Source organism: Aegilops tauschii, chromosome 4 (genome assembly GCF_002575655.3).
Source record: "Aegilops tauschii subsp. strangulata cultivar AL8/78 chromosome 4, Aet v6.0, whole genome shotgun sequence".
Lineage (NCBI taxonomy): Eukaryota > Viridiplantae > Streptophyta > Magnoliopsida > Poales > Poaceae > Aegilops > Aegilops tauschii.
Genome location: NC_053038.3, coordinates 206,430,225 through 206,502,313, shown reverse-complemented (window position 1 = coordinate 206,502,313; position 72,089 = coordinate 206,430,225). Strand labels below are relative to the sequence as shown.

The 72,089-nt window shown below is 45.1% G+C and overlaps 1 protein-coding gene and 1 long non-coding RNA gene across 2 annotated transcripts; one reads left to right on the top strand and one right to left on the bottom strand.

The window, feature by feature from the left end:
* Nucleotides 1–35,987: 35,987 nt before the first annotated feature.
* Nucleotides 35,988–37,351, bottom strand: LOC109772840 (uncharacterized). The gene is made up of 2 exons (XR_002235185.4): nucleotides 36,653–37,351; nucleotides 35,988–36,563 (listed from the first exon to the last, which is right to left on the bottom strand). It is a non-coding gene; the product is annotated as an uncharacterized lncRNA (long non-coding RNA).
* A 2,645-nt stretch (nucleotides 37,352–39,996) lies between these two features.
* LOC141021761 (uncharacterized) lies at nucleotides 39,997–40,599 on the top strand. The gene has a single exon (XM_073497615.1). It carries the CDS (start codon nucleotides 39,997–39,999, stop codon nucleotides 40,597–40,599), a length of 603 nt encoding a protein of 200 aa, XP_073353716.1.
* The last annotated feature ends 31,490 nt before the right edge of the window (nucleotides 40,600–72,089 follow it).

Below are 72,089 nucleotides of genomic sequence, written 5' to 3'. Positions count from 1 at the left end.
AACCTCTGCAGAGTGTACAAACTAATCATGGTTAGCCGTGTCCCCGGTTATGGACAACTTGAGTATCTAGTACCTGGATTATCATTTGAATCTCATCACCATGTTACTTTTAATTAATTTTGTTGGGTTAATGATGACACTTAATTGGGATTGAGTTGGAGGTACCTTCTCAATGTTTAACAACCACCATGATAGTTAAATAAAATTTATTCCTTTGTAGTAGGGAAAAATTGGCTTTTCGCATAAACTTTAACCATAGAGCTTTCCACCAGCCATATATGCATGTAGTATAGCATTATTACTATTCATTACTCTCTATGTGTTACTTTGCCAGCATATTCTATGTGCTGACCCGTTTTCGGGCTGCAACGTTTCATGTTGCAGACTTTTCAGACGACGAGTAAGGTGCTTTAGGTCGTGGTCTTATACTCAGTGATGCCGTTGGAGTTGATGGACTCACTTATCTTCCAAGTGTTCCGCTGTTATCGTACTAGATGGCCTTAAGCCATGTTTATCATACTTAATCTCTTTGGAGATATTCGATGTAATAAGTGTGTGATTGCTACTCTGTTATAAATCCTCCATTTGTACTGTGCGTGTCAGCATTACTGATCCAGGGATGACACTGGTGCACAGCAGCACAGACCATTTGAGGTCTGGTCGCTACAGGGATTGAGGAAATCAAAACCCTAGATATTAATGAACCCACTATTTTGGATTTCAAGAAATTTAATTATGATAATTGCTCTTTGATAGATTGTATTTCCTTGTTGCAATCCGTGCTAAATTCTCCTCATGCTTATAGTCAAAATAAAGCTTTTACCACACATATCGTTGATGCCTTGATGCAATATTATGAAGAAAAGCTTGAGTTGAAGTTTCTATCCCTAGAAAACTTTATGATGAGTGGGAAACTACTATTAAAATTAAGATTAAGGATCATGAGTTCTATGCTTTATGTGATTTGGGTGCTAGTGTCTCCACTATTCCCAAAACTTTGTGCGATTTGCTAGATTTCCGTGATTTTGATGATTGCTCTCTAAACTTCCACCTTGCGGATTCCACCATTAATAAACCTATGGGAAGAATTAATGATGTTCTTATTGTTGCAAATAGGAATTATGTGCCCGTAGATTTTATCGTTCTTGATATAGATTGCAATCCTTCATGTCCTATTATTCTTGGTAGACCTTTCCTTAGAACGATTGGTGCAATTATTGATATGAAGGAAGGGAATATTATATTCCAATTTCCATTAAAGAAAGGCATGGAACACCTCCCTAGGAAGAAAGTTAAATTATCATATGAATCTATCATGAGAGCCACTTATGGATTGCCTACCAAAGATGGCAATACCTAGATCTATCCTTGCTTTTATGCCTAGCTAGGGGCGCTAAACGATAGCGCTTGTTGGGAGGCAACCCAATTTTATTTTTAGTTTTTTTTTGCTTTTTTGCTTCTGTTTAGGAATAAATATTTGTTCTAGCCTCTGTTTAGATGTGTTTTTATGTTTTAATTAGTGTTTGTGCCAAGTTAAACCTATAGGATCTTCTTGGATGATAGTTATTTGATCTTGCAGAAATTTCCAGAAACTTTCTGTTCACGAAACTAATTGTTAAAAATCACCAGAACGTGATAAAATACTGATTCCAATTGCTCCTGATCAATAAACAAATTTTCTAGGTCGTCCTATTTTTTCTGATTTTTTGGAGTTCCAGAAGTTTGCGTTAGTTACAGATTATTAGATACTGTTCTGTTTTTGACAGATTCTGTTTTTCGTGTGTTGTTTGCTTATTTTGATGAATCTATGGCTAGTAAAATAGTTTATAAACCATAGAGAAGTTTTAATACAGTAGGTTTAACACCAATATAAATAAAGAATTAGTTCATTACAGTACCTTGAAGTGGTCTTTTGTTTTCTCTCGCTAACGGAGCTCACGAGATTTTCTGTTAAGTTTTGTGTTGTGAAGTTTTCAAGTTTTGGGTGAAAGATTTGATGGATTATGGAACAAGGAGTGGCAAGAGCCTAAGATTGGGGATGCCCATGGCACCCCCAAGATAATCTAAGGACACCATAAAGCCAAAGCTTGGGGATGCCCCGGAAGACATCCCCTCTTTCGTCTACTTCCATCGGTAACTTTACTTGGAGCTATATTTTTATTCACCACATGATATGTGTTTTGCTTGGAGTGTCTTGTATGATATGAGTCTTTGCTTTTTAGTTTACCACAATCATCCTTACTGTACACACCTTTTGACAGAGCCATACATGATTTGGAATTTGTTAGAATACTCTATGTGCTTCGCTTATATCTTTTGAGTTATATAGTTTTGCTCTAGTACTTCACTTATATCTTTTAGAGCACGGTGGTGGATTTGTTTTATAGAAACTATTGATCTCTCATGCTTCACTTAGATTATTTTGAGAGTCTTATATAGCATGGTAATTTGCTTAAATAATCCTAATATGCTTGGTATTCAAGATTAGTAAAAACTTTCTTATGAGTGTGTTGAATGCTAAGAAAAGTTTGATGCTTGATAACTGTTTTGAGATATAAAGATGGTGATATTAGAGTCATGCTAGTTGAGTAGTTGTGAATTTGAGAGATACTTGTGTTAAAGTTTGTGATTCCCGTAGCATGCACGTATGGTGAACCGTTATGTGATCAAGTCGGAGCATAATTTATTTATTTATTGTCTTCCTTATGAGTGGCGGTCGGGGACGAGCGATGGTCTTTTCCTACCAATCTATCCCCCTAGGAGCATGCACGTAATACTTTGCTTTGATAACTTGTAGATTTTTGCAATAAGTATATGAGTTCTTTATGACTAATGTTGAGTCCATGGATTATACGCACTTTTCTTCCTCCCACCATTGCTAGCCTCTCTAATACCGTGCACTTTTCGCCGGTATCATACACCCACCATATACCTTCCACAAAACAGCCACCATACCTACCTATCATGGCATTTCCATAGCCATCCCGAGATATATTGCCATGCAACTTTCCACCGTTTCGTTTATTATGACACGCTCCATCATTGTCATATTGCTTTGCATGATCATGTAGTTGACATCGTATTTGTGGCAAAGCGACCGTTCATAATTCTTTCCTACATGTCACTCTTGATTCATTGCATATCCCGGTACACCGCCGGAGGCATTCATATAGAGTCATATTTTGTTCTAAGTATCGAGTTGTAATTGTTGAGTTGTAAGAAAATAAACGTGTGATGATCATCATTTTTAGAGCATTGTCCCAAGTGAGGAAAGGATGATGGAGACTATGATTCCCCCACAAGTCGGGATGAGACTCCGGACTAAATAAAAAAAAGGAGAAAAGAGGCCATAAAAAAAGAGAAAAGGCCCAAAAAATGAGAGAAAAAGAGAGAAGGGACAATGTTACTATCCTTTTACCACACTTGTGCTTCAAAGTAGCACCATGATCTTCATGATAGAGAGTCTCTCATTTTGTCACTTTCATATACTAGTGGGAATTTTTCATTATAGAACTTGGCTTGTATATTCCAATGATGGGCTTCCTCAAAATGCCCTAGGTCTTCATGAGCAAGCGAGTTGGATGCGCACCCACTTAGTTTCTTTTGTTGAGCTTTCATATACTTATAGCTCTAGTGCATCTGTTGCATGGCAATCCCTACTCACTCACATTGATATCTATTGATGGGCATCTCCATAGCCCGTTGATACGCCTAGTTGATGTGAGACTATCTTCTCCTTTTTGTCTTCTCCACAACCACCATTCTATTCCACATATAGTGCTATGTCCATGGCTCACGCTCATGTATTGCGTGAAGATTGAAAAAGTTTGAGAACGTCAAAAGTATGAAACAATTGCTTGGCTAGTCATCGGGGTTGTGCATGATTTAAATACTTTGTGTGGTGAAGATAGAGCATAGCCAGACTATATGACTTTGTAGCGATAACTTTCTTTGGCCATGTTATTTTGAGAAGACATAATTGCTTTGTTAGTATGCTTGAAGTATTATTATTTTTATGTCAATATTAAACTTTTGTCTTGAACCTTTCGGATCTGAATAAACATACCACAATTAAGAAGAATTACATTGAAATTATGCCAAGTAGCACTCCGCATCAAAAATTCTGTTTTTATCATTTACCTACTCGAGGACGAGCAGGAATTAAGCTTGGGGATGCTTGATACGTCTCCAACGTATTTATAATTTTTGATTGCTCCATGCTATATTATCTACTGTTTTGGACATTATTGGGCTTTATTATTCACTTTAATATTATTTTTGGGACTAACCTATTAACCGGAGGCCCAGCCTAGAATTGCTATTTTTTCCCTATTTCAGAGTTTCGCAGAAAAAGAATATCAAACGGAGTCCAAACGGAATGAAACCTTCGGTGACGTAATTTTCAGGAAGAATATGATCCAGGAGACTTGGACCCTACGTCAAGAAATAAAGGAGGAGGCCACGAGGTAGGGGGCACGCCTACCCCCCAGGGCGCGCCCTCCACGCTCGTGGGCCCCCTGTTGCTCCACCGACGTACTCCTTCCTCCTATATATACCTACGTACCCCCAAACGACCAGATACGGAGCCAAAAACCTAATTCCACTGCCGCAACCTTCTGTACCCATGAGATCCCATCTTGGGGCCTGTTCCGGAGCTCCGCCGGAGGGGGCATCGATCACGGAGGGCTTCTACATCAACACCATAGCCCCTCCGATGAAGTGTGAGTAGTTTACCTCAGACCTTCGGGTCCATAGTTAGTAGCTAGATGGCTTCTTCTCTCTTTTTGGATCTCAATACAATGTTCTCCCCCTCTCTTGTGGAGATCTATTCGATGTAATCTTCTTTTGCGGTGTGTTTGTTGAGACCGATGAATTGTGGGTTTATGATCAAGTTTATCTATGAACAATATTTGAATCTTCTGAATTCTGTTATGTATGATTGGTTATCTTTGCAAGTCTCTTCGAATTATCAGTTTGGTTTGGCCTACTAGATTGATCTTTCTTGCAATGGGAGAAGTGCTTAGCTTTGGGTTCAATCTTGCGGTGTTCTTTCCCAGTGATAGTACGGGCAGCAAGGCACGTATTGTATTGTTGCCATCGAGGATAACAAGATGGGGTTTTTTATCGTATTGCATGAATTTATCCCTCTACATCATGTCATCTTGCTTAAGGCGTTACTCTGTTTATGAACTTAATACTCTAGATGCATGCTGGATAGCGGTCGATGTGTGGAGTAATAGTAGTAGATGCAAGCAGGAGTCGGTCTACTTGTCTCGGACGTGATGCCTATATACATGATCATACCTAGATATTCTCATAACTTTGCTCAATTCTGTCAATTGCTCAACAGTAATTTGTTCACCCATCGTAAAATACTTATGCTCTTGAGAGAAGCTATGGCCCCCGGGTCTATCTTCATCATATTAATCTTCCAACACTTAGTTATTTCCTTTGCCTTTTACTTTGCTTTTATTTTACTTTGCATCTTTATCATAAAAATACCAAAAATATTATCCTATCATATCTATAAGATCTCACTCTCGTAAGTGACCGTGAAGGGATTGACAACCCCTTATCGCGTTGGTTGCGAGGATTTATTTGTTTTGTGTAGGTGCGAGGGACTCGCGCGTAGCCTCCTACTGGATTGATACCTTGGTTCTCAAAAACTGAGGGAAATACTTACGCTACTTTGCTGCATCACCCTTTCCTCTTCAAGGGAAAACCAACGCAGTGCTCAAGAGGTAGCAATGCTCTCAAATGACAAGTGTCAGTTTCTCTCGGAGCAGCCAACCAGCTAGTGGTTGTAGGGGGCGGCTATTTATATCCTAGGGAGCAGCCCGACATGATAAGACATAAATGCCCTTCAATAATATGACCGTTAGGTGGGTAGATATTTTGGGACAGCTGGCCCGTAGCATAGCAACGGTCGGAAATTTGTGGCTCAAATTCCTCAGGGCTATCATGTTCCTCACTGTGTAGGCAATCCGCACTGGCGAATTCCTAACTCCTCAGTCAGAACAAATTCCTCAACGACCAGAAGAACTTCGTCTCTGTCACTGAACAAATTGACTGAACTGTATGAGATTTCCAATGGCTTCACTCGAAGGGATTGGTAGGTGTAGGATTTTGAGTTGAGCATCACATGGAAATTTTTCCTTAGTATCTCCTCGACCCCCTTTAACAGTACGGTGTTTCCTATGACTCAAGAAAGAGAAAATGAAACTACGAAAACAAAAGTCTTCACGCTTCATGTTCCTCAAATGAATACCAAGTCTTCAAGGTCACACCAATTTCTTCACTTTCAAAGTCTTCAGAAAGTCTTCAAAAATCCAAAGTCTTTAGTCGAAGAACTTCATTTTTAGGGGTCGACTTTCTCTGTAAATATCAAACTCCTCATAGACTTATAGACATGTGTACACTCATAAACACATTAGTCCCTTAACCTATAAGTCTTCAATACACCAAAATCACTAAGGGGCACTAGATGCACTTACAAGCATGGATTTTGTGCTTGGTTTGCCTAGTACTAAAAATGGAAAGGATTCCGTGTTTGTTGTTGTGGACCGATTCTCTAAAATGGCTCATTTCATTCCTTGCAACAAGATAGACGATGCTTCACATGTTGCAAAAATTTTTGTAGAGAAATCTTGCGCCTACATGGAGTGCCAAAGACGATTGTATCGGACCGCGACGTCAAGTTCTTGAGTTACTTTTGGAAGACCTTGTGCGCCAAGCTCGGAATCAAGCTACTATTCTCCACGGCATACCATCCACAAACCGACGGACAAACCGAAGTGACCAACCGGAGTCTCTCCACCCTACTTCGTGTGTTGATCAAGAAGAACCTCAAGGAATGGAAAGAGTGCTTACCCATCGCCAAGTACGCCTACAACCGAGTAGGACACTCTACTACCGGCAAGTCCCCCTTCGAGATCGTCTACGGCTTCAACCCGTTGTCCCCATTGGACATTCTTCCTCTACCACTACAAGAGCGCATCAACATGGACGCGAGTGCACGAGCGAGCTATCTCAAGAAGGTGCATGAAGATACAAGGCATACCATCGAGCGCCAAGTACAATGACTCGCGACCAAGCTCAATGTCAACAAGCAACCCATGATATTCAACATTGGTGATCTCGTGTGGCTACACCTTCGCAAGGACCGCTTCCCCAACGAACTCAAGTCCAAACTACTACCACGAGCCGATGGACCCTTCAAGGTGCTAGCACGCTACAACAACAATGCTTACAAGATTGACCTCCCAAGTGACAAGTACAACGTGAGCAACGTCTTAAACGTCAATGATCTCTCGCCCTACCATGGTGATGAAGATTTTGATCCGAGGTCGGATCTTTCCTGGGGGGGGGAGATGATGCGGAGCATCCCAAGGTCATCCCCATGGACCTATCATTGTCTAACCAAGTGCCTAGTGGACCCATGACACGAGCGCGTGCAAGATCTCTCAGAACCAAGGTGACATCTCCCCTCTCATAATTCCACTTCAATGCACATGAGACATGGCTACTACCTCAAACGGAGATGCTTTGTGTGCTTAGGTACGAAGGAACCAACCAAGGAGACGTCATGGTGCAAGATGGACATCAAGAGCATGAAGAGGATCCGCCCAGTCCAGAACGGGCGGTACTACCGTCCACACCAAGCGGTACTACCACTAAAGGCCCACAAGCTGTACTACCGTCCAACATCCGCCCTACTACCGCAACTTCCGTGCGAGCTCCTGTGATCGAGTGGTGCAAGTCCGATACTACCGCCCAACCCAAGCGGTACTACCGTTAAAGCTCCAGAAGCGGTACTACCGCCCGAGGGGCCAGTACTATTGTCGTGCGTGTGCGCAGCTGGGCATTTGGCCTTGTATCCCTCTCCCACTTACCCGTTCATGACTTAGACTATAAATAGACCACCTCCACCTCCTTTCTATGGTTAGCAAAGGATTAGCTCATATCAGAGATAGAGCTTTGCTCATCCACTTGGTTACCTTCTCCTCGGAGTTCACGACCTCTTCGGAGAAGATCCCCAAGCGGATTCGAGGCCCCTTTACGGGAAGAACCACCTCAAGACCTCCTCACGGAGAAGAAATAGCTACTTGTATCTTCCTTTGTTGATTGTGGATCGTGTATCTCTTCGTGTTCCGAGGATCTAGCACATGTGTAATCGAATCTTGTTGGTTTGAGTGATTCTCTCGTGTTTCCCCTCTTGTTTCCCCCCTCATGTTCTTCGTGTTCTTCGTAGGATTCGCTCCAATCGTGAAAGATTGGCCACCTAGGGTTCTACTCTACATCAGTCTCGTATGATATGACTTTCATATACTAGTGGGAATTTTACATTATAGAACTTGGCTTGTATATTCAAATGATAGGCTTCCTCAAAATGCCCTAGGTCTTCATGAGCAAGCGAGTTGGATGCACACCCACTTAGTTTCTTTTGTTGAGCTTTCATACACTTATAGCTCTAGTGCATCTGTTGCATGGCAATCCCTACTCACTCGCATTGATATCTATTAATGGGCATCTCCATAGCCAGTTGATACGCCTAGTTGATGTGAGACTATCTCCTTCTTTTTGTCTTCTCCACAACCACCATCTATTCCACCTATCGTGCTATGTCCATGGCTCACGCGCATGTATTGCGTGAAAGTTGAAAAAGTTTGAGAACGTCAAAAGTATGAAAACAATTGCTTGGCTTGTCATTAGGGTTGTGCATGATTTAAATGTTTTGTGTGATGAAGATGGAGCATAGCGAGACTATATGATTTTGTAGGGATAAGCTTTCTTTGGCCATGTTATTTTGAGAAGACATAATTATTTTGTTAGTATGCTTGAAGTATTATTGTTTTTATGTCAATATTAAACTTTTGTTTTGAATCTTACGGATCTGAACATTCATGCCACAATAAAGAGAATTACATGGATAAATTTGTTAGGTAGCATTCCACATCAAAAATTTTGTTTTTATCATTTACCTACTCGAGGACGAGTAGGAATTAAGCTTGGGGATGCTTGATACGACTCCAATGTATATATAATTTTTTATTGTTCCATGCTATTATATTATCTATTATGGATGTTTTATATGCATTAATATGCTATTTTATATGAGTTTTTGGACTTAACCTATTAACCTAGAGCCTAGTGCTAGTTTTTTTCCTTGTTTTAGAGTTTCGCAGAAAAGGAATACCAAATGGAGTCCAAACGGAATAAAACTTTCGCCATGATTTTTCTTGGACCAGATGACACCCAGGAGACTTGGAGGGCAAGTCAGAAGAGCCTCGAGGCGGCCACAAGGGTGGAGGACACAGCCCGGACACCCAAGGACCCCTTAATCCAGGACTCCCTCAGGCACGCCCCCCAACCTTCTGGGCCCCTCGAGGATCCCCTGACCTTGATCTTCCTCCTATATATACTCTTATACACTAAAAACATCGAGGGGAGCAACAAAACCACTTTTCCACCTTTTGTACCCATGAGATCCCATCTTGGGGCCTTTTCCGGCATCCTGTCGGAGGGGGATTCAATCACGGAGGGCTTCTACATCAACACCATTGCCTAATGCGTTACTCCGCTCTTTATGAACTTAATACTCTAGATGCATGTTGGATAGCGGTTGATGTGTGGAGTAATAGTAGTAGATGCAGAATCGTTTCAGTCTACTTGACACAGACGTGATGCCTATATTCATGATCATTGCCTTAGATATCGTCATAACTTTGCTCTTTTCTATCAATTTCTCGGCAGTAATTTGTTCACCCACCGTAATATTTTCTATCTCGGGAGAAGCCTCTAGTGAAACCTATGTGTTGGGGAACGTAGTAATTTCAAAAAAAAAATCCTACGCACACGCAAGATCATGGTGATACATAGCAACGAGAGGGGAGAGTGTTGTCTACGTACCCTCGTAGACCGTAAGCGGAAGCGTTATATCAACGCGGTTGATGTAGTCGTACGTCTTCATGATCCGACCTATCCAAGTACCGAAAGCACGGCACCTCCGAGTTCTGCACACGTTCAGCTTGATGACGTCCCCGCCTTCTCGATCCAGCAAGAGGGGCGAAGTAGTAGATGAGTTCCGGCAGCACGACGGCGTGGTGACGGTGTTGGTGAAGAACAATCTTCGCAGGGCTTCGCCTAAGCACTACGAAAACTATGACGGAGGATAAACTAGAGGGGAACGGGTTGCCGGCACACGGCTTGGTGTTTCTTGATGTGTATTGGGTGCTAGCCCTACCCCTCTATTTATATGTTGAGCCTTGGGGTCGAAACTTGGAGTAAACGCCTCCACAAAGTCGGTTTCACCCGAAAGTCAAGAGTCCTTCTCGGACTCCAGGGCCAGACGCCAGGGTTCCCGGCGTCTGGACCCAGACGCCAGGGACCCTGGCGTCTGGCCCCTGGACTCCGCAAAGCTTCCTTTTGCGCTTTCCAAAAACCTCGTGGGCTTTCCCCTTTGGCCCAGATAAAGTGTTCTTGTGCCCAAACATTTCGGGAAACATCCGGAACCCCTTCTGATGGATTCCGAAACCTTTCCGGAGATCAAATACTACTATCCACATATCAATCTTTACTTCCGGACCATTAAGTTCCTCGTCATATCCATGATCTCATCCAAAACTCCGAACAACATTCGGTCACCAACATACATAACTCATAGTACTATATCGTCAACGAACGTTAAGCGTGCGGACCCTACGGGTTCGAGAACTATGTAGACATGACCGAGACACCTCTCTGGTCAATAACCAATAGCGGGACCTGGATGCCCATATTGGCTCCCACATATTCTACGAAGATCTTTATCGGTCAGACCGCATAACAACATACATTGTTCCCATTATCATCAGTATGTTACTTGCCCGAGATTAGATCGTCTGTATCTCAATACCTAGTTCAATCTCGTTATCGGCAAGTCTCTTTACTCATTCTGTAATACATCATCCCGCAACTACCTCATTAGTTGCAATGCTTGCAAGGCTTATAGTGATGTGCATTACCGAGTGGGCCCATAGATACCTCTCCGACAATCGGAGTGACAAATCCTAATCTCGAAACACGCTAACCCAACAAGTACCTTCGGAGACACCTGTAGAGCACCTTTATAATCACCCAGTTATGTTGTGACGTTTGGTAGCACACAAAGTATTCCTCAGGTAAACGGGAGTTGCATAATCTCATAGTCATAGGAACATGTATAAGTCATGAAGAAAGCAGTAGCAACATACTAAACGATCGAGTGCTAAGCTAACGGAATGGGTCAAGTCAATCACATCATTCTCCTAATGATGTGATCCCGTTAATCAAATGACAACTCATGTCTATGGCTAGGAATCATAACCATCTTTGATCAACGAGCTAGTCAAGTAGAGGCATACTAGTGACACTCTGTTTGTCTATGTATTCACACATGTATCATGTTTCCGGTTAATACAATTATAGCATGAATAATAATCATTTATCATGAAATAAGGAAATAAATAATAACTTTATTATTGCCTCTAGGGCATATTTCCTTCAGTCTCCTACTTGCACTAGAGTCAATAATCTAGTTCACATCACCATGTGATTTAACACCAATAGTTCACAACTTTATGTGATTAGTTCACATCTCCATGTGACTAACACCCAAAGGGTTTACTAGAGTCAATCGTCTAGTTCACATCGTCATGTGACCAACACCCAAAGGGTTTACTAGAGTCAATAATCTAGTTCACATCGCTATGTGATTAACACCCAAAGAGTACTAAGGTGTGATCATGTTTTGCTTGTGAGAGAAGTTTAGTCAACGGGTCTGCCATATTCAGATCCGTATGTATTTTGCAAATTTCTATGTCTACAATGCTCTGCACGGAGCTACTTTAGCTAATTGCTCCCACTTTCAATATGTATCCAGATGAAGACTTAGAGTCATCTGGATCAGTGCCAAAACTTGTATCGACGTAACCCTTTTACGACGAACCGTTTGTCACCTCCATAATCAAGAAACATATCTTTATTCCACTAAGGATAATTTTTACCGCTGTCCAGTGATCTACTCCTAGATCACTATTGTACTCCCTTGCCAAAATCAGTGTAGGGCATACAATAGATCTGGTACATAGCATGGCACACTTTATAGAACCTATGGCTGAGGCATAGGGAATGACTTTCATTCTCTTTCTATCTTCTGCCGTGGTCGGGCTTTGAGTCTTACTCAATTTCACACCTTGTAACACAGGCAAGAACTCTTTCTTTGACTGTTCCATTTTGAACTACTTCAAAATCTTGTCAAGGTATGTACTCATTAAAAAAACTTATCAAGCGTTTTGATCTATCTCTATAGATCTTGATGCCCAATATGTAAGCAGCTTCACCGAGGTCTTTCTTTGAAAAACTCCTTTCAAACACTCCTTTATGCTTTGCAGAATAATTCTACATTATTTCCGATCAACAATATGTTATTCACATATACTTATCAGAAATGTTGTAGTGCTCCCACTCACTTTCTTGTAAATACATGCTTCACCGCAAGTCTGTATAAAACTATATGCTTTGACCAACTCATCAAAGCGTATATTCCAACTCCGAGATGCTTGCACCTGTCCATAGATGGATCGCTGGAGCTTGCACATTTTGTTAACACCTTTAGGAGTGACAAAACCTTCTGGTTGCATCATATACAACTCTTCTTTAATAAATCCATTAAGGAATGCAGTTTTGTTTATCCATTTGCCAGATTTCATAAAATGCGGCAATTGCTAACATGATTCGGACAGACTTAAGTATAGATACGAGTGAGAAACTCTCATCATAGTCAACACCTTGAACTTGTCGAAAACCTTTTGCGACAGTTCTAGCTTTGTAGATAGCTACTATCAGCGTCCGTCTTCCTCTTGAAGATCCATTTAATCTCAATGGCCCGCCGATCATTTGGGCAAGTCAATCAAAGTCCATACTTTGTTCTCATACATGGATCCCATCTCAGATTTCATGGCCTCAAACCATTTCGCGGAATCTGGGCTCATCATCTCTTCCTCATAGTTCGTAGGTTCATCATGGTCAAGTAACATGACCTCCAGAATAGGATTATCGTACCACTCTGGTCCGGATCTCACTCTGGTTGACCTACGAGGTTCGGTAGTAACTTGATCTGAAGTTACATGATCATCATCATTAGCTTCCTCACTAATTGGTGCAGTAGTCACGGGAACTGATTTCTGCGATGAACTACTTTCCAATAAGGGAGCAGGTACCGTTACCTCATCAAGTTCTACTTTCCTCCCACTCACTTCTTTCGAGAGAAACTCCTTCTTTAGAAAGGATCCATTCTTAGCAACGAATATCTTGCCTTCGGATCTGTGATAGAAGGTGTACCCAACAGTAACTTTTGGGTATCCTATGAAGACGCACTTTTCCGATTTGGGTTTGAGCTTCGGATGAAACTTTTTCACATAAGCATCGCAACCCCAAACTTTAAGAAACGACAGCTTAGTTTTATTGCTAAACCATAGTTCATACGGTGTCGTCTCAACGGATTTAGATGGTGCCCTATTTAACGTGAATGCAGCTGTCTCTAATGCATAATCCCAAAACGGTAGTGGTAAATCGGTAAGAGACATCATAGATCGCACCATATCTAATAAAGTATAGTTTATGACGTTCGGACACGCCATTACACTGTGGTGTTCCAGGTGGCATGAGTAGTGAAACTATTTCACATTGTTTTAACTGAAGGCCAAACTCGTAACTCAAATATTTTACCTCTGCGATCATATCGTAGAAACTTTTATTTTCTTGTTACGACGATTCTCCACTTCACTCTAAAATTCTTTGAACTTTTCAAATGTTTCAGACTTGTGTTTCATCAAGTAGATATACCCATATCTGCTCAAATCATATGTGAAGGTCAGAAAATAACGATACTTGCCGTGAGCCTTAACACTCATCGGACCACATACATTAGTATGTATTATTTCCAATAAGTCAGTTTCTCGCTCCATTGTTCCGGAGAATGGAGACTTAGTCATCTTGCCCATGAGGCATGGTTCGCAAGCATCAAGTGATTCATAATCAAGTGATTCCAAAAGTCCATAAGCATGGAGTTTCTTCATGCGCTTTACACCAATATGACCTAAACGGTAGTGCCACAAATAAGTTGCACTATCATTATTAACTTTGCATCTTTTGCTTCAATATTATGGAAATGTGTATCACCATGATCGAGATCCAACAAACCATTTTTATTGGGTGTATGACCATAGAAGGTCTTATTCATGTAAACAGAACAACAATTATTCTCTAACTTACATGAATAACCGTATTGCAATAAACATGATCCAATCATATTCATGCTCAACGCAAACACTAAATAACATTTATTTTAGGTTCAACACTAATCCCGAGAGTATAGGGAGTGTGCGATGATGATCATATCAATCTTGGAACCACTTCCAATACACATCGTCACTTCACCCTTAACTAGTCTCTGTTCATTCTGCAACTCCCGTTTCGAGTTACTACTCTTAGCAACTGAACTAGTATCAAATACCGAGGGGTTGCTATAAACACTAGTAAAGTACACATCAATAACATGTATATCAAATATAGCTTTGTTCACTTTGCCATCCTTCTTATCCACCAAATACTTGGGGCAGTTCCGCTTCCAGTGACCAGTCCCTTTGCAGTAGAAGCACTTAGTCTCAGGCTTAGGTCCAGACTTGGGCTTCTTCACTTGACCAACAACTTGCTTGTCGTTCTTCTTGAAGTTCCCCTTCTTCCCTTTGCCCTTTCTCTTGAAACTAGTGGTCTTGTCAACCATCAACACTTGATGTTTTTCTTGATTTCTACCTTCGCCGATTTTAGCATCGTGAAGAGCTTGGGAATTGTTTTCGTCATCCCTTGCATATTATAGTTCATCACGAAGTTCTACTAACTTGGTGATGGTGACTAGAGAATTCGGTCAATCACTATTTTATCTGAAAGATTAACTTCCACTTGATTCAAGCGATTGTAGTATCCAGACAATCTGAGCACATGCTCACTGCTTGAGCTATTCTCCTCCATCTTTTAGCTATAGAACTTGTTGGAGACTTCATATCTCTCAACTCGGGTATTTGCTTGAAATATTAACTTCAACTCCTGGAACATCTCATATGGTCCATGACGTTCAAAAAGTCTTTGAAGTCCCGATTCTAAGTTGTTAAGCATGGTGCACTAAACTATCAAGTAGTCATCATATTGAGCTAGCCAAACGTTCATAACGTCTGCATCTGCTCCTGCAATAGGTCTGTCACCTAGCGGTGCATCAAGGACATAATTCTTCTGTGCAGCAATCAGGATAATCCTCAGATCACGGATCCAATCCGCATCATTGCTACTAACATTTTTCAACTTAGTTTTCTCTAGGAACATATCAAAAAATAAAACAGGGGAGCTAAACGCGAGCTATTGATCTACAACATAGATATGCTAATACTACTAGGTATAAGTTCATGATAAATTAAAGTTCAATTAATCATATTACTTAAGAACTCCCACTTAGATAGACATCCCTCTAATCATCTAAGTGATCACGTGATCCAAATCAACTAAACCATAACCGATCATCACGTGAAATGGAGTAGTTTTCAACGGTGAACATCACTATGTAGATCATATCTTCTATATGATTCACGCTCGACCTTTCGGTCTCAGTGTTCCGAGGCCATATCTGCATATGCTAGGCTCGTCAAGTTTAACCCAAGTATTCTGCGCGTGCAAAACTGTCTTGCACCCGTTGTAGATGGACGTAGAGCTTATCACACCCGATCATCACGTGGTGTCTGGGCACGACGAACTTTGGCAACGGTGCATACTCAGGGAGAACACTTTTATCTTGAAATTTAGGGAGAGATCATCTTATAATGCTACCGCCGAACTAAGCAAAATAAGATGTATAAAAGATAAACATCACATGCAATCATAATATGTGACATGATATGGCCATCATCATCTTGTGCCTTTGATCTCCATCTCCAAAGCATCGTCATGATCTCCATCGTCACCGGCATGACACCTTGATCTCCATCATCTTGATCTATATCAATGTGTCATCACATGGTCGTCTCGCGAACTATTGCTCTTGCAACTATTGCTATCGCATAGCGATAAAATAAAGCAATTATTTGGCGCTTGCATCTTATGCAATAGAGAGACAACCATAAGGCTTTTGCCAGTTGCCGATAACTTCAACAAAACATGATCATCTCATACAACAACTTAAATCTTCATCACGTCTTGACCATATCACATCACAACATGCCCTGCAAAAATAAGTTAGACGTCCTCTACTTTGTTGTTGCAAGTTTTACGTGGCTGCTACGGGCTGAGCAAGAACCGTTCTTACCTACGCATCAAAACCACAACGATAGTTCGTCAAGTTAGTGCTATTTTAACCTTCTCAAGGACCGGACGTAGCCACACTCGGTTCAACTAAAGTTGGAGAAACTGACACCCGCTAGTCACCTGTGTGCATAGCACGGCGGTAAAACTAGTCTCGCGTAAGCGTACGCGTAATGTCGGTCCGGGCCGCTTCATCCAACAATACCGCCGAACCAAAGTATGACATGCTGGTAAGCAGTATGACTTGTATCGCCCACAACTCACTTGTGTTCTACTCGTGCATATGACATCTACGAATAAAACCAGGCTCGGATGCCACTGTTGGGGAAAGTAGTAATTTCAAAAAAAATCCTACGCACACGCAAGATCATCGTGATGCATAGCAACGAGAGGGGAGAGTGTTGTCTACGTACCCTCGTAGACCATAAGCGGAAGCGTTATATCAACGCGGTTGATGTAGTCATACGTCTTCACGATCCGACCGATCCAAGTACCGAAAGCACGGCACCTCCGAGTTCTGCACACGTTCAGCTCGATGACGTCCCCGCCTTCTCGATCCAGCAAGAGGGGCGAAGTAGTAGATGAGTTCCGGCAGCAAGACGGCGTGGTGACGGTGTTGGTGAAGAACAATCTCCGCAGGGCTTCGCCTAAGCACTATGAAAACTATGACGGAGGATAAACTAGAGAGGACGGGGTTGCCGGCACACGGCTTGGTGTTTCTTGATGTGTATTGGGTGCTAGCCCTACCCCTCTATTTATATATTGAGCCTTGGGGTCGAAACTTGGAGTAAAATCCTCCACAAAGTCGATTTCACCCGAAAGGCAAGAGTCCTTCTCGGACTCCAGGGCCAGACGCCAGGGTTCCTGGCGTCTGGACCCAGATGCCAGGGACCCTGGCGTCTGGCCCCTGGACTCCGCAAAACTTCCTTTTGCGCTTTCCAAAAACCACGTGGGCTTTCCCCTTTGGCCCAGATAAAGTGTTCTTGTGCCCAAACATTTCGGGAAACATCCGGAACCCCTTCCGATGGATTCCCAAACCTTTTCGGAGATCAAACACTACTATCCGCATATCAATCTTTACTTCCAGACCATTCCGGAGTTCCTCGTCATATCCGTGATCTCATCCAAAACTCCGAACAACATTCGGTCACCAACATACATAACTCATTGTACTATATCATCAATGAATGTTAAGCGTGCGGACCCTACGGGTTCGAGAACTATGTAGACATGACCGAGACACCTCTCTGGTCAATAACCAATAGCGGGACCTGGATGCCCATATTGGCTCCTACATATTCTACGAAGATCTTTATCGGTCAGACCGCATAACAACATACATTGTTCCCTTTATCATCGGTATGTTACTTGCCCGAGATTCGATCGTCGGTATCTCAATACCTAGTTCAATCTCATTACCGGCAAGTCTCTTTAGTCATTCTGTAATACATCATCCCGCAACTAACTCATTAGTTGCAATGCTTGCAAGGCTTATAGTGATGTGCATTACCGAGTGGGCCCAGAGATACCTCTCCGACAATCAGAGTGACAAATCCTAATCTCGAAATACGCCAACCCAACAAGTACCTTCGGAGACACCTGTAGAGCACCTTTATAATCACCCAGTTACGTTGTGACGTTTGGTAGCACACAAAGTGTTCCTCAGGTAAACGGGAGTTGCATAATCTCATAGTCATAGGAACATGTATAAGTCATGAAGAAAGCAGTAGCAACATACTAAACGATCGAGTGCTAAGCTAACGGAATGGGTCAAGTCAATCACATCATTCTCCTAATGATGTGATCTCGTTAATCAAATGACAACTCATGTCTATGGCTAGGAAACATAACCATCTTTGATCAACGAGCTAGTCAAGTAGAGGCATACTAGTGACACTCTGTTTGTCTATGTATTCACACATGTATCATGTTTCCGGTTAATACAATTCTAGCATGAATAATAAACATTTATCATGAAATAAGGAAATAAATAATAACTTTATTATTGCCCCTAGGGCATATTTCCTTCACTATGGCCCTCGGGTCTATTTTACATCATATAAGTTTCCGATCTACAATTTTACTTTCCTATTTACTTACTTTGCAATCTTTTACTTTCCATTCCATAAGCCAAAAATACCAAAAATATTACTTTACCGTTTATCCATCTCTATCAGATCTCACTTTGCAAATAACCGTGAAGGGATTAACAACCCCTTATAGCGTTGGGTGCAAGTTGGTGTTTGTTTGTGCAGGTATTCGGTGACTTGAGCATTATCTCCTACTGGATTGATACCTTGGTTCTGAAAAGCCGAGGGAAATACTTACTCTACTTTGCTGCATCACCCTTTCCTCTTCAAGGGAAAAACCAACGCAAGCTCAAGAAGTAGCAATCAACAACATGTTCAAGTTGGTTTCTTATCAGGTTTGCAACTAGCAAATAATTTTATCGAGTCATAGTATGCCATGAAAATGCAATGATTCATATATGCATCATTTTAGCATAACACTGATATGAACTAGCTCAAGCATAGCATCACATTACTCTACTGCATAGACTTAGCTATTCAACTAAAATGCTACTGATAACAGAACAATATAGCATGAACATGAAACTATCAGCAAATAACTTTATATGAATTTTCTATATGCATTTAAAATGATCATATTCAAGTAAAAACCATATTTATTGAAATGACACGCTTGCAAATATTTGTGATGGCTTGCCTTAGTGCAGAGGAGGGTCACACTCCCTCTGGTGATCTTCAAGGCAAGAAATCCCATCTGAAAATAATTAAAATAACAAAAAGAAAATGTCACATAACACTGTTTAATTCACCAAAAAAATAATCAAAGCAAGCAAAAATCTCATCTGTTCAGGCTGATAGAAAATTTCAACACAAAACCAATGCAAAAAAGAATCATGTCATTTGGACTTATAGAATAGAAGTTATAGCTGGTCAAAGTTCAGTCAATATTCTGAATTTAAATTGATTTTTGAAAAATCTAGAGAGGGATGACGTCGAAGGCGTATTTCAGCGAATACGCCTCCACTCGTACCGCTTCGAGCGCGAGTGGTGAGGCTGGCAGTGGGCCCCGCCTATCAGGTTTAAAGAGAGGGAGAGAGAAACAGAGGTGGGGCAGCGCGTCGCCGGCGTTTCTCCGGTGAGGAGAGGTCGGCTGCCATCGGGGAATGGATGGGAGGACGCGCAAGACTACGGTGCACCCGCACGTACCCGTAGCTTGGCGAGAGGTGGACGGACGAGGTCGGCGTGGTCGTCTCCAGCGGCTGCTGCGGGCGGAGCTCCTCCGAGAGGAAGACACCAACATCGAGGGGGTGTTCTAGTGGCTCTAGGGGCACCAGCTAGCACCAATGGACCACCAGGAACACGCCTGCGCAGTCGGTGGAGCTAGAGAGGCAGTGGAGTGGGGAGGGGCAGAGGAAGGGGATCATCGGCGAGCTGGGGACGGGGACGGCGGCCAGAGGCCTGCCCGGCTGGGCTGCGGCTATCGACGGTGTTGTGGAGGTTGAGCGAGTGAGGTGGCATGCTCGGAAGGGCGAGGGAGGGGCTCTACATATAGGCGGACCCGAGGCGGGGATCGAGAGCTCGTCGGAGACTCTCGAAGCGGCGCACAGAGACGAGAGGCGCCAGTGAGAGAGGGGAAAGCCTCGACGACTCACGTGGCCACTGTGGGAGGACGGGGACGAGCACAGGGGCACAGGCGCACTGTGCACTTCGCCTCGTCATGCCCGTGCTCACTGCGGTGAACTCCGGCGTCAGCGAGCAGCAGGGAGGGGTCAAGGGCGATGAGTCGAGGCAGTAGGCGCTAGGTGGCGAGCGGGTTTGGCCTCGGGCACGCGCATGAGTGAAATAGAGGCGTCGGCGGCACCCAGAGCGCGTCGAACGCGTGCCTGGCATCGTGTCCACACGCGGTCACCACGTGAACTTTGGCTACACAGCGCACCGAGCATTAAATTCATGTCTGGCCTGTTGTTCATGCAAGACTAGGTCGATCCAAGCATTTGAGTTGAAGCCATGTCGACTGAGTGAGACTGTACCCTCTTGGCAAGTTTCTGGACAGAAACTTTGGAGCTTAATAGAGAATAATCTAGAGAGAGTTTAGAGTTGATTTTTGGTGGTTAAGAGTTTCTTTGTAGGGTAATGAAGCCCTAAATTTTTTAGCTCCATTGGATCAAGGAAAAATGCACTTCCTTCACAACCTGCATTTTCTGCACAGAACAGGAAAGATTGTCTGTAGCAAAAATATTCCAAATAACCATGAAATATTTTTGCACAGGGAGGTGTGCCAAGGTCCAAAGAATATTCAGGAATTTTCTCAGATTTTTGTGGGCAATAAAAACGAGGGTTGCTTTGGAGTAGAAGTGTCTGAAGTGGTGTTTCGGACAGAAAATGATTTTTTTTTCATTTATCCCCATGGCCATATTTTGATATATCAGAGAGAGAGAGAGAGATGAGTTTGAGAGTGAGATGAGTCAGTTGGGTGAAAGTCAAAGAAATGCCCAAGTGATTAAGTCCAAATGAGTTGATTCAAAACTCAAATTCAAATCAAAATGCAATAAAATTCCAGAAAAAGAAAGAGGGCAACAACCAGGGTGTCACAAAGCTCCCCCCTTAGGATGAATCTCGTCCTCGAGATTCGGTTGCTCGGGAAAAAATTCGGGATAAGTTGTCCTTAAAAAGTTATCTCTTTCCCAGGTAGCTTCATTCTCGGTATGGTGTTCCCACTACACCTTGTAAAACTTAACCGACTTGCTGCGGCTGACTCTTTCCATCTCATCCAATATTCGGAAAAGTTTCTCTTCATATGTAAGATCCTTAGCAAGCTCTATTTCTGCCATATTAGTAAGTTTCTTAGGTGGTGAGATACACCTTCGCAACTGTGATACGTGGAAGACATTATGTATCTCTGACAGTTTCGGGGGAAGTTCCATTTGATATGCCACTGTCCCAACCTTGGACATAACTGGGAATGGGCCAATATATCTTGGTGCAAGCTTTACCTAAGTCTGAAATCTCTTGACTCCTTTCATAGGTGTGACTCGGAGGTAGACATATTCACCAGGTTCAAAACTGATCTGTCGGTGCTTAGCATCATAGTAGCTCTTTTGTCGAGACTTGGTTAGTTGTAATTTGTCTCGGATTTCCCTGACTTGTTTCTCGACTTCCATCATCAAGTCAGTCCCAAAAATACGACTTTCTCCGGTCTGGGACCAGTTTAAGGGGGTACGGTACTTGCGTCCATACAAGGCTTCATATGGTGACATCTTGAAGCTAGCTTGATAGCTGTTGTTGTAAGAAAACTCAGCGTATGGTAAGCTGTCTTCCCACTTGGGTCCTTGAGCGAGAACACATGCCCTGAGCATGTCCTCGAGTATTTGATTTACTCGCCCCGTCTAGCCATCTGTCTGAGGGTGATAAGCTATGCTATATTTCAATGATGTCCCCAAGGCTTGGTGAAGACGTGCCCTGATAGAGGCGACGGTCCCGATCTTTCGATGAGATGATAACTATCGATTTGGTGGAGACGACTTTGACGATCCGACTACAAACTTGCACGATGTTGCGCCTTAGCAATCGCTAAACCAACTCTGAGAGGTTATTGACCAGGCAGGAGCATGATCAACCTAACCATGAAGGTCTATCCCTGCAAGCAATCGAAGAACAAGCAAGAATATGAATAAGCAATCTGAATATTGGGAATATGGATGAAGTATTGATAAAGGTGGGGTTTCATAAGCGGTCTGGTCATTGGACACAAATGAAGTACACAAAGTTGCAGCGATGGCTAACTTTTAACTAAATAAAACCCCCGTCTAAACGATGCCTTAAGGGATATATTTATAGGGGAAAAGAGGGGTTCGTCCACCCTTGGCAAGGTGGGACTAAAATACCTCTCGATTCATTTCCCCTACAATATGGACTCTAAAAACAGCCTATGAAATAGTGTTTCAAAATTACATGGGCCTAGCCCAAAAATAAGGTGGCACATCACCAATAATAAGCTATGGACGAAAGTTTTAAAAGGCCATCTTGTATATTTCATCCATCTTCTTGTATGTCATCATGGTGGCTTCAAAGTACGGAAATCTCCACTTGAACCTCTATTCTTGTTCTCTTCACACGCACCTTCATCTCCGTGCTTGACCATGCTCCAATGTTCATCCTTCTTGTCCATGATAGGCCCTTCGATTGCAAGCAACACAAATGTATCTATGTTAGGCAGCATCATATTCTCATGAACACTAGAAACAATACTAAGAAACGAAAGTACCTCATAATTGAATTAGCGTAGGCGAGCTCTAGCAATTCTCCCAAAAGTTAAAACAGCAGGGGATATGGGTGTAATTGTGGTAGCCATATCCTCATCATCCTCCCATTCTTGAAAACAAAGCCGTCCTCGGCGTTGCTTAATCTGAAATGTGGCTAACAAAAGAGACAAGGTGTACACATTGTATATGTATATGTCATCCATTTTTACTAATCTTAGCTGGGGCACATGTGACATAGTTATACAAGAGCACCCTTCAAAAGTCATGAAATATATAGCCAATATATTATCATAAGAAGTCAAAGGCATGAAAATATTGCAAATCAGTTTGCACATATAAGTGAAGCTCGTATTCATAACAAAATATTGGCAATGCTCATCATTAAACAATCCCAACCTTGATGAATCATCACCAAGATTAGAGGTCATATCAAAATGATTAAACATTGCCACAACATTTTCAAACATATTTGATCCTAATCTGATTTATTCACCGATTCACATGGTTCTTTCACATCAATAGTTAATTCAATGGGTTCACTCAAAATTGTTTGATCACATGGCAAAGTCAAATCATGAACATAGTCCTCTAAAATAGCTGGTGTGATCAAAGTAGTGGGTAGCTCATCGCATGGTTCATTTAAATTGACAAGGCATTCATCATACTCATGTGGAGGTGGAAAATCGGTACCTTTGTCATTACCTCTTATGATCAACAAAGATGATGTAGGCACTCTAGGTGGCGACACGTCACATGGTGGAGGTGATGTAGTGCTCTCAACAATGGATGTTGTTGTCATAGTACGCGTAGTGGTGGAAGGAACAACCGTCGCAACTCTTGGGATTTGCACCTTCTGCTTGTTTATCTTGTGGGCAACACGTCTTGTTATCTCCTGTTCAGCTTTGCAAGCAAGACGAAACAAACGGTCCATAGAATAACACTTTTCATGAATAAGTATCTCCTGAATGTTATGGTTTAATCCTCCCCAAAATATATCCATAAAATCTTCTTCACTTTCTTCTAAAGAGGAATGCAACAAGGTAGTTTGTAAATCATGATAATATTTCATTACGGTGTCACTACCTTGTTTTAAATGTTGCAACTTTTTAATCATGTCACGAGTATAATAAGCAGGGACAAATGTATGTCGCATGTCAAGTTTCAAATCATCCCAAGTAGTAGGTATATAATCAGGGTGTAACCGACAATATTCACTCCACCAAACTAAAGCATAACCAGTGAGCGAACCAACCGCAACCTTAACTTTTTTATATTCATCAAAATTATGGGAACCAAATATATTATTTATGTCAAACTCACATTCAATATATAAAGAAGGTCTAAAACGGCCATTAAATGGTGGTATAAAAACATTAACCTGATCATGTGCATCTGGATGTTTGCGCACCTCTCGCAACGGTTGTGGTATTTCCATAGGTGGTGGCACGTCTCCCGCGATCGACAAAGCCCATGAATTGACTCTGGATCATGTCATGATTAGTAGAAACAAGAAACAAAATCCAAAAATAATGTTCCTATGAACGACTGGGAAGTGGTGGGAAAACGCTCACAGTATAGCAAATCAAACTCTTACAAGTTCTTACCATGCAGCAGGAAGTGACCGGCAACCAGCGGTGTCAAATAACTCCAAAAGTTGGGTAAAACGATTGCAAGGTGAACGTATGTATACACGATGTAGAAATATGTGGAGCTAGGTTGGCTTTCTATATGTGAAAAAAATGCTACAACCATATTAATTAATGCAAGCTGAAAATTCGCTCAAAGTGGTCGAGTGCTGGTCCTAGGCTAGACTGTGCTAGAGACTCGAGCCTAAGACACAAGTGAAATTCACGTGCAAACGCAAGATGCAGCAAAACTTATGAGCGACGCAGCAACCAGAAAGTACTAGCACTAGTATATCTCTTCTCTTCTACCACTAGATAATCCCTCCTTTTTTTCTCCAGCCAACCGTACCAAATTAACACGTCAAACTAGAACTACTAGCATGTATGACATCTCCAAATATTCGGTGTGGCTGCTCTCTCAACTGTTTTTTAACCTCAGACTTTTTTTCTTCACGTGCTGCACCCAGCGAACTTCTCTCTTCCCTTTTTTTCTCTGCACTTTTTTCTTGAACTCTCTCTTTCTCTTAGGAAACACCTTCTCTCTCCAAAAAAATTCCAATCCGGACGTAACTCCCTTTTCTTGTTTCCTTCTATTAAACTGAGCGAAAAAATAAAAAACCCGCCCATTATTTCGGGATTTCCATGAGAGCTAATATGTGCCTTCTCTTTCCTTTTAAATCCCTTCTCTCAAAGTCAATCTCTCCCTCACGTTTCACTTTTTATTTCCTGGCCGAACCAAACTCGTTCCTTCTCTCACCTCAAAAGAGGATCAAGCGCTCACACTTTCCTTGTAAACGTTTTCTTCTCTTTTTTTCCTTTGCTGCGATCACCACTTCTCCCGTAATGGATTCTGCTCCTTCTTTTAAAACATCAAACATGCCACACTAGGACACCCATATCCAAATGTGCCAAATCTGTTTTTTAAATCCTTCCAAAAGTTGTGCACGAGGATCAAGCCTTAATTAAGGACGCTGATAACTGCCACACGTGTGGCACAATGGACACCGGCCCACACGACCTTGTGTGGCATATCCAGCAGCAGCCCACATGACCCTGTGTGGGCGAATATAAGAATTGCCCACATACGTGTGGCAGGAGGAGCACCCTACAACATGACTCGTTCAGTACGAGGGGATCGATCCCTCACACGAATTCGTTCGCCATGGGGAACCCACAGCCCGCACGCCTCCATCACATGAGGCCCTTTTCCCTGTGAAAAAAGGAACAAAAAGCCCACTCACAACGAATTAAATGAAAAGGCCTAGATTTTGTTTTCATTTTTTGACAAATAAAAGCCCAAATTTTGCTCAGCTACTAAAAAATGCCACCAGCTTTGAAAAATAGCAGAATAATTGCCATTCGAGTTTGACCAAACTATTTGCCATTTGAGAAAAATTGGCAAGGGTTTATAAACACATATTTAATCCCCCAATGAAATATGGCAAATCTGTCATGACAAAAAAAACAATATTGCCATGTGAAAAAACACAAATAGTAAAAAAATTCATGAAAAAAACACAAAAATTTGACAGGACAAATAAAAGATAAAAAATGCAATGGTATTTTTAATTAAAATTGCCGTGTTTTGAAGGATAATTTTGTTATGTGTGAGAAAAAACACAAAAAGTTAAAAATCAAGTATGAACAAAGAGATTTGCCATGGCAGATTGGTATCAAAGAATTGTTGTGTTCTGTATGATGAATTTATCGTGTGTGAAAACACAAAAAGTTGAAAATTCAAGTATGAACAAGAAACTTGCCATGGCAGATTCGTATCAAAACTTGCCACGACGAAATTCACGCAAACTAAATTTGGCATGAACAAGAAAAATTGCCATGGCAGATTAATATTTAAACTTGCCACGGCAGAAAAAATCATGTAAACTAAATTGCCATGATTTGAGAACCAAATTTGCCATGATCAATAAACTACATTTGCCATGAATTGTAAACTAAATTTGCCATGAACCAATAAACTAAAATTTGCCATGATCAATAAAGTAAATTTGTATGAAAACTTGGCATGGCCGATTTGTATCAAGAATTGCCGTGTTTTGGTATGATGAATTTGCCGTGTGTGTAAAAACACAAAAGATTGAAAATAAAAAAAGATGAACAAGAAAATTGCCACGGTAGATTCCTAACAAAACTTGTAATGGCAAATTCGTATCAAGAATTGCCGTGTGTTTGAATGATGAATTTGCCGTGTGTGTGTGAAAAAACACAAAACGTTGAAAATCAAGTATGAACAAGAAAAATGCCATGGCAGATTCGTATCAAAACTTGTCACGACGAAATTCACGTAAACTAAATTTTCCATGAACAAGAAAAATTGCATGGCAGATTCAAATTGAAACTTGCCATGGCAGAAAAAATCATGTAAACTAAATTGCCATGATTTGAGAACTAAATTTGCCATGATCAAGAAACTAAATTTGCCATGAACCAATAAACTAAAATTTGCCATGATCAATAAACCAAATTTGCCCTAGTGTTAAACATATTAAGTTGCCATGTTTTTAAACATTTATAACTTTGACATGGTTTTTGAACATGGCAAAGTTTCCATGGCAAGTTTGCCATGTTTTTAGATAAAGAAAAGTACCACAGCAAATCACATGAAAATTTCATATAGAGCAATTGCAATATATGGGGGATGGCAAAAAAGGATGATCAAATTTGCCATGGCAAAAATGTATATTCAAATTTGCCATGGAAAAAATGCATATTCAAAATTGATGTGGGATTTTTATCAAAATTGTCGTGTATATAAAAATAATAATTCTAACAGAACATGGCATCTTAAGTTCATGAGAAATGGCAAATCTAGTTTATGGGGGATGGCAAATTCTACTCTTTTTATAGCTACCATCTTTCATTTTAAGGAAATAGTTGCCATGGCAATTATAATAACAATACAACGAATTGGCATGGTTTATCAAAATGCCATGGCATATGAATATTAAAAAAAATGCTTGGCCTATGTGCACAACACAACTGGACTAGTTCTGAACTAGTTTGCCATGACCTATGTGCACGGCTGGACTACATTTGAATTACTTAACAAGTCTATCATCATGGGAAATTATCTAAAAAAATACTTAACAAATCCCATGCTCATGGCAAAAAACGAGCTAAATTGCCATGGCAATTTTGGTGATTGTGAAATTGTGTCAAACTTGCCATCGCAGCAACAAAAATCTGTTGGGGAACGTAGTAATTTCAAAAAAATTCCTACGCACACGCAAGATCATGGTGATGCATAGCAACGAGAGGGGAGAGTGTCATCCATGTACCCTCGTAGACCGTAAACGGAAGAGTTATGACAACGCGGTTGATGTAGTCGTACGTCTTCACGATCGACCGATCCTAGTACCGAACGTACGACACCTCCGCGATCTGCACACGTTCAGCTCGGTGACGTCCCGCGAGCTCACGATCAAGTAAAGCTTTGAGGGAGAGTTCCGTCAGCACGACGACGTGATGACGGTGATGATGAAGTTACCGACGTAGGGCTTCGCCTAAGCACCGCTACGATATGACCGAGGTGGATTATGGTGGAGGGGGCACCGCACACGGCTTGGAACAATCAGCTTGTGTGTCTATGGGTGCCCCCCCCCCGCCCCCGTATATAAAGGAGCAAAGGGGAGGCTGGCCGGCCTTGGTGCGCCCCAAGGAGAGGAGGAATCCTCCTACTAGTAGGAGTAGGATTCATCCTTTCCTAAACCTACTAGGAAGGGGGAAGGGGGAAGGAAATAGAGGGAGAGGGAAAGAGGGGCCGCGCCCCCCTCCCCTAGTCCAATTCGGACTCCCCATGGGAGGGGGCGCGCCACCTCCTGGGCTGCTGCCCTCTCTCTCCCCTAAAGCCCACTAAGGCCCAATACTTCCCCGGGGGGTTCCGGTAACCCCTCCGGCATTCCGGTTTTCTCCGAAATCACTCGGAACACTTCCGGTATCCGAATTTAGCCGTCCAATAAATCAATCTTTATGTCTCGACCATTTCGAGACTCCTCATCATGTCCGTGATCACATCTGGGACTCTGAACTACCTTCGGTACATCAAAACACATAAACTCGTAATACCGATCGTCACCGAACGTTAAGCGTGCGGACCCTACGGGTTCGAGAACTATGTAGACATGACCGAGACTCATCTCCGGTCAATAACCAATAGCAGAACCTGGATGCTCATATTGTTTCCTACATATTCTACGAAGATCTTTATCGGTCAAACCGCATAACAACATACGTTGTTCCCTTTGTCATCGGTATGTTACTTGCCCGAGATTCGATCGTCGGTATCTCAATACCTAGTTCAATCTCGTTACCGGCAAATCTCTTTACTCGTTCCGTAATGCATCATCCCGCAACTAACTCATTAGTTGCATTGCTTGCAAGGCTTATAGTGATGTGCATTACCGAGAGGGCCCAGAGATACCTCTCCGATACTCGGAGTGACAAATCCTAATCTCGATCTATGCCAACCCAACAAACGCCTTCGGAGACACCTGTAGAGCATCTTTATAATCACCCAGATATGTTGTGACGTTTGATAGCACACAAGGTGTTCCTCCGGTATTCGGGAGTTGCATAATCTCATAGTCATAGGAACATGTATAAGTCATGAAGAAAGCAATAGCAACATACTAAATGATCATGTGCTTAGCTAACAGAATGGGTCAAGTCAATCACATCATTCTCTAATGATTTGATCCCGTTAATCAAATGACAACTCATGTCTATGGCTAGGAACTTAACCATCTTTGATTCAACGAGCTAGTCAAGTAGAGGCATACTAGTGACACTCTGTTTGTCTATGTATTCACACATGCACTAAGTTTCCGGTTAATACAATTCTTGCTTGAATAATAAACATTTGTCATTATATAAGGAAATATAAATAACAACTTTATTATTGCCTCTAGGGCATATTTCCTTCAGTCTCCCACTTGCACTAGAGTCAATAATCTAGTTCACATCGCCATGTGATTTAACACCAATAGTTCACATCACTATGTGATTAATATCCATAGTTCACATCGCCATGTGGCCAACACTCAAAGGGTTTACTAAAGTCAGTAATCTAGTTCACATCGCCATGTGATTAACATCCAAAGAGTACTAAGGTGTGATCATGTTTTGCTTGTGAGAAAAGTTTAGTCAACGGGTCTGCCAAATTCAGATCCGTATGTATTTTGCAAATTTCTATGTCTAGAATGCTCTGCACGGAGCTACTTTAGCTAATTGCTCCCACTTTCAATATGTATCCAGATTGAGACTTAGAGTCATCTGGATCAGTGTCATAACTTGCATCGACGTAACCCTTTACGACGAACCTTTTGTCACCTCCGTAATCGAGAAACATATCCTTATTCCACTAAGGATAATTTTGACCGTTGTTCAGTGATCTACTCCTAGATCGCTATTGTACTCCCTTGCCAAACTCAGTGTAGGGTATACAATAGATCTGATACACAACATGGCATACTTTATAGAACCTATGGCTGAGGCATAGGGAATGACTTTCATTCTCTTTCTATCTTCTGCCGTGGTCGGGCTTTGAGTCTTACTCAATTTCACACCTTGTAACACAGGCAAAAACTCTTTCTTACACTGTTCCATTTTGAAGTACTTCAAAATCTTGTCAAGGTATGTACTTATTGAAAAAACTTATCAAGCGTCGTGATCTATCTCTATAGATCTTGATGCTCAATATGTAAGTAGCTTCACCGAGGTCTTTCTTTGAAAAACTCCTTTCAAATACTCCTTTATGCTCTCCAGAAATTCTACATTGTTTCCGATCAACAATATGTCATTCACATATACTTGTCAGAAATGTTGTAGTGCTCCCACTCACTTTCTTGTAAATACAGGCTTCAACGCAAGTCTGTATAAAACTATATGCTTTGATCAACTCATTAAAGCATATATTCCAACTCCGAGATGTTTGCACCAGTCCATAGATGGATCGCTGGAGCTTGCACATTTTGTTAACACCTTTAGGATCGACAAAACCTTCTAGTTGCATCATATACAACTCTTTTTTAAGAAATCCATTAAGGAATGTAGTTTTGACATCCATTTGCCAGATTTCATAAAATGTGGCAATTTGCTAACATGATTCGGACAGACTTAAGCATCGCTATGAGTGAGAAAATCTCATCGTAGTCAACGCCTTGAACTTTGTCAAAAACCTTTGACGACAAGTCTAGCTTTGTAGATAGTAACACTACTATCAGCGTCCGTCTTCCTCTTGAAGATCCATTTATTTTCTATGGCTTGCCGATCATTGGGTAAGTCAACCAAAGTCCACAGTTTGTTCTCATACATGGATCCCATCTCAGATTTCATGGCCTCAAGCCATTTCGCGGAATCTGGGCTCATCATTGCTTCCTCATAGTTCGTAGGTTCGTCATGGTCAAGTAACATGACCTCCAGAATAGGATTACCGTACCACTTTGGTGCGGATCTCACTCTGAATGACCTACGAGGTTCGGTAGTAACTTGATCTGAAGTTACATGATCATCATCATTAGCTTCCTCACTAATTGGTGTAGGAGTCACAGGAACAGATTTCTGTGATGAACTACTTTCCAATAAGATAGCAGTTACAGTTACCTCATCAAGTTCTACTTTCCTCCCACTCACTTCTTTCGAGAGAAACTCCTTCTCTAGAAAGGATCCACTCTTAGCAACGAATGTCTTTCCTTCGGATCTATGATAGAAGGTGTACCCAACAGTCTCCTTTGGGTATCCTATGAAGAGACATTTCTCCGATTTCGGTTTGAGCTTATCAGGATAAAACTTTTTCACATAAGCATCGCAACCCCAAACTTTAAGAAACGACAACTTTGGTTGCTTGCCAAACCACAGTTCATATGATGTCGTCTCAACGGATTTAGGTGGTGCCCTATTTAACATGGATGCAACTGTCTTTAATGCATAACCCCAAAACGATTGTGGTAAATCGGTAAGAGACATCATAGATTGCACCATATCTAATAAAGTACGGTTACGATGTTCGGACACACCATTACGCTGTGGTGTTACAGGTGGCGTGAGTTGCGAAACTATTCCGCATTGTTTCAAATGAAGACCAACTTGTAACTCAAATATTCTCCTCCACGATCAGATCGTTGAAATTTTATTTTCTTGTTACGATGATTTTTCACTTCACTCTGAAATTATTTGAACTTTTCAAATGTTTCAGATTTATGTGTCATCAAGTAGATATACCCATATCTACGCAAATCATCTGTGAAGGTCAGAAAATAATGATACCTGCCGCGAGCCTCAACACTCATCGGACTGCATACATCAGTATGTATTATTTCCAACAAGTTTGTTGCTTGCTCCATTGTTCCGGAGAACGGAGTCTTAGTCATATTACCCATGAGGCATGGTTCGCAAGCATCAACTGATTCATAATCAAGTGATTTCAAAATCCCATCAGCATGGATTTTCTTCGTGCCCTTTACACCAATGTGACCTAAATGTAGTGCCACAAATAAGTTACACTATCATTATTAACTTTGCATCTTTTGGCTTCAATATTATGAATATGTGTATCACTACGATCGAGATTCAATAAACCATTCACCTTGGGTGTATGACCATTGAAGGTTTTATTCATGTAAACAGAACAACAATTATTCTCTGACTTTAGATGAATAACCGTATTGCAATAAACATGATCAAATCATATTCATGCTTAACGCAAACACCAGATAACATTTATTTAGGTTCAACACTAATCCCGAAAGTATAGGGAGTGTGCGATGATGATCATATCAATCTTGGAACCACTTCCAACACACATCGTCACTTCACCCTTAACTAGTTTCTATTCATTCTGCAACTCCCGTTTCGAGTTACTACTCTTAGCAACTGAACCAGTATCAAATGCCGAGGGGTTGCTATAAACACTAGTAAAGTACACATCAATAACATGTATATCCAATATACCTTTGTTCACTTTGCCATCCTTCTTATCCGCCAAGTATCTAGGGCAGTTCCACTTCCAGTGACCATTTCCTTTGCAGTAGAAGCACTCAGTTTCAGGCTTAGGTCTAGCTTTGGGCTTCTTCACGGGAGTAGCAACTTGCTTGCCGTTCTTTTTGAAGTTCCCCTTCTTCCCTTTGCCCTTTTCTTGAAACTAGTGGTCTTGTCAACCATCAAGACTTGATGCTTTTCTTGATTTCTACCTTCGTCGATTTCAGCATCACGAAGAGCTTGGGAATCATTTCCGTTATCCCTTACATATTATAGTTCATCACGAAGTTCTAGTAACTTGGTGATAGTGACTAGAGAACTCTGTTAATCACTATCTTGTCTGGAAGATTAACTCCCACTTGATTCAAGTGATTGTAGTACTCAGACATTCTGAGCACATGCTCACTAGCTGAGCTATTCTCCTCCATTTTGTAGGCAAAGTACTTGTCAAAGGTCTCATACCTTTCGACATGGGCATGAGTCTGAAATACTAATTTCAACTCTTGAAACATCCCATATGCTCTGTGGCGTTTCAAAAACGTCTTTGAAGCCCCGATTCTAAGCTGTAAAGCATGGTGCACTAAACTATCAAGTAGTCTTCATATCAAGCTTGCCAAATGGTCATAACGTCTGCATTTGCTCCTGCAATCGGTCTGTCATCTAGTGGTGCATCAAGGACATAATTCTTCTGTGCAGCAATGAGGATAATTCTTAGATCACGGATCCAATCCGCATCATTGCTACTAACATCTTTCAACTTAGTTTTCTCTAGGAACATATCAAAAATAAAAACAGGGGAGCTAAACGCGAGCTATTGATCTACAACATAGATATGCTAATACTACCAGGACTAAGTTCATGATAAATTAAAGTTTAATTAATCATATTACTTAAGAACTCCCACTTAGATAGACATCCCTCTAATCATCTAAGTGATCACGTGATCCATATCAACTAAACCATGTCCGATCATCACGTGAGATGGAGTAGTTTTCAATGGTGAACATCACTATGTTGATCATATCTACTATATGATTCACGCTCGACCTTTCGGTCTCAGTGTTCCGAGGCCATATCTGCATATGCTAGGCTCGTCAAGTTTAACCCAAGTATTCTGCGCGTGCAAAACTGGCTTGCACCCGTTGTATGTGAACGTAGAGCTTATCACACCCGATCATCACGTGGTGTCTCGGCAAGACAAACTTTCGCAATGGTGCATACTCAGGGAGAACACTTATACCTTAAAATTTAGTGAGGGATCATCTTATAATGCTACCGTCGATCTAAGCAAAATAAGATGTATAAATGATAAACATCACATGCAATCAATATAAGTGATATGATATGGCCATCATCATCTTGTGCCTTTGATCTCCATCTCCAAAGCACCGTCATGATCACTATCATCACCGGCACGACACCTTGATCTCCATCGTAGCATCGTTGTCGTCTCGCCAACTATTGCTTCTACGACTATCTCTACCGCTTAGTGATAAAATAAAGCAATTACATGGCGATTGCATTTCATACAAGAAAGCGACAACCATATGGCTCCTGCCAGTTGCCGATAACTCCGTTAAAAAACATGATCATCTCATACAATAAAATTTAGCATCATGTTTTGACCATATCACATCACAACATGCCCTGCAAAAACAAGTTAGACGTCCTCTACTTTGTTGTTGCAAGTTTTACGTGGCTGCTACGGGCTGAGCAAGAACCGTTCTTACCTATGCATCAAAACCACAACGATATTTCGTCAAGTATGTGTTGTTTTAACCTTCACAAGGACCGAGCGTAGCCACACTCGATTCAACTAAAGTTGAAGAAACTGACACCCGCCAGCCACCTGTGTGCGAAGCACCTCGGTAGAACCAGTCTCGTGTAAGCATACGCGTAATGTCGGTCCGGGCCGCTTCATCCAACAATACCGCCGAATCAAAGTATGACATGGTGGTAAGCAGTATGACTATTATCGCCCACAACTCACTTGTGTTCTACTCGTGCATATAACATCTACGCATAAACCTGGCTCGGATGCCACTGTTGGGGAACATAGTAATTGCAAAAAAATTCCTACGCACACGCAAGATCATGGTGATGCATAGCAACGAGAGGGGAGAGTGTCGTCCACGTACCCTCGTAGACCGTAAGCGAAAGCGTTATGACAACGCGGTTGATGTAGTCGTACGTCTTCACGATCGAACGATCCAAGTACCGAACGTACGGCACCTCCGCGATCTGCACACGTTCAGCTCGGCGACGTCCCGCGAGCTCACGGTCCAGTAGAGCTTCGAGGGAGAGTTCCGTCAGCACGACGGCGTGATGACGGTGACGATGAAGTTACCGACGTAGGGCTTCGCCTAAGCACCGCTACAATATGACCGAGGTGGATTATGGTGGAGGGGGGCACCGCACACGGCTTGGAACAATCAACTTGTGTGTCTATGGGTGCCCCCCCACCCCCCGCCCCCGTATATAAAGGAGCAAGGGGGAGGCCGGCCGGCCTTGGTGCGCCCCAAGGAGAGGTGGAATCCTCCTCCTAGTAGGAGTAGGATTCATCCTTTCCTAGTCCTACTAGGAAGGGGGAAGGGGGAAGGAAAGAGAGGGAGAGGGAAAGAGGGGCGCGCCCCCCTCCCCTAGTCCAATTCGGACTCCCCATGGGAGGGGGCACGCCACCTCCTGGGCTGCTGCCCTCTCTCTCCCCTAAAGCCCACTAAGGCCCAATACTTCCCCGGGGGGTTCCGGTAACCCCTCCGGCACTCCGGTTTTCTCCGAAATCACTCGGAACACTTCCGGTATCCGAATTTAGCCGTCCAATATATCAATCTTTATGTCTCGGCCATTTTGAGACTCCTCTCATGTCCGTGATCATATCCGGGACTCTGAATTACCTTCGGTACATCAAAACATATAAACTCATAATACCGATCGTCACCGAACGTTAAGCGTGCGGACCCTACGGGTTCGAGAACTATGTAGACATGACCGAGACACATCTCCGGTCAATAACCAATAGCGGAACCTGGATGCTCATATTGGTTCCTACATATTCTACGAAGATCTTTATCAGTCAAACCGCATAACAACATACGTTGTTCCCTTTGTCATCGGTATGTTACTTACCCGAGATTCGATCGTCGGTATCTCAGTACCTAGTTCAATCTCGTTACCGGCAAGTCTCTTTACTCGTTCCGTAATTCATCATCCCGCAACTAACTCATTAGTTGCATTGCTTGCAAGGCTTATAGTGATGTGAATTACCGAGAGGGCCCAGAGATACCTCTCCGATACTTGGAGTGACAAATCCTAATCTCGATCTACGCCAACCCAACAAGTACCTTCGGAGACACCTGTAGAGCATCTTTATAATCACCCAGTTACGTTGTGATGTTTGATAGCACACAAGGTATTCCTCCGGTATTCGGGAGTTGCACAATCTCATAGTCATAAGAACATGTATAAGTCATGAAAAAAGCAATAGCAACATACTAAACGATCAAGTGCTAAGCTAACAGAATGGGTCTGATGATGTGATCCCGTTAATCAAATGACAACTCATGTCTATGGCTAGGAAACTTAATTATCTTTGATTCAATTAGCTAGTCAAGTAGAGGCATACTAGTGACACCTTATTTGTCTATGTATTCACACATGCACTAAGTTTTCGGTTAATACAATTCTAGCATGAATAATAAACATTTATCATGATATAAGGAAATATATATAACAACTTTATTATTGCCTCTAGAGCATATTTCCTTAAAAGTCATCGCTATATAACATCAGAAAAAATGTGTGAAGTGCCCATGAAACAATTGCATCTTAAGAATTCGTTGAATCGGAAAGTAAAATGGTTGATTCATGGGCCAATGTCCACTACGCATACATCAGTAGCAACGTGAAGAGAGGGAATATGCTCACTCGGCATTACCTGAATGTTCTAAACAGGTATCTCGTGAATGTTTTTAACAGGCATTCATGCACGACATGATCAAATAAATCATTGAGAGGGAATGACATAGGGGTTGAAAGCACTGCTCACTTTGCAAAAAGTTTCCTGATGGGATTTGGCGGGTCGAAGCGTGGAGAGGGGATGAAGTACAAGATCGAACAATTGGTGAACGCCCCCGGCTTGCTCCTTTTGCTGGTAGTGTTGCAGAATAGGAACGCAGCCACAGGGGCACGCCGAGCTGGGCCAACCTGGCACCGGGCGTGAAGACCATCGACGCATAGAGCACCGGCGCGAGCCATCTCTGGCCATTGGGCATGGAGACCAGCGATGGTGCCTAGCATCAGCGCGAGCCATCCCTGGCCGTCAGACATGGATGTGAGCAAGGAGGAGGATAAGGAAAAGAAGGGCACAACCGGGACTCACTGGCGAGCTGCCACAACGCTCCAACGTACGGCGACTGCGGGGACACTGGATCTCGCCGGGATGAAGGCGACCTCCTCATTCACCCGCACCTGCCCTGTTCAGCGCCGCCTGGAGGATGTTGCACGCACAGCCTCGGCCTTACCAGCAATCCGAGCCTCACGTCGTAGACGCGCCGTCGGACGCGTCGTCTTCCCGCCGCTCCTCTCCGCCAGCGCTGACGGCGCGCGCTCCCCGGACGACCGCCTGCACTCTGCAATTGTGCAGCTCCTCAAGCGTCGTCGGAGCCGCCCCAAGCATGAGTGCTTGAGCACGCCACCACGGCAGCCCCTGCAGGGTCAGCCGCCCGGAGGAGATCCTCCGCCACGGTCTCCGGGCATGCCGCCGCGCCAGCCACCATCCACACCTCCAACCGCGGCGAGATCCCATGGAGGGCGAGAACCCCACTCGCCGATGGGAGAACGCCCTCGGGGAGGACTCCCATAGCGTCGCCCCCCATCGCAGGCGCGTCCATGGCGTCGACGGGCCTCTGCCTCCCTGCACGGAGCCGCCGCGGCCACCGTCAACGAACTGCCGCACCTACCCTCTTTCGTCCCTCCATCCCGTGCGAGTGTGTGCGGTGAGCTGCTCAATGGATACGGTGAGCCTGATTCGGGCCGGGTGGAAGCAGAGTGGGGAAGAAAAGATATCCAAAGGTGAGACAAAAGGAGTGGGAGGCGTTCGGGCGGCTGGTTTCCTAGCCGCACGGGCACTTGAGATGACGTGGCAAAATTTTTGCTGTAAAAATCGTGCTAATTGATCCAATGGTGATTAGGGCGTTTGGACCGATTGTCTTCGTGCCACACGTGCGGGCATTAGTGTTTCCGTTAATTAATTCTGCATGCAAAGCAATCTTTAATCCACCTTCTCTTCTTCGGTCAAAACAAACTGGCCGACTCCCCTCCATATTTTAGGAAACTTTTTTTTGGTGTGTAGCCGATCCAAACCTTCCAATGTTGCACTGATGGCTTTCCTTCTAAAACCGTTTAACACAATATCTTTCTTTTGCCGTCCTTCCTTATCCCCAGAAAATCAGGACGGTAACAAACAGACCAGCGGTTTCCTTTTTTTAACTCACTTCCCAAAAACGTCAATGACTAAGACTCCGTTTCTTTTTTTAGCTTCACATGATAATTCCTTCCAACGAAACCGATTGGTAGTTGCCTTTTTTTATGTGTCAATCGAAACCTTCCAAGTGTCCAAACTGAAGTGAAACTAACCAACCAACACTTGCTATTTTTTTGAGGGTCCACCACGTTTCGAAACGCTAAGGCGGCAGCGGGGCGAGCGCTAGGGTTAGGGTTTCGTCTACGGGGGTGGTTGGGCTCCGGCGGTCTATAGGGCGGCGACTGCGTCTCCCTATTCTCCGCCGGTGGCAACTGCTCTCCCCTGCGATCGAGCGGAGCTGATGGCGGGGGCGACAGAGCGCGGTTCGGGTGCGTCTCTGCGGGCGTCTTCTTCTGCAGCGCCCGTGGTGGTGGCGACGCCGTTGGTCCGGAAGGAGGGATCTTCTGCCAAGTCCCCTGGGGGGAATAAGACCCCGGACCCGGCGGCGAGCCTGTCAGAGAGGCTCGGCGGCATGGTGCTGATGGACAAGGAGGTGCAAGGCTTTGTGTTTGATGATCCTGATCCTGGTTTCCAGAAGCGATGCAGACTGATGGCGGTGGGCAAGGTATGTTCTGTAAGGCCTATGAAGATGTCTGCGGTGAAGAGGACGATGCCTAGAGCTTGGGGCCTGCACAGGGAAGCGAAGTTTAGCGAGATTGGTCCCAATATCATCATGGTGCAATTCGGAAGTGAAGGCGATTGGAAACATGTGATGAACAATGGCCCATGGCAATTTGATTTTAGTGTTCTGATTATGAAGGATTATGAGGGGAGCGTCAGACCATCGAAGATGGTTTTTGACATGGTTGATGTCTGGGTGTGGGTGCTTGACTTGCCCCCGGATAGGAGGACGGAGGCATTTGGCAAGGCGCTTGGGAACTGGCTGGGCGACATAGTTAAGGTTGATGTTGACAGAGAGGGTTTTGCCAGAGGAGGATTTCTGAGAGTGAGGGCCACAATTTCTGTTTTTGATCCTTTGGTCCGTGGCTTCTATCTCAAGAAGTCGAAGGAGGACAAGGAGAAGACCTGGTTTGACTTCTACTATGAGAAAATCCCACACTTTTGTTTCGATTGCGGGCGCTTGGTGCACAATGGTGACCGCTGTGATCCTCCAATTGAGTCGGCAGATCAGTGGGGTAGCTGGTTAAGGGCTTCTCCGGGAAGGAATGCGTCGGCGGGAGATGGAACAACTGGTGGGGGTCGGGCAGCCAAAGCAGTCGCAGTGGCAATCACACTGGTGATGCAGCGAGGTCTCGCTCCTCAAACCCGAGGGTGAGAGATTTACCCACAAGGAGGAATTTAAATGCTGAGCTATCGGGATCGGGTGACGCTCGCACTGGCGAAAGTCACATTCATGTTGATGCTGAGGTTAACAGCCCGGGTAAATCGAGATCGAGGCTTGGTGCAGAACAGAGGAGGGACCTGCGTGATAGTCTTGAGCAGCGGCGTGAGAATGATATGCGACACAAGTTGATGGAGCAGAGACACAGAGGTGGCTTGGGGGAGGAACGGAGTTCAGCTGTGGATGGCAGGGGCAAGGGCAAGGAGAAAGAATATGATGGTAGATTTCATGGGGGGTTTGAGAGAGGAGCTTGGAGTGGAGATGGAGATAGGATGGACACACATGGGAGGCGAAGAGGCACTTACAGAAGGAAACTCAGAGTTGACTTGGACAGGAGGTCAAGCTATGAACCGCATGATAGTTTTTTTGGTGACAACAGGAAGCGGAGAACGAAACAAGTGTGGGTGGCAAAGGGAGAGCATGATGCCTTCATTCGCGAAACGAGACAGAAAACGTCCTCGGTGTTTGAGCGCATATCCGGAAAGAATGGATCCTCATCGGCGGACCCTGGTCTCCAGGGCCGCTGGCTCCAGTGAATATCCTAGCCTGGAACTGTCGAGGCTTGGGGTTGGACTCGACAGTAGGCGAATTGCATGACCTGGTACGGTCCCACAACCCAGCGGTGGTGTTTTTATCGGAGACAAAGAAGAAGACTAGGGGTATGGAGAAGCTGATGTGGAGTTTAGGGTTCAGATGCAGTGTGGTTGTGGTTTGTCAAGGACTAAGGGGTGGATTAGCACTCTGGTGGAGGGAGCATGTGCATGTTTCAGTCCGACCGTTCTGCCAATATTTCATTGATGCGGAGGTGGTGTTGGAAGGCAAATCCCTTAGGGTCACTGGATTTTATGGGGAACCGCGGATGGAGCTAAGGAAGAAATCTTGGGATGCGATCAGATACTTACGAGCCCAAGATGACTTGCCGTGGATATGTGTTGGTGACTTCAATGAAGCGTTGTTCCAAGCTGATCAGTCCGGGGGAAATCTGAGGAGTTTTAATCAAATGGAAGATTTTCGTGATTTTTTAGCAGAATGTGGTTTGGCCGATCTGGGCTTCTCTGGTTACCAGTTCACCTGGGATAATAAGAGGGAAGGAGATGACAATATTCAGGTCAGGTTGGATAGGGCAGTGTGTAACGGAGATTTCTTGTCTATCTTTCCGGAGACTCTGGTTGAGCACTTGATGACGGAGGAGTCGGATCATCAGGTTATCTTGGTGCGTGCCTTGGAGACAGCTCCAAACGAGCACGCCCGTGGCCCGAGGCCATTCCGGTTCGAGGAAGCTTGGACGCGTCATGATCAGTATGATAGTATGGTGGAGGCTGCGTGGATGGGAGCGGACAGCGGGGAGAAGGATATAGCTGCTTTTTGTCAGCGTTTAGCTCGAACGGCTGGCAGCATGCAATTATGGGCAAGGGAGATTTTTGGTTCGATCAGGAAGCAAATTAAGGGGCTCAAGGCGTAGCTCACCGATGCAAAGATTCGTGCGAGGACCACTGGCTACTCGCAGGAGATCAAGGAGATCGAGGAGAAGTTGTGAGAGGTCTTTGAGCGGGAGGAGATCTTCTATCATCAGCGGTCCCGGGTTGACTGGCTCAAGGCTGGGGATCAAAACACCCAATATTTCCAGAATAGAGCTACTCACATGAAGAGGAAGAACACAATCAGGGCGCTCAAGAGGGAGGACGGGTCCAGGTGCACTGTTGAGGAGGAGATGAGGGAGATGGCAGCGTCATTTTATGAGAACTTGTTCACTTCCGAGGGTTCGACGGGAGCGGACGCTTTACTGGACAGCATTGTGCCGCTTGTTGATCCTATCATGAATGACAAGCTTTCCTCCCCGATCACTGAAAAGGAGATTGAAGTTGCATTGTTTCAGATGGGACCGACCAAATCGCCGGGGCCGGATGGCTTCCCTGCGTTGTTCTACCAGTGACACTGGTCCTTGGTTAGAGATGATGTGTGTGGTGCTGTCCGGAGGTTTCTCATGGGGGAAACCGCGCTGGAGGCTTTTAATGAGACTGTGATTGTGATGATCCCGAAAGTCAACTCACCGGAGTTGCTCTCACAGTTCAGGCCGATTAGCCTATGTAATGTCTTGTATAAAATTGCTACAAAAGTGTTGGCTAATCGTCTTAAGTGTTTTCTTCCAGTGCTGATCTCGGAGGAGCAAAGTGCGTTCGTACCGGGCAGACTTATCACTGACAACGTGCTGGTGGCCTACGAGTGTGTTCATGCAATCAGTACTAGGAAGAGGAAAAAGTGCCTTTGCGCGGTCAAGCTCGATATGATGAAGGCTTACGACCGTGTCGAGTGGAGTTTTCTGGAGCAAGTCTTGCGTAAATTTGGATTCAATGAGGAGTGGATTCAGATGGTGATGAGGTGTGTATCTTCAGCAAGGTTTAGAGTCAAGCTCAATGGTGGATTATCAAGGATGTTTTTTTCGTCCAGAGGACTCCGACAGGGTGACTCGCTCTCTCCGTACCTCTTTCTGTTTTGTGTGGAGGGGTTCTCTGTGTTGCTGAAACGTGCCCAAGAGGAGAAGGCAATTAGCGGGGTTTCTTTTGAATCTAATGGACCGCAAGTTACTCACTTGCTGTTCGCGGATGATAGTATTGTTTTCCTGGAGGCGACACAGGCAAGTATGGAGGTTTAAGGATATCTTGGGGCGATATGAGGCTGCTTCTGGTCAGAAGGTAAACTTGCAGAAATCCTCTATATTCTTTGGGAATGGTTGCCAGGAGGAAACCAAGGAGCTCTTGAAGCAAACTTGTGGCATTAGTTCGGAGGCTCTTAGTGAGAGATATTTGGGGCTCCCCACATGGGTGGGGAGGTCCAAGGAAGGAGCGTTCAAACACGTTGTAGAGAGCTCTAAAGGCAAAGTTGGTGGATGGAAGGGGCAGGGCCTATCCAAGAAAGCTCGGGAAGTGCTAGTGAAATCTTCTCTTCAAGCTACACCGACCCACACCATGAGTTGTTTCCAACTTACCAAGAAAATGTGCCGGAACCTGAAATCTATCTCGTCAAAATTTTGGTGGGGAGCAACTAATGGTGAGAGGAAGGTGCATTGGATCTCTTGGGACAAGATGTGTGAGGCTAGGAAGGAGGGTGGCCTGGGTTTCAAAGATCCAGAGGCCTTCAACCAAGCTTTGTTAGCCAAGCAAGCGTGGCGCCTCCTTCAACAGCCAACGTCTTTGTGTGCTCGTGTTCTCAAGGCTCACTACTATCCGGACTGTTCCATCATGAATGCGGTTTGCCCTGCAGCTGGTTCCTTCACTTTCAAAAGTATCATTCATGGGAGGGAGCTGTTGCGTGCGGGTTCTATTTGGCGTATTGGTGATGGATCAGGGGTTAACATTCACCATAGCAACTGGATACCACGGATGGGGAGTATGAGGCCACTGGGCCAGACTTACATCCCCGGAATAACCAAAGTGGCTGATTTGCTTACCCCTGATGGTACGACCTAGGATGATGCCAAAATGGACTGTAACACCCCGAGAATCAAGCTACAGTAACTCTCTGTGATTAAGCTAATCACGTTGCTAAACAGGGCTTGATCACATTGGAATCACCTTTCTTTCAAACTCCTAATTCAAACTTCAAATATAATTAAAGTGAAAAATAAAAGTTTTCAAAAGTTTAAACAAAAATGTTCCATGGGTGCCAAATAATACACTGGTAATTATTGTGGAGAAAACTCCTTTTTAGAAAATGCCTAAGTATTTTAAAATGGGTTAAAAGGGTGAAAGAAAACAAATAAAAGAAAATGCAAAACAAAACAGAAAACAGAACAAAAAAAGGGGAACAAAAGCCCCCCCCACTGGACATGGCCCAACTGGGCCACCCCAGGCCCAGCCGGCCGGCCCAACCCCCCTCACCTTATCCCCTCCCCCCCCCACCGACAGCCTACCCACTCGCTCTCCCCCCCGAAATATCTCACCTCCCTCCCCTGCCCCCCCGATCTGGATCGAGGAGGAGGCCGTCGCTGTCGCCGTCGCGCTCGACCCCGCGCCCTCGCCTCGCCGGAGCACTGCATCGCCGGCCTGCCTCCTCCTCCTCGCCGGCCTGCGCCTCGACACCGCATCGCCGTCGCCCCCGTCTCCCCCTCGACCCCCACTGCGGTGACCCTGCATCCCACGGTGAGGCCACCGGCCTCCGTCGCCCGCCCCTCTCCCCTCGGTCACCGCCGCCCCGCTCGCGCTCCGGCGCGCCCAGACGCGCCCCGCCGCGCCTGGCCACGCACGCGCGCCCGCACGGCCTTCGCCCGCGCGCGCCCCGACCGCGCGCCAGCATCGGCCACGCCCCGCCTGCCCCCCCTCGTCCTCGCGCCCTCGCCGTCGCGGGCAGGCCCATAGCCTCGACCGCGCCCCCCCCTCGCAGCTTCTTCCCCACGCCCGACCGCACCGACGCGCGCCCGCGCGAGCCGCGCCGCCGTTGCCTCCCACCGGCGTTGGCCTCTGGCTTCGCCCCGCACCTCGCCCCCGTACGCGCCCGTGGCCGCGCGTGGCCGCCTCTGCCCGTCCCCTGCTGCGGCGCTGCTCCGGCCGGCGAGCCTCGCCCGCGCGCGCCCCGACGGCCTTCGTCCGCCGCGCCCCCTCGCCGTCCCGTTCGGGCGGACGCCCGACGCCGTTACGCCGTTGCGCCCGTAGCCGCAGTGCCCTCTGGGCCACTGCCAGTGGGCCTCGCCCCTCTGGGCCACCGCCAGGTGGGCCTAGCCCCACCTGAGCTACTGGCCACTGGGCCCGACCCCCTGGCCCAATGACAAACGGGCCCCCAGCGCCAGAACGTTTACTAATAAAAATAAATAAATAAAATTAAAATATAAATAAATAAATAATAGTAATAATAATAATAATGATAATAATAAAACAAAAAACTAATTAATAAATAATTAAAATAAATAAAATATTAATAATAAGAAAAATAATACTAAATTAATTAATAAAAATTAATTAATAAATAAATAAAGAAATAAAAATAATTTTAATTAATTCATTAATTAAATAAATAAATTAATTAAGTTAATTAATCCTGTTTAATTTAATTAAATAATAATTAATTAGCTAAACCCTAATTAACCTAAATAGTGAATGACAGGTGGGTCCCACTGGACCCACCTGTCTGGTTTGACTGGTCAGCCGACCTGTTGACCTGCTGACGTCAGCATTGCCTCATGCTGACGTCATAATTCATTTTTGCTTAATATAAATAATTCCAGAAATTCAAATAAACTTTGAAAATTCATATCTTTTAAACCGTAACTCGGATGAAAATGTTTTCTATATGAAAGTTGCTCAGAACGACGAGACGAATCCGAATACGCAGTCCGTTCGTCCACCACACCTCCCTAACCTATCGAACTAGCAACTTTCCCCCTCCGGTCCGTCTGTCCGAAAACGTGAAACATCGGGAATACCTCCCGGATGTTCCCCCCCTTCACCGGTACCACCTACTGTCGCGTTAGGACACCCCTAGCACCGCTCACTGTCATGTCACGCATCGTCATGCTTATGTTTGCATTGTATTTACTGTTTCTTCCCCCTCTTCTCTCCGGTAGACTACGAGACCGACACTGCTGCTGCCCAGTTCGACTACGGAGTCGACGACCCCTCCTACTTGCCAGAGCAACCAGGCAAGCCCCCCCCCCTTGATCACCAGATATCGCCTACTCTATTCTCTACTACTTGCATTAGAGTAGTGTAGCATGTTACTACTTTCGATATCCTATTCTGATGCATAGCCTATCCTTGCTAACTACTGTTGTTACCTTTACCTGCAATCCTATCTGCTTAGTCTAGGATGCTAGATTTCCATCAGTGGCCCTACATTCTTGTCCGTCTGCTGTGCTATACTATCGGGCCGTGATCACCTGGGCGGTGATCACGGGCATATACTTATATACTATATACATGACACATGTGATGGCTAAAGTCGGGTCGGCTCGTAGGAGTACCCGCAAGTGGATCTTTGTGGCGGAGCGACAGGGCAGGTTGAGACCGCCTAGGTAAGAGGTGGGCCTGGCCCTGGTCGGCGTTCGCGGATACTTAACACGCTTAACGAGATCTTGGTATTTGATCTGAGTCTGGCCATTTGGTCTATACGCACTAGCCATCTACGCGGGAGTAGTTATGGGTATCCCGGCGTCGTGGTATCAGCCGAAGCCCTCGTGACGTCAGCGACTGAGTGGCGCGCGCCGTGTTGGACCGCTTTGACGTAACCGCCGTGATCGTGTGGGTTGCTAGGTCTGCTCGCGGCCGCGTTCGCAACGTGCAGGTGTGCATAGGGCGATGGGCCCAGACCCCTGCGCGCTTAGGATTAGACCGGCGTGCTGACCGCTCTGTTGTGCTTAGGTGGGGCTGCGACGCGTTGATCTTACGAGGCCGGGCAAGACCCAGAAAAGTGTGTCCGGCCAATTGGGATCGAGCGTGTTGGGTTATGTGGTGCACCCCTGCAGGGAAGTTTATCTATTCGAATAGCCGTGTCCCTCGGTAAAAGGACGACCCGGAGTTGTACCTTGAGCTTATGACAACTAGAACTGGATACTGAATAAAATACACCCTTCCAAGTGCCAGATACAACCCGGTGATCGCTCTCTAACAGGGCGACGAGGAGGGGATTGCCGGGTAGGATTATGCTATGCGATGCTACTTGGAGGACTTCAATCTACTCTCTTCTACATGCTGCAAGATGGAGATGTCCAGAAGCGTAGTCTTCGACAGGACTAGCTATCCCCCTTTTATTCTGGCATTCTGCAGTTCAGTCCACTGATATGCCTCTTTACACATATACCCATGCATATGTAGTGTAGCTCCTTGCTTGCGAGTACTTTGGATGAGTACTCACGGTTGCTTTTCTCCCTCTTTTCCCCTTTCTATATCGGATTGTCGCAATCAGATGTTGGAGTTCAGGAGCCAGACGCCACCGTCGACGACGACTCCTACGACACTGGAGGTGCCTACTACTACGTGCAGGCCGCTGACGATGACCAGGAGTAGTTAGGAGGTCCCAGGCAGGAGGCCTTGCCTTTTCGATCGTTGCTACTTTTGTGCTAGCCTTCTTAAGGCAAACTTGTTTAACTTATGTCTGTACTCAGATATTGTTGCTTCCGCTGACTCGTCTATGATCGAGCACTTGTATTCGAGCCCTCGAGGCCCCTGGCTTGTATTATAATGCTTGTATGACTTATTTATGTTGTAGAGTTGTGTTGTGATATCTTCCCGTGAGTCCCTGATCGTGATCGTACACATTTGCGTGCATGATTAGTGTACGGTCAAATCGGGGGCGTCACAAGTTGGTATCAGAGCCGACTGCCTGTAGGAACCCCCCTTCCACACTCCTTGGCCGAAGTCGAGTCTAGTCATTGCAAAGCTTTTACTAACATGGCTGTGCGGCTTACGGGCCCACGTCGCCATTGGGTGGTGCTAGGATCTTTTACTCCTCGACCTTTACTCTGGGACTCTGAACTCTCTTCTACTCGGGTTAAACGAATTTACTAACTCTAACACTAGGATCCCGTGACCGCGTTCACCCCAAAGATGGATGAACCATAGATGTTTCTTAGAATAGTATTTTGAACCATTCACACACTGTCATTTGACTCCTTTGAAATGTCTTTGCTTTCAGATGGAACCCACGAGGCAGGTTGTTCGCCACACGATGGCCATTGGTGCCTCGGGATCACCTGCGGTGCTAGCTGAGATGATGACCTATCTGGGTTATCGCTGGCACCCTGAGTTCACCGTCTACGAGGAGTTCCAGGACTTTAACCAGGAGCAGTACCGTGCCATCGTCCACCTCTACTCTCGGGAGTACGACTCCACTACTGTGCTGCACACCGCACATGGTGTTGGTGTGACCATCGATATGGCTGTCCACGATGCAGCCTATGCTGCTCTGACACGTCTTCGTGGAGAGTATCAGGAGTTGGACACCTCCCCTTTCAGGCACATTGCTATCGCCTCTGATGTTGGTACGGAGGGATACTATACTGCTGCCTACTCCACTGTCACCCGGGAGCCCTTCTACCATCAGCACCTGGTTCTGCATGCTGATGGGCTGGATCGAGCTAACCGAGCTCTTCGCCACGAGATGTACACCACCCGTCAGCACCTTTACCGTGCTCTGACGCTGCTGCACCCCTTTGTCCGGTCTGGACAGGTACCGCGTACTGCGATCTACCCAGCCAGGACCGTGATGCCCCACGGTGTTGGTTGGCCAGAGGTGGGAGGCTACTCTCCCGCACTTGGTTCTCTTCTGCCACCTGAGCGTCGGGCTCTACACCTGAGTATCCGCGGCCCCCAGTCTGCTGACGTGGAGAGCTATCCGTTGCCTCACTACCAGCTGTCGGGCTACGATTACCTCCACAGTACCTCTTGGGACTGATGTAGGCTTGATGGTAGTATTAGTTTCAGTCGTCGCGAGCCTGTGTGCCGCCTATGATGTTTTAGTCTATGTCCTGAACTCTGTGTACTGAACTCTATGCATGACCCCTTTTGTAAACTATGCCGACTACTATGTAGTAGCTATCGTGCTCCTTTCAATTATGCATGTTTCATCATGAATGATTCTTGTCATTGCAAATTTTCTCAATGCTGAACTACCCCTGTTATATATTAGCAGGAAGGTTAGACCAGGTGGTCATGGTCGCGGTGGCGATGCCCCACCACCACCTGAGTACATGGCTGGTATGATCCAACAGTTCGAACTGAACCGCCAATTCATGGAAAATATGATGGCTCAGTTTCCTCGCCCCAATTTGAACCAACAGCCAGCTCAAGTGACTCTTCAAGATTTCATATGCCTCAACCCAACCATCTACCGCAGCTCAACTCAGCCTCTGGATGCTGATGACTGGCTCCGTGACATCACCTATGAGATGGAGTCTGCTGATGTAGCCCCTGCCAGCTATGTCAATTTTGCTTCCTTCTTCTTGAAGGGACCCGCAGCTCAATGGTGGGACAGCCACAGGCGTACTCTGCCAGCTGGAACAATCATCACCTGGCCAGACTTCCAAGCTGCTTTCCGTGCCCGCTTCATTCCTCAGGGAGTCATGGACCGGAAGAAGCGTGAGTTCCGCAACCTCATCCAAGGCAACAAAACTGTCGAAGCTTATCAGCGGGAGTTTCTGGACTTGTCCCGCTATGCTGAAGAAGACATTGCAACTGATGCACGCAGACATGAGAAGTTCCGTGATGGCCTTCAAGCTGACATCAAGCTCGCACTTCTAGTGCATGACTTTGCTGATTTCACCACCTTGGTGAACAAGGCCATCAATGTTGAAACTGGTCTGCAGGAATACCAGAGCTCTCAGAGGCGCAACCGTGACACGGGCTCATCTTCGGGCTCGCCCTCCCAGAAGCGTAAGATATGGATCCCAAACAGCATGTATCGTCCAAATGCACCTGCTCCCAGAAAATCTTATGCTGCACCGCGTCTGCCTCCTCCACCATCTAAGCAGTCAAAGCTACCAGCTCCCCCACCTGGGGCTCCTGTTCCCACTCCCGATAATGGTCTGTGCTTCAAGTGTGGTCAACCGGGTCACTTTGCCAGGAACTGCTATCAGAACCAGAATCAACTGGCCCTTCCAGCAGCTGGCCGTGGTAACAACCAGCCCCGCAACAACAATGCTAAGTCTCAAGGTCGTGCTCATGCCAACCACGTTGATCTCAGCGAAGCTCAAGACCAGCCTGCTACTGTGATGGGTACACTCCTCGTAAATTCAGTACCAGCATCCGTTTTATTTGATACAGGAGCATCCCACTCATTCATTTCAGCAGAATTTGCATTCCTGCATGGCATTAATTACGAAGAGATAAACACTCCGCTAGTGGTACACACCCCTGCGGGCCAATGTCAAACCACTATGGTTAGTCACGATGTTACTGTTGAAATTGAAGGACTGGAATTTCTTGTCTCTCCCATCGTACTGAAGTCCTGTAGCATTGATCTCATTCTGGGAATGAATTGGTTAAAAGCGCATACTGCTTCAATCGTTTGCACCACTAAGACCGTCCATCTGCTACACCCTTCAGATGAGATAGTTACTTACCAAGCCCATCTGGTGCAAAATGCCGAGGCAAGGCTCTATGCATTGAATGCATTGAACGCTGCACCACTCGAGGGCATTGAAAACATTCCCGTCGTGCGTGAATTCCTCGACGTCTTCCCTGAAGAACTTCCAGGGATTCCCCCTGCTAGAGCTGTCGAATTCATCATCGACTTGAAACCAGGCACCACTCCTATAGCCAAGCGACCCTACAAGATGCCGCCGCATGAACTCCTTGAGCTTAAGGAGGAAATCGACAAGTCTCTTCGCAAAGGATTCATTCGTCCAAGTTGCTCTCCTTGGGGAGCACCTTCTCTCTTTGTCAAGAAGAAGGACGGGACAAACCGGTTAGTTCAAGACTACCGTCCTATAAACCAAGCTACCATTTAGAATAAATACCCTCTTCCTCGGATCAATGATCTGTATGATCAACTGGCGGGTTCGTCAGTGTTCTCTAAGCTCGACTTGAGGTTGGGCTACCACCAGATCCGTGTTCGCGAAGAGGATATCCCAAAGACCGCCTTCGTGACTCGCTATGGTTCATACGAGTACACCGTCATGTCTTTCGGTTTAACCAATGCTCCAGCCACCTTCTCTCGTCTGATGAACTACATATTCATGGATTACCTCGACAAGTTCGTCGTGGTTTATCTGGATGATATCCTGATATTTTCCAAGAACGAAGAAGAACATGCTGAACATCTTCGACTCGTGCTGGAAAAGCTACGAGAACATCAACTATATGCCAAGTTCTCCAAATGTGAATTCTGGCTACCGGAAGTAACCTATCTTGGGCATGTCATCTCTAAGGATGGTATTGCCGTCAACCCCGAGCGAGTTCAGACTATTCTTGATTGGACTCCTCCCAAGAACGTTAAGCAAGTCAGAAGTTTTCTCGGTCTCGCCAGCTATTGCCGTCGATTTGTCGAGAACTTCTCCAAGATCGCCAGGCCTCTGACTAACCTGTTACATAAGGGCGTCAAGTTCCAATGGACAGACAAATGTCAGGAAAGTTTCCAGGCACTCAAAGACAAGTTGACTTCTGCCCCAGTTCTAGCTCCACCTGATACTAAGAAGGACTTCGTCATCTATTGCGACGCTTCCCGTCAAGGATTAGGCTGTGTCCTAATGCAAGACCGCAAAGTGATTGCTTATGCCTCTCGACAATTGCGCCCTCACGAAGAGAACTACCCAGTTCACGACCTCGAACTTGCTGCTGTCATACATGCGCTGAAGCAGTGGCGACATTACCTTCTCGGTAATCGTTGCGAGATCTTCACTGACCACCAAAGTCTGAAGTATCTGTTTACTCAGCCAGATCTGAACCTCCGTCAGCAGAGATGGATGGAGCTTGTTGCAGACTTTGACTTGGGTATTTCCTATACTCCAGGCAAGGCTAATGTAATGGCTGATGCCTTGAGCCGCAAGTCTTACTGCAACCACCTCCAGGTTCATAAAGTTCAGCCCTCGCTTGTTGAAGAATTCAGGAAGCTGAACCTCCATATTGTTCCTCCGGGTGCACTCGCTCCCCCTCCTAAGGAGTTCCGCAAGATGAACCTCCGTGTTGTTCCCCAGGGTTCCCTCAATACCCTGGTCGTCGAACCAGATCTCCTGGACTCCATCAAGAGAATACAGGGATATGACTCTGAAGCCCATAAGATTAAGCGCTACCTCGCAGAAGGAAAACCCTCATTCTTCTCTATTGCTGAAGATGGCACCTTATACTTCAAGGGCCGCCTAGTGGTGCCATGTGTAGAGAAAAACCTGGATATGACACAGGAAGTTATGAAAGAAGCTCATGATACGCCTCTATGTATCCATCCTGGTAGTACAAAGATGTACCAAGATATCCGTCAGAGATTCTGGTGGACTAATATGAAGCAAGACATTGCTCGTTATGTTGCTGAGTGTGACGTTTGCCGTCGAATCAAAGCAGAACATCAAAGGCCTGCTGGAACTCTGCAACCTATCTCTATTCCTGAATGGAAATGGGACCATGTTGAAATGGACTTCGTCACTGGATTTCCCAAATCACAGAAAGGTAATGATGCTATTCTTGTCGTCATTGACCGACTTTCCAAAGTTGCACATTTTCTGGCAGTCAAAGAAACGATCACTGCTAGCCAGTTGGCAACGCTCTATATGTCCAGGATTGTTTCACTCCACGGTATTCCATTGGTTATCAGCTCAGACCGTGGCAGCTTATTCACTTCAAGATTCTGGGCAAGTTTCCAAGAAGCAATGGGAACTCATCTGTCATTCAGTACTGCGTTTCATCCTCAATCTCAAGGACAAGTTGAACGCGTCAATCAAGTTCTCGAAGACATGCTTCGAGCTTGCGTTATTTCCTTCGGCAAGAAATGGCAGGAATCTCTCCCGTATGCTGAGTTCTCTTATAATAATAGCTATCAAGCTAGTCTGAAGATGGCCCCCTTCGAAGTGTTATATGGACGAAAGTGCCGAACCCCCCTGAACTGGTCAGAAACTGGGGAACGTCCACTCATCGGACCGGATATTATCCAAGATGCCGAAGAACAAGTCCGCATTATTCGCGAGAATCTCAAGACTGCTCAGTCACGTCAGAAGAGTCAGTATGACCGTCATCATAAAGACATGGTCTATCAACCTGGCGAAAAGGCTTATCTTCGAGTCACACCTATGAAGGGTGCTCACCGCTTCGGGATCAAGGGCAAACTAGCTCCTCGCTATATTGGCCCATTCACTATTCTCGAAAGGCGTGGAAAAGTGGCATACCAACTGGAGCTACCGCCGAACCTTTCTCAGGTTCACGATGTGTTCCATGTGTCACAGCTCCGCCGTTGCTTCAAGGATCCAATCCGAGCTATGGATCACGAAGTGCTCGAATTGCAGCAAGACCTCTCCTATAAGGAGCATCCGGTCCGCATTCTCGACCAAGCTGAACGCCGCACACGTCAGAAGGCGATCAAGTTTCTCAAAGTCCAGTGGTCGCACCATTCTGAAGATGAGGCCACCTGGGAACGAGAGGATCGTCTGCGCGAAGAATACCCCACACTGTTTCCTTCTACCTCCTAAATCTCGGGACGAGATTTCTTGTAGTGGAGGAGATTTGTAACACCCCGAGAATCATGCTACAGTAAACTTGTGGCATTAGTTCGGAGGCTCTTAGTGAGAGATATTTGGGGCTCCCCACATGGGTGGGGAGGTCCAAGGAAGGAGCGTTCAAACACGTTGTAGAGAGCTCTAAAGGCAAAGTTGGTGGATGGAAGGGGCAGGGCCTATCCAAGAAAGCTCGGGAAGTGCTAGTGAAATCTTCTCTTCAAGCTACACCGACCCACACCATGAGTTGTTTCCAACTTACCAAGAAAATGTGCCGGAACCTGAAATCTATCTCGTCAAAATTTTGGTGGGGAGCAACTAATGGTGAGAGGAAGGTGCATTGGATCTCTTGGGACAAGATGTGTGAGGCTAGGAAGGAGGGTGGCCTGGGTTTCAAAGATCCAGAGGCCTTCAACCAAGCTTTGTTAGCCAAGCAAGCGTGGCGCCTCCTTCAACAGCCAACGTCTTTGTGTGCTCGTGTTCTCAAGGCTCACTACTATCCGGACTGTTCCATCATGAATGCGGTTTGCCCTGCAGCTGGTTCCTTCACTTTCAAAAGTATCATTCATGGGAGGGAGCTGTTGCGTGCGGATTCTATTTGGCGTATTGGTGATGGATCAGGGGTTAACATTCACCATAGCAACTGGATACCACGGATGGGGAGTATGAGGCCACTGGGCCAGACTTACATCCCCGGAATAACCAAAGTGGCTGATTTGCTTACCCCTGATGGTACGACCTAGGATGATGCCAAAATGGACTGTAACACCCCGAGAATCAAGCTACAGTAACTCTCTGTGATTAAGCTAATCACGTTGCTAAACAGGGCTTGATCACATTGGAATCACCTTTCTTTCAAACTCCTAATTCAAACTTCAAATATAATTAAAGTGAAAAATAAAAGTTTTCAAAAGTTTAAACAAAAATGTTCCATGGGTGCCAAATAATACACTGGTAATTATTGTGGAGAAAACTCCTTTTTAGAAAATGCCTAAGTATTTTAAAATGGGTTAAAAGGGTGAAAGAAAACAAATAAAAGAAAATGCAAAACAAAACAGAAAACAGAACAAAAAAAGGGGAACAAAAGCCCCCCCCACTGGACATGGCCCAACTGGGCCACCCCAGGCCCAGCCGGCCGGCCCAACCCCCCTCACCTTATCCCCTCCCCCCCCCACCGACAGCCTACCCACTCGCTCTCCCCCCCGAAATATCTCACCTCCCTCCCCTGCCCCCCGATCTGGATCGAGGAGGAGGCCGTCGCTGTCGCCGTCGCGCTCGACCCCGCGCCCTCGCCTCGCCGGAGCACTGCATCGCCGGCCTGCCTCCTCCTCCTCGCCGGCCTGCGCCTCGACACCGCATCGCCGTCGCCCCCGTCTCCCCCTCGACCCCCACTGCGGTGACCCTGCATCCCACGGTGAGGCCACCGGCCTCCGTCGCCCGCCCCTCTCCCCTCGGTCACCGCCGCCCCGCTCGCGCTCCGGCGCGCCCAGACGCGCCCCGCCGCGCCTGGCCACGCACGCGCGCCCGCACGGCCTTCGCCCGCGCGCGCCCCGACCGCGCGCCAGCATCGGCCACGCCCCGCCTGCCCCCCCTCGTCCTCGCGCCCTCGCCGTCGCGGGCAGGCCCATAGCCTCGACCGCGCCCCCCCCCCTCGCAGCTTCTTCCCCACGCCCGACCGCACCGACGCGCGCCCGCGCGAGCCGCGCCGCCGTTGCCTCCCACCGGCGTTGGCCTCTGGCTTCGCCCCGCACCTCGCCCCCGTACGCGCCCGTGGCCGCGCGTGGCCGCCTCTGCCCGTCCCCTGCTGCGGCGCTGCTCCGGCCGGCGAGCCTCGCCCGCGCGCGCCCCGACGGCCTTCGTCCGCCGCGCCCCCTCGCCGTCCCGTTCGGGCGGACGCCCGACGCCGTTACGCCGTTGCGCCCGTAGCCGCAGTGCCCTCTGGGCCACTGCCAGTGGGCCTCGCCCCTCTGGGCCACCGCCAGGTGGGCCTAGCCCCACCTGAGCTACTGGCCACTGGGCCCGACCCCCTGGCCCAATGACAAACGGGCCCCCAGCGCCAGAACGTTTACTAATAAAAATAAATAAATAAAATTAAAATATAAATAAATAAATAATAGTAATAATAATAATAATGATAATAATAAAACAAAAAACTAATTAATAAATAATTAAAATAAATAAAATATTAATAATAAGAAAAATAATACTAAATTAATTAATAAAAATTAATTAATAAATAAATAAAGAAATAAAAATAATTTTAATTAATTCATTAATTAAATAAATAAATTAATTAAGTTAATTAATCCTGTTTAATTTAATTAAATAATAATTAATTAGCTAAACCCTAATTAACCTAAATAGTGAATGACAGGTGGGTCCCACTGGACCCACCTGTCTGGTTTGACTGGTCAGCCGACCTGTTGACCTGCTGACGTCAGCATTGCCTCATGCTGACGTCATAATTCATTTTTGCTTAATATAAATAATTCCAGAAATTCAAATAAACTTTGAAAATTCATATCTTTTAAACCGTAACTCGGATGAAAATGTTTTCTATATGAAAGTTGCTCAGAACGACGAGACGAATCCGAATACGCAGTCCGTTCGTCCACCACACCTCCCTAACCTATCGAACTAGCAACTTTCCCCCTCCGGTCCGTCTGTCCGAAAACGTGAAACATCGGGAATACCTCCCGGATGTTCCCCCCCTTCACCGGTACCACCTACTGTCGCGTTAGGACACCCCTAGCACCGCTCACTGTCATGTCACGCATCGTCATGCTTATGTTTGCATTGTATTTACTGTTTCTTCCCCCTCTTCTCTCCGGTAGACTACGAGACCGACACTGCTGCTGCCCAGTTCGACTACGGAGTCGACGACCCCTCCTACTTGCCAGAGCAACCAGGCAAGCCCCCCCCCTTGATCACCAGATATCGCCTACTCTATTCTCTACTACTTGCATTAGAGTAGTGTAGCATGTTACTACTTTCGATATCCTATTCTGATGCATAGCCTATCCTTGCTAACTACTGTTGTTACCTTTACCTGCAATCCTATCTGCTTAGTCTAGGATGCTAGATTTCCATCAGTGGCCCTACATTCTTGTCCGTCTGCTGTGCTATACTATCGGGCCGTGATCACCTGGGCGGTGATCACGGGCATATACTTATATACTATATACATGACACATGTGATGGCTAAAGTCGGGTCGGCTCGTAGGAGTACCCGCAAGTGGATCTTTGTGGCGGAGCGACAGGGCAGGTTGAGACCGCCTAGGTAAGAGGTGGGCCTGGCCCTGGTCGGCGTTCGCGGATACTTAACACGCTTAACGAGATCTTGGTATTTGATCTGAGTCTGGCCATTTGGTCTATACGCACTAGCCATCTACGCGGGAGTAGTTATGGGTATCCCGGCGTCGTGGTATCAGCCGAAGCCCTCGTGACGTCAGCGACTGAGTGGCGCGCGCCGTGTTGGACCGCTTTGACGTAACCGCCGTGATCGTGTGGGTTGCTAGGTCTGCTCGCGGCCGCGTTCGCAACGTGCAGGTGTGCATAGGGCGATGGGCCCAGACCCCTGCGCGCTTAGGATTAGACCGGCGTGCTGACCGCTCTGTTGTGCTTAGGTGGGGCTGCGACGCGTTGATCTTACGAGGCCGGGCAAGACCCAGAAAAGTGTGTCCGGCCAATTGGGATCGAGCGTGTTGGGTTATGTGGTGCACCCCTGCAGGGAAGTTTATCTATTCGAATAGCCGTGTCCCTCGGTAAAAGGACGACCCGGAGTTGTACCTTGAGCTTATGACAACTAGAACTGGATACTGAATAAAATACACCCTTCCAAGTGCCAGATACAACCCGGTGATCGCTCTCTAACAGGGCGACGAGGAGGGGATTGCCGGGTAGGATTATGCTATGCGATGCTACTTGGAGGACTTCAATCTACTCTCTTCTACATGCTGCAAGATGGAGATGTCCAGAAGCGTAGTCTTCGACAGGACTAGCTATCCCCCTTTTATTCTGGCATTCTGCAGTTCAGTCCACTGATATGCCTCTTTACACATATACCCATGCATATGTAGTGTAGCTCCTTGCTTGCGAGTACTTTGGATGAGTACTCACGGTTGCTTTTCTCCCTCTTTTCCCCTTTCTATATCGGATTGTCGCAATCAGATGTTGGAGTTCAGGAGCCAGACGCCACCGTCGACGACGACTCCTACGACACTGGAGGTGCCTACTACTACGTGCAGGCCGCTGACGACGACCAGGAGTAGTTAGGAGGTCCCAGGCAGGAGGCCTTGCCTTTTCGATCGTTGCTACTTTTGTGCTAGCCTTCTTAAGGCAAACTTGTTTAACTTATGTCTGTACTCAGATATTGTTGCTTCCGCTGACTCGTCTATGATCGAGCACTTGTATTCGAGCCCTCGAGGCCCCTGGCTTGTATTATAATGCTTGTATGACTTATTTATGTTGTAGAGTTGTGTTGTGATATCTTCCCGTGAGTCCCTGATCGTGATCGTACACATTTGCGTGCATGATTAGTGTACGGTCAAATCGGGGGCGTCACATGGACTCTATGTTCTCGGCTGATGATGCATGTGATATCAAGCGTATTGCGCTCGGCGGGCCTGGTTCGGCGGACTATCTTGCGTGGAATTACACCCGTAATGGGGTCCTTTCGGTCAGGTCGGCCTACCATCTCAATATGGCGATGAAGCGGATGTCTTCTGGACGGCCAGAGGCATCTAACTCGGTGGAAAAACACAAGGGTTACCTTGCGTTGTGGGATACTGACGCCCCGGGGAAGGCGAAGATTCATGCCTGGCGGCTGGTGCGGAATGGATTGGATGTCGGGTTCGAGCTCCACCGACGTTGCATCAAGCCCGGTGTGTTCTGCTCCGCTTGTGGCAGGGAGGAGACGGTCTACCACCGGTTTTGGGGGTGCCAGCACTCCGTGCTCTTTTGGGAGCTGCTGCGGTCTGAAGGCGGGGTGGGGGCACCATATCCCCCTCATCATTTCCAGTCCCAACGAGAGCTGGCCGACTGGCTACTGGGCTGGTTCGCTGCTGCAAAGGATGAAGAAAAAGAAGCTTTCATTCATGCCTAGCATGGCATGTGGCTCGCAAGGAATGAGGCGCGTGACGGTAAGAAAATTGCCTCCCCTCATGAGGTCCTCACTCGGGTGTTATCTTCCATGAAGCAATGGAGAGAAGCTCATGTTGTTCCAGAGAGGCCGATGGTCGCCAAAACGGTGCAGCGGTGGGAGGCACCAGAGCAGGGATGGATCAAGGGGAGCGTTGATGGGGCGGTCGCCAAACGAGGAGCTAAAGTAGGTGGTGGGTCAATTCTGCGCGACCATCAGGGGGGTTTTGTGGCGGCGGCCTGCCACTTTTTCCCTCACTACGACGACCCGGAGAGCACTGAAATCAAGGCATTTTGAAGCTACTTCAGCTTGCATGAGAGCAGTAGGTTCAGAGAATATGTATAGAGCTGGATTGCCAAAGCGTGGTGAAGATGATCAATGGTAAGGATAAGTGTTTGGCGTCGACCGGTCCTTGGGTGCAGGAAATAAAGCTGCTGTTAGGAGAGTTTACTGATTTCAGGGTGGTGTGGACTCGTCGTTCAGCAAATGTGGCTGCACACAAGCTAGCTAAGGTTGGTGTAGGTGATGAAAGGGTCCAGGTGTGGGTGGGGATGCCTCCAGATTTTATTCTAGATGTTGTAGCCAATGACATTCCGAACCTGGTTTAAGTAATGAATGTGCTTTACCTTAAAAAAAGTGTCCAAACTGAAGACACGATCAACACTTCCTCCTTTGATTTTTTTCTTCCTTGTTTACCACGAAGAATCAGGGATTTATAGAATAGATAAATACTTGACTTTTTCTTCTGCGGACGATCCCTTCTTTCCTTCAATCTTTTTTTCCAATGAAATCTGCCCAACAAAATTAGCCACTATAGCCGATCAGAACTTGCCTTTTAGAATCCTTTGTTTGGCCAAACAAAACTTCCAAAGAAAAAAATATCCAACGAAACCAACTGATGGATACTTGCGTACTTGCAATTGTTTTCCTTGAAACCCTTTGGCAGCAAGGAAAAATTCCGAAAACAAAACCAATCTGCACTCTTTTTTTTTTGATCTCTCCAAGATGCAACAAGATGGCGATGAACTATAACAGCGGACTTATGGTGGTGATGACGGCCGCGGTGGCAAGGAAAATAAGTGGCAATGAAAGATGACAAAGAAGCGGCTGATGGTCTGAGCGGTCCCGGCGTGAACAAGACGTGACTAAAACTCAAAACTCTAAAAGCTAGACACTAAAACCAGCGACTCGACACACGATTCAACCGAAAATTCAACAATGCAAAAACTAAGTGGCAATGGCGAAAAGGCTCAGACTGTCTCGGATATGATGAACTAATCTAACTTTTTTGTGGCTTTTTCTTGGACTCTAGGTATGAAGAACAGATGCAATCTAAACTACAAAAAACTGTAAAATCTCACCGAGCAACCTGAAAACTGATACCCCTTGAAAGAGGCAACGGTCCCAATCTTTCGATGAGATGATAACTATCGATTTGGTGGAGACGACTTTGACGATCTGACTACAAACATGCACGACGTTGCGCCTTAGCAATCGCTAAACCAACTCCGAGAGGTTATCGACCATGCCGGAGCACGATCAACCTGACCACGAAGGTCTATCCCTGCAAGCAATTGAAGAACAAGCAAGAATATGAATAAGTAATCTGAATATTGCGAATATGGATGAAGTATTGATAAAGGTGGGGTTTCATAAGCGGTCTTGGCCTGGTCGTTGGACACAAACGAAGTACACGAAGTTGCAGTGATGGCTAACTTTTAACTAAATAAAACCCCCATCTAAACGATGCCTTAAGGGCTATATTTATAGGGGAAAAGAGAGGGGATTTCATCCACCCTTGGAAAGGTGGGACTAAAAGACCTCCCGGTTCGTTTCCCCTACAATATGGACTCTAAAAACAGCCTATGAAGTAGTATTTCGAAATTACATGGGCCTGGCCAAAAAATAAGGTGTCACAGCACCAATAATAAGCTATGGACGAAATTTATAAAAGGCCATCTTGTATATTTCGTCCATCTTCTTGTATGTCATCATGGTGGCTTCGAAGTCCGAAAATCTCCACTTGAACCTCCGTTCTTGTTCTCTTCGCACGCACCTTCATCTCCGTGCTTGACCATGCTCCAATGTTCATCCTTCTTGTCCATGCTAGGCCCTTCAATTGCAAGCAATACAAATGTATCTATGTTAGGAAACATCATATTCTCATGAATACTAGAAACATTACCAAGAAATGAAAGTACCTGATAATTGAATTGGCGTATGCGAGCTCTAGCAATTGTTCCAAGAGGTAAAACAGCAGGGGATATGGGTGTAACTATGGTAGCCATGTCCTCATAATGCCCAGAATGCCGAGGTAAAAAGGGATCCTTGATCTGAGGTGATAGTTCTAGGTACGCCATGCAAACTGACGATTCGGGACACATAGAGTTGAGCCAGTTGATTTGCACGGTATGTGGACCGGATAGGAATAAAATGGGCCACCTTGGTCAGCATGTCCAGTACGACCCATATAGCGTTGTTTCCACGTGGGGTGGTTAGAACGGTGATAAAGTCCATGCAGACATCATCCCATTTCGATTGTGGAACGGGCAAAGGTTGAAGTAGCCAGGCAGGTTTTTGATGTTTCATCTTAACCCTATTACATATGTCACAGCAGGCGGCGAAGTATGCAATATCCTTCTTCATTCCATCCCACTGAAACATTTGTCTGAGGTCCTCATGCATTTTGGTACCTCCGGGATGGATCGAGTATGAGGATTCGTGTGCTTCCTTTAATATTCTCTCCCTCAACTCTTCTACTTTGGGTACACATATTCAGCCTCGGAATCATAGCGTACCCTGCTCATCCATCAAGAAATCTTGAGTCTTGCCTTCTTTTATCCGGGTGACTTGGTGTTGCAAGATCGTATCTCCTGAGTGAGCTTTGCGAATTTCTTCTTCAAGAGTGGGAGTGACTATCATCACATTGGTGCAGTCAGCCTCTACAATGATCAAATTGAGTTGGGCCATTTCTTCTTGTAGCTCGGGAGGCAAAGATGTCATTAATGCATTGACTGTGGCCGGCTTGCGGCTAAGAGCATCTGCGACCACGTGAGATTTACCTGGGTGATAGTTTATCCCAAGGTCATAATCCTTGACCAACTCAAGCCATCTTCTTTGTCGGAGATTTAAATCAGGTTGCGTGAATATGTACTTGAGACTTTTGTGGTAGATGAACATCTGACACCGCTTGCCAATAAGGTAATGCCTCCAAATTTTTAAGGCATGCACATCGGCTTCTAGCTCCAAGTCATGAGTAGGATAATTTCCTTCGTGTGGTCGTAGATGTCTAGATGCATAAGCCACAACCTTGTCATCTTGCATGAGTACGCATCTTAGGCCCTTTCGAGATGCATCGTAGTACACATCAAAGCTTTGATAGATGTCTGGGAGTGTCAACACGGCTGTTGAGGTCAAACGAGTCTTTAATTCATTAAAGTTCTTCTCACAATCCTCTGACCATATGAACTTTTGGTTTTTCTTGAGTAGTTCTGTCATGGTCTTAGCAATCTTGGAGAAGCCTTCAATGAATCGGCGGTAATAACCAGCAAGCCCTAGAAAACTTCTAATTTCTATCAATGACGTGGGTGCTGGCCATTTTAGCACATCCGTAATCTTGCTTGGATCCACAGCTATTCCTTCCGTAGAGAGTATGTGCCCCAAAAATCCGACTTGCTTAAGCCAGAATTCACACTTACTGAATTTTGCATATAACTGGTGGTCACAAAGCCTTTGCAATACAGCTCGGAGATGTTGTTTATGCTCTTCTTCTCCCTTTGAGTATATGAGAATATCGTCGATAAAGACCACCACAAATTTGTCCAAGAAATCCATGAACACTTTGTTCATCATATGCATGAAGAATGCAGGAGCATTAGTCAGCCCGAATGACAAGACTGTGTATTCATATAAACCGTAACGAGTGGTGAATGCGGTCTTAGGAATATTTTCTTTCCTGATCTTGAGTTGATGATACCCAGTCCTTAAATCAATCTTGGAAAAGATTTGAGCTCCATGCAGTTGATCGAACATATCATCAATTCTGGGGAGCGGGTATTTATTGTTGATAGTAACATCGTTGAGCTGACGATGGTCTATGCACATCCGAAGACTCACTACTGCAGAACCGGGATATAGCACCGGTTCGTAAGGCCCTTTCGTGCGGTTCTGTAACTGGCACGAACCGCCACTAAAGGGCCACCACGTGGCACGAGCCAGCGCCAGGGGCGGGGAGACCTTTAGTACCAGTTGGTAACACCAACCGGTACTAAAAGGTTTGGGGGGTTTTGGGTTCATGATTTGTTTTTCCTTTAATTTTGTGTTTTCCATTTAATTCTTTTTCATTTGCTGGTATTTTACGATACTACATATTATATTGTACACGTTATGCATATATATATATATATATATATATATATATATATATATATAAATTGAATTTCTCGTAGAACCGATCATATAAATATATATATCATCGAATGTATCACACCACCATTCACACATATACACATGTATATATATACAATTTGGCATATACAATTTGTCCTACATGGAGGCATTACTGCGGTAGCGGGTAATAGTATTCTCCTTTGGGATCTATGACCTGGTCGAGCAAAAATCCCGCTATTTCCTCTTGAATTGCTCGTACGCGATCCGTTGGTAGGAGCCTATCCCGCACCTCATTGAACTTTTAAGAAGGAGATCAATATGCATGTATTAGTTGTTGTGTGATTAGATATCGATAATGATGTAAAAATTGTGAATAGTGTTCTGGCAAACGTACCCAGAGCTGTCTATCAGATTTGGTCCTTTCGGACTCCATCATGCGAATGTTCTCGCAAATGTAGTATGCACATAAATCAGTCCCAGGTGCCTCCTTCATGGCCTTTACGAGAATAGAATTCAATCAGATAATAATTAATCAAGCATGATACTTAATGGCATTGAAACTAGAATTAAAGAGATTGTAGCTAGCTAGTACTATACTTAATTACCTACCTTGGGTCGAAACCGATGCAGCTTTGGTTTCCATTCGCCTGGAACCGTTTTGATGTACTTTTGCCAAGCCTTGCCCGCCGGCAAAGAAAATGAATAAAGGAGTAATTAATTAGTTGATATCAGGAAATGACGAACTAAAGAGGCCGACATATAGTTCAATAATGATTGAAATTACCTGTCGACTATCCCCTTCACGATTGAGTAGTCAATGGGTTCTTTAAGTAGTGAGTCCAGTACTTCAACTGTTCCTTCTTCAACTTTAATGATTAACTAGATCCAATGGTAACTACATGCGCATACGTTTGCATGTATAAATTAAGCGGGCATGTGCATAACACTCATCAACTACCCTAAACCCTATACACTTATTAACATCTAGCTAGTAAGCAAAAACAGAATTTGTAGTAGAAGACAGTGTGACTCACTGGAACTTGTAAGGAAGTAGTATATCTGGATTGCTATTGAGGCGTTTCAATAACTCTCGCATGTTTTTCTCTACTTCTTCTTTATACCATGCATATGACCATGTCTCTTCATTAATGGTATTTGGGTCAATGAACCCAATGCCATAGCGTCCAGCTTTTTTCATTTCATACATCTTCATCCTGCATAATACAACAAAAAAGAATATAGTGAGGATAATTACAGGTAATGATCAACAAGAGCACTACAGCTAGCTTGAGACTTAAATTACAGAAAGAAATCACATACAGACAATAGAAACTGACGATAGATTTGTCGAGTGCGTCTTGATTGAATAACTGAAATAGTTCTGTATACTCAATAGACAGAGCTAGCTGATGGAAGTAATGCTCTTCCTTGACTTTCACCATGAGGGACTCTTGATTGGTAGTCTTGGTAATTTCCATGTACCATTGATGCAATTCATACATTCTCGTTGAGAGCTTCTTGACCTCCTCAGGCTTGACCAGAGGTTCGCCGCGGACATATTTCTGTTTTAGCTCCTCCTCTTTAAAACTTTCCATGGGCTCCAAGCCTAGGAGTTGTTCTACGGTGCATCCGATCTCTGCAGCCTGCCTTCTATGCTCATCGGTTATTACGAGCTGATCGGCGTCGGTGCTCGCATGTGTTGGTACAATGAATGGGGGATCGATTGCACCGCCTGTTCTCCCAGCTGGGGAACGGTTTTCCCGCTTTTTGGCAGCTACTTGGCTCGAGCTCGAGCTCAACTCCTTCTGTTGTCGTGCTCGATGTGCCTTTATGAGTTGGCGCTCATAGTCTGAGTCAACAGGCTTGGGATGTGGTTTTTTAGCCATACGAATAAAGTGGTCAACGACTTTCTCAAGCACTTTCTCCTTTGGTGGCGGTGGCGGTTTCGGCCCAAAATGGGCGTCCACTTGGGCCTTCACCATGGCTTCATTTTTCTCGTCGGTCGTGTCGTAAGGCCTCATCGGAAGAGGCGCGAGGCTTGGACCATATTGAAATCGCTTGCCTCCGCCTGTACCTCCAGTACTACCTCGACTTGTACCGCTACGCACCATAGCTGCGGCGGCTCTCTTCCGATGTTGCTGAGGTGGCGGAGACGGCTGACGTGGCTGACTTGGAGGAGGAGGAGTGGGCTGACGCGGTGCCAGACTTGGAGCAGGAGGAGTGGCCTGACGCGGTGCCGGACTTGGAGGAGGAGGAGTGGCCTGGCGCGTTGGCAGACTTGAAGGAGTAGGACTGTGCTGAGGCGGTGGCTGATGACTTGGAGGAGCGGGAGTCTGCTGACGTGGTGGCGGACTTCGAGGAGGAGTCGGCTGGCACAGTGTCGGTAGCCATGGAAAGATGATGCAATCCTTTCTCCATAGGATGATACGATGTTTGGCCTCTCCCAGTGTGTGCTCCTCGTCACCTCCAGGAATGTCAAGCTCTAGCCCCGAATATTGGTCCACCACTTCATCAACCACGACACGAGTATAGCCAGCTGGAATCGGGTTGCAATGGAAGGTTGCTTCTAGGGGATTTGTATAAGCAACGGCGTCCGCCACCTTCATGGATATGTTCTTCATTCTGAAGTGTAGCTCACAATTAGTGCTCTCCATGATGTCATCCACAGGGTATCTATCCAGCAGCCGTGCCTCACCCGGGGCGGAACCACGCTGCTCCTCGGCATGGATAGGATGGTGCTATCCAATGCTGGATCATCCGCTAGCTGCTGCCGTTGCTGAGACTCCCTTTCTTGGCTAAGTGACCCGATCTGCTGCTGCTGCCGCTGGAATTGGAGTGCCAACTCCGCGTGCTTTGATTCTAGGCATTCTGCTTCCTGCTTCCTCTGCTCCTCCTCCAGCTTCCTTTTCTTCTCCTCCTCCACCTTCCTTCTCGCACGGCTTTTGTAGTCGGTGTTCCAGTCCGAAAACCCCTCATACCATGGAACAACGCCTTTGCCTCGTGTTCTTCCCGGGTGTTCAGGATTTCCCAGGGTGCACGTAAGCTCGTCGTTCTCTCTGTTGGGCATGAACACCCCCGTTCGAGCCTCTTCTATTGCAAAAAGTAACTTGTCCTCGGCTCCTTTAAGACTTGCCTTCTTCAAAACCTTGCCTGTCTTCGGGTCCAATGCCCCCATGCGCATAGAACCAAGTCCTGCACCTGGGGTCCAGCTCAATGTAACTGGAATGACCGCTGCATCCACCATCTCTTGCTCAGACTTATCCCACTTAGGCATTGCCACCGTGTAGCCACCTGGCCCCAGCTTATGGAACTGCTCCTTTTTTGCGGCATTGGCCTTGTTTACTCTCGACCGTTCCTTAGATAATTCCGATTCCTTGAATTTCATGAAATCGGGCCAGTGATTTCTTTGCTTCTCCAGTGTTCCCATGAATTCTGGAGTCTTCTTTCCTCCTTTGACGTAGTTGGCCCATATAGTTTTCTTGTGGTTGTTGAATGCAATTGCCATCTTCCTAAGAGCAGTGGCCTTCACTTTCTGCACATCTGCATCTGTGAAATGATCTGGTAGGGTGAAATGTTCCATGAGAGATTCCCAAAGCAGATCTTTTGCTCTGTCGTCGACCCAAGTAAGATCTGGACGTTGCTTTGCTGGCTTTTTCCATTCTTGCATGGAGATCGGGAGTTGGTCCTTCACAAGAACTCCGCACTGACGAACGAACTTGTTCGCAATGTTCTTAGGCGCGAGTGGTTCGCCATCAGTTTTGATGGCTTCGATGTTGTACTTTACGCCCTGCTTCAACTTTTTGGCCAGGCCTCGCACTGTCCTGCTACCTGTAGAAGATTTGCTCGATCCGGAGGGCTGAAAGAAGAAAGATCTATTCGTTAATATATCTACAAATCATTTAAAACATGTGATGATCACCGGATGCATGCTTATATAAATATACCTCGCCGGTCTCTATTATTTCAAGATCAACATTTTCTTCATCATCATAATCATAGTTCTGGACTTCATCAATTCGGTCGTCACGATCGAATATCATATCACCCTCGCTGGTATTGTTCAGATATTGGGAGCCGTCATCTTCTTCATTCTGTTCATCTGGCCGGCCAGGGGAGCGTATGATCTTGAACAGGGCCTCTTCTCCTTCTCTGCCGGCATTGTCCGCCATAGCTTTTATTTAACTAATCCAGAAGAAATATAAAACAATTTAGTATTCAAATTACAATGCATGCATGCAATCAATTAGGAAAAACTGAATCATAGTACATAATATGCATCATCGAATATAATCTCGGATACATCGTCTCGAATATTATCGAATAATATATATAATCTTGAATACATCGTCTCGAATAATATATATAATCTCGGATACATCGTCTCGAATATTATATATCGAATACATCACTACCTAGCTAGCTAATAAAGATCGAATACTACAGAATAATCTAGTTCACTCGTGGTTCTTGAGGTGCGGGCGATGGACACCCAAAAAGAAGGAACCATCACAGGATCATAGCTCGGGTGAGATCCCCGAAGAAGCTGCCAGGTATTGGAGAACCTGACGTCCATAGAAGCCATGTAGCGACTGACGTGCTCGTCCTCCTCCCTAACACGGCGACGTACCACCTCCGGCGGGGTCGGCTCCCTCCGCACTGAAAGTGGCCCACGTGAACGCCACCAAAGGAGCTCATGGTCGACGACGGGATCCGGGGCCAGGTTTCTCACCAAGCGGCGCGCCCCTGAAGGTAGAACCTCCCAGTGCCATCCGGACGGAGCCCAGTCCCCGACATGGGTCCTCTGAAGCGGGATGTCGTCGCGAACGGGTCGACGGCGAGGATGCGGGCCGGGCATCGTCGAGAACAAATACTATATGCAAACGTAACATTTTTAAAATGATTGGATTGTGATTTCTTATATACATATTCTATATGCAAATATAACATTTTTTAAATTCTATATGCAAATTCTAGCTAATTCATCTAACATTAATATATATATATATATAGATATATATATATATATATCTAGCTAGCTAATTCATCTAACATTTTGACAAAAGTATAAAAAACCAATTCATCTAACATTAATTAATATATCTAATTCATCGAACTAAAAGTATAAAAAATTCATCTAACATTAATATATCTAGCTAATTCATCTAACATTTGACATTATAATCTAATTAATTAATTCATCTAAAACCTTTGTATAAAAATAGAAAAAACTAAAAACTAAAAACAGAAAAACATCTATGTGTGTGTGTGTGTCTGTGCGGGCTTGGGGGCGGCCGGCCATGGCGGCCGGGGTTCTCACAGCGGGGCGACGGGCCGGGGCGCGGAGCGGCGATGGGGGCGGCGGCGTACGGGCTGGGGCGGCGGCGAGACAGCGACGACGGGGATGGCGAGGAGGGGCCGGGGCGTCGACGGTGATGGGGCTGGCGGCGACGGGGACGGCGCGGGACGGGGGCGCCGGCGACGTCGAAGCAGAGGAGAAGAAGTGGAGATGAAACTGCAAAATTTTCGTAAGTGTTGTATATATAGGAATGACCTTTAGTACCGGTTGGAGCCACTAATCGGTACTAAAGGTCAAATTTTGCCAGGCCAAGCGGCGGGAACGGCACCCCTTTAGTACTGGGTCGTGACTCCAACCGGTACTAAAGACCCCCCTTTAGTACCGGTTGGAGCCACGACCCAGTACTAAAGCAGTGCGTTGGCATAGGTGCGGTGCGGCAAGTTTAGTCCCACCTTGCTAGTTGAGGAGCGACAAGACCAGTTTATAAGCCCCGGCGCGGGCACTGCATTGAGCTCCTCTCTAATGCAGGCCTTCTGGGCCTAACTCTCCTACTCTGCCCTGTGGGGCCTACTAGGCTTGCGGGCCTGCATCCTGGCCCAACTATAGGTTGGGTTTCTAGTCGTATGCTGATACGTCTCCAATGTATCTATAATTTTTGATTGTTCCATGCTATTATATTATCCATCTAGGATGTTTTATATGCATTTATATGCTATTTTATATGATTTTTGGGACTAACCTATTAACCCAGAGCCCAGTGCCAGTTTCTGTTTTTTTCCTTGTTTTTGAGTTTTGCATAAAAGGAAAACCAGACGGAGTCCAATTGAGCTGAAATTTGACAGAGATCATTTTTGGACCAGAAGAAGCCCACGGAGTACCGAAAGTGGGCCAGAAGAGCCCCGAGGCCCCCACGAGGGTGGGGGCACGCCCTACCCCCCTGGGCCCGCCCCCCTACCTCGTGGCCGCCTCGGGGACCCCCTGACTTGTTCCCAACTCCAACACCTCTTATATAACCCCAAACTTCCAGAAAGAAACCTAGATCGGGAGTTCCACCACCGCAAGCATCTGTAGCCACCAAAAACCAATCGGGACCCTGTTCCGGCACCCTGTCGGAGGGGGGATCCATCACCGGTGGCCATCTTCATCATCCCGGCGCTCTCCATGACGAGGATGGAGTAGTTCACCCTCGGGGCTGAGGGTATGTACCTGTAGCTATGTGTTTGATCTCTCTCTCTCTCTCTCTCGTGTTCTTGAGGTGGTACGATCTTGATGTATCGCGAGCTTTGCTATTATAGTTGGATCTTATGATGTTTCTCCCCCTCTACTCTCTTTTAATGGATTGAGTTTTCCCGTTGAAGTTATCTTATCGGATTGAGTCTTTAAGGATTTGAGAACACTTGATGTATGTCTTGTATGTGCTTATCTGTGGTGACAATGGGATATCACGTGATCTACTTGATGTATGTTTTGGTGATCAACTTGCGGGTTCCGTGACCTCGTGAACTTATGCATAGGGGTTGGCACACGTTTTCGTCTTGACTCTCCGGTAGAAACTTTGGGGAACTCTTTGAAGTATTTTGTGTTGGTTTGAATAGATGAATCTGAGATTGTGTGATGCATATCGTATAATCATACCCATGGATACTTGAGGTGACATTGGAGTATCTAGGTGACATTAGGGTTTTGGTTGATTTGTGTCTTAAGGTGTTATTCTAGTACGGACTCTTGAATAGATCGATCAGAAAGAATAACTTTCAGGTGGCTCCGTACCCTACAATAATCTCTTCGTTTGTTCTCCACTATTAGTGACTTTGGAGTGACTCTTTGTTGCTTGTTGAGGGATAGTTATATGATCCAATTATGTTATTATTGTTGAGAGAACTTGCACTAGTGAAAGTATGAACCCTAGGCCTTGTTTGCTAGCATTGCAATACCGTTTGTGCTCATTTTTACCATTAGTTAGCTTGCTATTTTTATAATTTCAGATTTCAAAAACCTATATCTATCATCCATATTGCACTTGTATCACCATCTCTTCGCCGAACTAGTGCACCTATACAATTCGCCATTGTATTGGGTGTGTTGGGGGCACAAGAGACTCTTTGTTCTTTGGTTACAGGGTTGTTTGAGAGAGACCATCTTCACCCTACGCCTCCCACGGATTGATAAACCTTAGGTCATCCACTTGAGGGAAATTTGCTACTGTCCTACAAACCTCTGCACTTGGAGGCCCAACAACGTCTACAAGAAGAAGGTTGTGTATTTGACATCAAGCAGTTTCTCGCGCTGTTGTCGGGGAGGTGAGTGCTTGAAGGTATATCTTTAGATCTTGCAATAGAATCTTTTAGTTTCTTGTTTTATCACTAGTTTAGTTTATAAAAGAAAACTACAAAAAAATGGAATTGAGGGTACCTCATATGCTTCATCTTTTTAATATCTTTCATGAAAATAAGGATTCTGATAATTGTGCCAAAATGTTAGAAGAAGAATGTATTAGAATGTTTGGCACTAAATATTTGAATGATGAGCATGATTGCAATGTTGTTAGTATGAATTCTTTGAATATCCATAGTACTAATGATGATTGCACTAGTCATGATGAAAATGTCTCTTATAAGCATGTCAACTTTTGTGGAATACATAGAGCTTGCAAGTACACACTAAATAGGGAAGATGGATTTTGCAAGAGGCATAAGTATTTGGAAACGAAATGGTTGCAAGAAAGGCTAGATGATTGTGCTGAAAGATTCAATATTTATCGCCATCCTTGTGAACTTTGCAATGAACATGGTCATTTAAAGCTTCAATGCTATTTGTTTCATGATCAAATCGTGTCCAAAAATTGTAAGGAGAAAACAAATAGAAGATGAAGAGAATACTAATGAAAGGGAAGAGACTTCCCAATATCTTCCTATTATTTCTTATGATGAATCAGGTAACGAGGAGGAGCCTTCTATTCAACCAATCTCATTAATAAGGAGCTCAAAAAAGAGGGTTAAACCCACACATAATGTGAAGAAGAAAAAGAAAAGACGGAGAAGCGAAGGTGAAAAGGTATCCCTCCCAAATGATGTTGCTCCTATTACTCATTGTGATGATGATAATTGCTATACTATTGGTGCTATCCATACTATTAATGATGAGAGTGATTATGCTTATGATATGAAAAGGCCCAAGCTTGGGGATGCTATGTTTGATGAGAATGACATGTTTGAGAATTTATTTGCTGCAATTAATGTTTGTCCCAAGCTTGGGGATGCTATGTTTAATGAAGATGATATTTTTAGCCTCCCAAGTTTTGATGAGCAAATTTATTATGATGATAGCATGCCTCCTATTTATGATGGTTATATTGATGAAAGTGGGTTTGGAAGAGTGTCAACTTTAGGAAGTAATGATCCCACTATTTTGGAGGGTGTTGAATCTTATTGTGACAATTATGAAAGTGGATTTGGAGAGGTCATGACTTTATTTAGTAATGATTCCACTATCTTGGAAGAGGTTTCAATCGATTATGATGAGAACAAAGTTGCTACTTATGATGATTATTGTGATGACACTTATGCTATAAAAAGTAGTGATGATTATATTTATAAAACTTGTCATGATTATGATTACCCTTTTTCTGAACATTACTCTTTTAATGTGGAAACAATTTATAGTATTCGAGTTTCTTATGATACTCCCAATATTCCGAATGAGAAGAATTTTGCTTATGTGGAGAGTAATAAAATTTATATGCTTGTGGATCATGAAAGGAATGCTTTATGTGATAGTTATATTGTTGAATTCATTCATGATGCTATTGAAAATTATTATGAGGGAGGAATATATGCTTGTAGGAATTGCAATAATATCAAGTTTCCTCTCTATGTTCTTGAAGTTTTAAAGGTATGCTTGTTTTGCCTTCCTATGCTAGTTGATTATTGTTCCCATAAGTTGTTTTCTCATAAAATCCCTATGCATAGGAAGTGGGTTAGACTTAAATGTGCTAGTCATATTCTTCATGATGCTCTCTTTATGTTTCAATTCTTATCTTTTATGTGAGCATCATTGAAATCATCATGCCTAGCTAGGGGCGTTAAACGTTAGCGCTTGTTGGGAGGCAACCCAATTTTATTTTTGTCCTTTGCTTTTGCTCCTGTTTAGTAATAAATAATTCATCTAGCCTATGGTTAGATGTGGTTTTATGTTTTAATTAGTGTTTGTGCCAAGTAGAACCTTTGGGAAGACTCGGGTGAAGTAGTTATGATCTTGCTGTAAAAAAACAGAAACTTTAGCGCTCACGAGATTAGCTGCCATTTTTTACTGGAGAGTGCTTTTAGGTTGATTATTTTTGAAGATGATTAATAGAAAAATTCCTCAGGTCCACCAATTTATTTCACAATTTTTGGAGTTCCAGAAGTATACGTTTGATACAGATTACTACAGACTGTTCTATTTTTGATAGATTCTCGTTTTCATTGTGTTGTTTGCTTATTTTGATGAATCTATTAGTAGTATCGGAGGGTATGAACCATAGAGAAGTTGGAATACAGTAGATATTACACCAATATGAATTTAGAATGAGTTCACAACAGTACCGAAGTGGTGATTTATTTTCTTATACTAACGGAGCTTACGAGTTTTCTGTTAAGTTTTGTGTTGTGAAGTTTTCAAGTTTTGGGTAAAGATTCGATGGACTATGGAATAAGGAGTGGCAAGAGCCTAAGCTTGGGGATGTCCAAGGCACCCCAAGGTAATATTCAAGTACAACCAACAGCCTAAGCTTGGGGATGCCCCGGATGGCATCCCCTCTTTCTTCTTTGTTCATTGGTAACTTTACTTGGAACTATATTTTTATTCACCACATGATATGTGTTTTGCTTGGAGCGTCATTTTATTTTCTTTTGTTTTTCTTTCTGTTTGAATAAAATACCAAGATCTGAAATTCTTAAATGTTAGAGAGTCTTCACATAGTTACATAATTATTCAACTACTCATTGATCTTCACTTATATCTTTT

Coding starts and splice junctions, on each gene's coding strand:
- LOC141021761 (XM_073497615.1), top strand. CDS start 39,997: ATGGAGCTAAGGAAGAAATCTTGGGATGCGATCAGATACTTACGAGCC.